Source organism: Equus asinus, chromosome 23 (genome assembly GCF_041296235.1).
Source record: "Equus asinus isolate D_3611 breed Donkey chromosome 23, EquAss-T2T_v2, whole genome shotgun sequence".
In the NCBI taxonomy this organism is placed as follows: domain Eukaryota; kingdom Metazoa; phylum Chordata; class Mammalia; order Perissodactyla; family Equidae; genus Equus; species Equus asinus.
In genome coordinates this window covers 52,916,933-52,988,692 of record NC_091812.1, presented here as the reverse complement: position 1 = coordinate 52,988,692, position 71,760 = coordinate 52,916,933, and the positions used below count along the sequence as shown (strand labels likewise).

The following is a 71,760-nucleotide window of genomic DNA, read 5'->3' as shown; positions in this document are numbered from 1 at the left end:
ATAATAGATGGGTCATCTTTCCAAAAAAAGCATGTTGCAAAATTTAATAAGCTTCAACAGTTTATGCAGTCAACACATTTTTATTGGATTTTGGGTCATTCTAATCATGACACTCTGAGAACACAAGGCAATTTTGCCCAAACAATTACTTTTAGTCTATCAAACACTGGAAAACGAACATTTTTTTCTTTGTTGACTTGAGATTATACTAGCAATTTTTGCATATTCCATTTTATGTGCCATTTTACCCCCGGATTTCTTTTAATTTCATCTTCAGGTTAATGCCAATAGCAGGATGTGAATAAGATAAAACGAATGGACTAAAAAATGTTTGTATATAGTGTTTACAAAACCAGATATCTTTCTTTCTCGTGTCACCTTTCCTAGAAAGTAAAAGTCTTCTGATTTTGCATCCCAATACATGGGAACAAGAAGAAAATAAACGTACGTCAAAATGTGGTTAAAATGTAAGAAGGAACACAAGGGAAATTAGAAAATAACTTCAGACAAATGAAAATGAAAACACAACATACCAAAACTTACATAGTGCAGGGAAAGTAGTGCTAAGGAGGCAATTTACAGCTGTAAGAGCTTACATTAAAAAGAAGAAGAAATATCTGAAATCAACAACCTAACTTTACACCTTAAGGAACTAGAAAAAGAAGAACAAACTAACCTCATAGTTAGCAGATGGAAGGAAATAATAAATACTAGAGCAGAAATAAATGAAATAAAGAATAGAAAAACAATAGAAAAAAATCAATGAAACTAAGAGTTGGTGTTTTGAAAAGATCAACAAAATTGACAAACCTTAGTGATAGTGACTAAAAAAAGAGAGAAAACTCAAATAACAAAAAATCAGAAATAAAAGAGGAGACATTACAACCGGTACTGCAGAAATACAAAGGAGTGGGGCTGGCCCCGTGGCCGAGTGGTTAAGTTCGCGTGCTCCACTGCAGGCGACCCAGTATTTTGTTGGTTGGAATCCTGGGGGTGGACATGGCACTGCTCATCAAACCACGCTGAGGCAGCGTCCCACATGCCACAACTAGAAGGACTCACAATGAAGAACATACAACTATGTACTGGGGGGCTTTGGGGAGAAAAAGGAAAAAAATAAAATCTAAAAAAAAAAAAAGAAAAGAAATACGAAGGAGCATAAGAGACTACTATGAACAATGATACACCAACAAATTGAAACATACAATCTACCAAAACTGAATCATGAAGAAATAGAAATTTAAACAGATTTATAACAAGTGAGGAAATTGAATACACCATCAAAAACCTCCCAACAAAGAAAAGCCTGCTAATGTCTTCACTCTTCTTTATACACTAACATGGCTATATTCTCTCTCCTAGCTGCCACAGATGTAGCTTTTAATGACCAGCCCTATTATCTCCTAAAATACCTCCCCACAAGTCTATAGATGCCTGTGAGTAGAGAAATCATCTTACCCAGTCTCGTTTCTTAGGAATTTGGTCCAGTCCCTTCTATTTCAGGAGCTCAACCAATAAACATGAGCAGAATAATTGTGGTAATAACAGGAGAAAGAATAACACCAATATGTATTAGATAGCTATGATTTGAGAGGACAATAGATCCTAAGATTCTTTACAGATTGTTCATGGTTCTATAAGAGAAGTTATAATGGAATATTGTCTGAGGTATTTTAAAAAGAAAAAAAACCACATTTGTTTGCAGGGATATTTTCTTCAGGTTTGCATTTTCAATATTTAGGATATCAGGCTGAGAATCCCAGGGCTGGTCATGAATGGAAGACTCACTCTCCATTTTTATTTCAGTGATCTGCAAGTACCTGCAAGGACCTACCTGATCACATATCTCTTGTCTCTCCGTCATGGAATAAGGAAACAACCTGTGATGTCTCCACATGCGTGGCTATTTTCCTTGTTAGCCTCTGCATTTGGGAGTCAACTTGAATGCTTCTTTCAAAGGGTCAATGATGCAGTGAACTCTAGCGAGTGACATCCCCGTCTTCTCCCTGGGTTTAAATTGTCGAATCAGACTTTGGATCAGTTTTTTTTTTTTTAATTAAGTGTGTGCAGCAAACACATTGGTTATTCTTTTCTCCTAAAAAAAAAAAAGCATCAGTACAGGAGCCAGCCCCATGACTGAATGGTTAAGTTCGTGCGCTCCGCTTCTGCGGCCCAGGGTTTCGCCAGTTCGGATCCTAGGCACGGACATGGCACTGCTCATCAGGTCATGCTGAGGTGGCATCCCACATAGCACAATCAGAGGCACTTACAATCAGAATATACAACTATGTACTTGGGGGGTTTGGGGGAGAAGGAGAAGAAGGAGAGAGAAAAGAAGAAGACTGGCAGATTGGCAAGAGATGCTAGCTCAGGTGCCAATCTTTAAAAAAAAACCGTCAGTACAAATGGTGAAAAAATGAAGAGTGGCTTATTCACTGAACCTGTCTCCTCTTCCATTAGTCACCCAGTGGGAGTCTGTTTCCCAGCTTCTTTATTCTTAGGCATCCCATGAGAATAAATTCAGGCCAACTAATGCGAGTAGAAGTGATACTGCCCTGTATGGTCCTGGCCCTTGAAAACATGCCACGTGATCCACCTTACTTTTTCTCTTTACCGCTGAGTGGAGCAGACTCAAGTACCACAGACAGACTTGGAGTCACATGTTCAATATGGCAAAGCTGCAGAAGAGAAGGTAGCCATGTCTCTGAATCACTGTTTGGAGAAAAGCCAACAAGATGTTTGATCTGATCAGGAATGCATGCATTGTGCTTATATGAAGGAAAAATAAATTTCTATTGTGATTGAATTATTGACAGTTCTGTTTATCTGTTACAGGAGCTACCATTAACTTAAAGCACAAATGTCTTTAACAACATACTCTCTTGAAGAATCTTTCCATAACAAAATGAACTTCACACTTTGAAAACAGCAAATACTCCCAAGAACTTAAGAAGATTTTTTAAAACGTCATAAAATTGTTTATTTAAGAAAGTAGATCATATTCTTCTCTCTAAACATATTTTATAAACACCTGATGTACAACATATTTTTTAAATATTCTGATGATTTTGGTTTCAAATATTTCTCAGCTGGTGCAGAAATATGATTCGAAATTGCTTTTAGGGCTTAGCACACAATAACGTGTTTAGGGAGAGTCAGAAGTACAACTTTCTCCTTTATTTGCTGCCTTTTCTTTGGGGATTGTTACATGAGGGAGAGGCACACTTCCATTTCTGCTCTGACAACCTCCCAGGCACAGGGGCTGAATTCCTTTTCCTTCAGATAGTGATTGATGCTTTTGGAAGTAATTCGGGGCAACAGTTCCCAAACAGGGAACAAGCCAGATTTTCTTCTTCCAGCTATTCCAGGCTGTGATCAAGGCTAGAGATCCAAGAGGGTGTTGCTCAAGGAGTATGGCTGTCCTCAGTGTTGAAGAGGTTGATGATCAGCTGGAGCATCACCTGGTGGAAACAGGTGCCTTGTATCCCCTGCGTTTGGGAATTATTCCCTCTATTCCAAGGAAATTTGAAATGGGTTCTGTTATTCAGGCATGACTGAGAGGGGATACTTTTCAGCTGTCTCAACAGAATGGAGATTTTCATGTTTTCCAGTCTATGGATCCAAGGCAAGTTCCAGCCCAGAGAGCAGGCAAGGATGGAGCAGAGCATCACTCCTGCCGCTACCAAAGGGATCCGGGCCTTTGAGAATTCCGGTGACTCACTAGGCGGCCGCCAGAGGGCGCGCAGGGGGCATTTCCTGACGTCCCGGGTTCAGATGCGCAGACTCGGGAGCTTTTGTTTCAGTGTTCGGGCTGCTTCAGGGAGATGCCCTCGGGTCCTCGAGGACCAACTTGTGCAACTTTACTAGTAAGTAAGAAACCTCCCTTTCCCCGGCCCTGACTGCTGAGTAGGGAGCTTGGCCCCGGCCTCGCCAGCAATGTGTTTCTCAGGGAGAGAGCACAGAACCTGGCGTTTTCTGCACTTGCCCCTGAGTTTTGTTCTTTCCTTTCACACACAAACTTCAGCAAGGCCGTTTTGACACTGAATCCCTTTACAGAGCTCTTTCCTTACTTGCTTTAAAAACAAAAAATCAACTAAAGCCATAGTTTACATTAGGGTTTACTCTTTGTGTTGTACATCTATGGATTTTGACAAATGCGTGCACCGCTATAATATCCTGCAGAATAGTGTTCTTGCCCGGAAAGTCCCCTGTGCTTCACCTGTTCATCCCCCTCCCCAAACCTTGGCAACCGCTGATCTTTTTCCTGACTTCAGAGTGATGTCCTTTTCTAGAATGTCATACAGTTGAAATCATACAGTATGTAGCCTTTTCAGATTGACGTCTTTCAACTAGTAATATTCATTCAAGTTTCCTTCATGTCTTTTTCATGGCTTAATAGCTCATTTCTTTTTAGCGCTGAATAATATGTCATTGTCTGGATGTACTACAGTTTATTTATCCATTCACCTATTGGAGGACATCTTGGTTGTTTCCAGGTTTTGGCAATTATGAATAAAGCTGCTACAAACATCCTGTGCAGGGTTTTGTGTGGACGTAAGTTTTCCACTCATTTGGGTAAATCACAAGGAGCACAATTACTAGATGGTATGGTAAGAGTATGTTTTGTTTTGTCAGAAACTGCCAAACTGTCTTCCAAAGTGGCTGGACCATTTTGCATTCCCACCAACAATGAATGAGAGTTCCTGTTGCTCGACATCCTCACCAGCATTTGCTGTTGTCTGTTCTGGATTTTAGCCATTCTAATAGATGTATAGTGGAATCTCATTGTTCTTTTAATTTGCGTTTCCCTAATGATGTGTGATGTTGAGTCAACATTTCATATGGTTATTTGCAGTCTGTGTGTCATCTTTGGTGAAGTGTCTATCTGGATTTTTTGCCCATTTTTAAGTGAGATTTTTGTTTTCTTATTGTTGAGTTTTAAGAGTTTCCTGCGTATTTTGGATACAGTCCCTTATGAGATCTCTCTTTGGCAAATATTGTCTCCTAGTCTGTGGCTTGTCTTCTCATTCTCTTGACAGTGTCATTCACAGACCAGAAGTTTTTTACTTTAGTGCAGTCCAACTCATCACTTTTTCTTTCATGGATCGTGTTTTGGTGTATCCTAAAAGCCGTTGCCAAATCCAAGGTCAATTAGATTTTTGCTATCTTTTTTTCAAACAAGATTAATGGTGAAGACAACTGGCTTTTGATTTCCACTCTGACAACCTCCTATGTACAGTCACTTATTCCTTCTGTTTAAAATACAGACTGGTTCCTTGAAGTGCCTCTTCACAGCCAATAGGAAGTACTTGCCTCAGGAATTTCTTTTACTTTTTTCTCCAGACTAACAGATCTCCCTGTCTCCAGCTGCTGACCAAGTCAGGTAAGCATTTTCTCCGGGAGGATACCCTCCACTTCACAAACAAGCTTCCCAGAATAATTTTCTATGCACAGTGCCCCTAATTCTCATTCTTGTGTTTCTTTTTCAACCTACTCCCATCTGATTTCTGTCCCATTATTTCCGCTAACCCAGATCCTGCTAAGGTCACCAGTGGCATCTGCTTTCAGGTGCACTGGACACCTGCCCTGCAAGCACCATTCTGTCCTTTAAACACGCTCTTCCCTTCAGTAGTCTCCCCCCTGTTTGTCCCCATGTGTCCTTCTAACTCCACTGGCCACTCAGCCTCAGTGCTCATTGCAGACCCTCCTCTGCCCAACCTTTAACTGTTGAGGGTCTGCAGGACTAAGTTTAGGTCCTCTCCTCATCGTCCACTCTATTATAGGTGACACATCCATCCCCATGCCCTCCTGCCCAGATACACAGTAAGGAATCCCCAATTAATACCTGCACCCAGGGCATTTGTTGTTCATTCTAGACCCATATACCCAACAGCTGACAAGAGTTCTGCAATTATGTGTCACCCAGGCACCCTAGAAAGGATATCTTCTCTCCCCCCAAAATTATTTGTATCTAAACCTTCTGATGTGAGAACATTATTTTCCTTTACTTCTTTTTGTATTTTTTAATATAATAGAAATTTTAAAAATGTTTATAGTGTTTTTTATGTCTCTTTCCCTGTAAGACTGAAAGTTTCAACTTTAGATTTAGATTTATTCACTTCTGTTTCATGAAGGCAATTCCACAAAAATTCACAACTACTTTGATACTCAATTCATACATACAACATGAACTGAATGAATGAATGAGTAGATAAATATTAAGATCCATTCTTTTATTTGGTTTAGAAAACCAGGGTTTGGATTTAGGTATAAAGGACAAAAAGACTTAAGAAGTTTTCTTTGATATGAATGTAATAAATAAAACGAAATGCAAATTTAATAAAATGGAAAGGTCAACATATTTTCTAAATTGTAATACAATATAAAGGCAAATATCTTTTATGAAAGTATAAATATAAATATGGTAAGATATAAACATAAATAAATAAACAAATAATAAATAAAAACATCAGGGCAGTCATCTCTTAGGCACTGATGCCCTAGGACCTGAATAATTTTAACATATTCTTGCTTAACATTACTGACAGACTATTTGCTGAATTAAATTTAAAACATTCTGTGACTAAAGCAGAAATAAGAGGCTTTCAAAATGACCAAAGATATGTGCAAGGGTGATGTGGCACATCAGTCAAGGAGAATCATTTCAAGGTGACCCCTGGTCGCCATCCTTCATTCCTAATCTTCCCTGCAGGTTTGCTGATGAAGAGAAGGATCTCATGATTTCCACTCTGACAATCTCCCAGGCACAGTCACTGTATTTCTTCTCATTCAGGTAGAGATGGATCCCCTGGAAGTACCTCTTCACGGCCAGTGTAGGGTCCACAGTTCCCAGGGCAGATTCTTCCTCTCCCATCTCCTGCTCCAAACAGGTGTCCAGGTCTTCCAGCTGCCGAAGGAGTCCAGTGCAGAGTTCGTCCAGGAGGGTCGTGTTCCAGGCAGCAGAGGAGTGCTCTGTGTGGAAGAGGTTGAAGGTCTGCTGGAGCATCTCGTGGAGGACAGGCATGGCCTGGGCCTTCTGGAACTGGCTGCCATCCACCATGTCCTGGGGGAACCTGAAGTCTTTTCTGTCCTTCAGACAGATTGCGGAGGAGATTCTCCTCATTTGGCCCAGAAGCACGAAGTTCTTCCTGCTAACCAGGATGTGGTTGTGAGGCAGGTCACAGCCCAGAGCTCCACCAGGACCATAGCTGATCACCACCAGGGCCATCAATAGAGAGAGCAGGAGGGCCATGGGGAAAATGAGGGTGCTGCTGGCCTGGCTGAGCTGGGTGTTTCTGAACCTTGGACCCGAGGTTCTCTGATGACATTCTTTCCAAGCACGGCCATTAAATAGGGAACACAATAATTTTCGTCTTCTAAACATTTCTCTCCAGTTTTACTTCCTTTTTTCTTTTCATTTATGTATTCTCTATATGGTCTAAGAAGACGTCATCAATCCAAACTATTAGTTTTGCAATAGAAGTTTACTGTTCCCAGTAAACTTCAGATGTGCCAATCTGAATGGATACTGATCAATCAAATGAGAAAGGTCTTTGTCCTAAAGTCAGAAGTGATGTGAGTATGTAAATACTCGACACACACACTCTTTTTTCAAATATTGTTCTTCTCTGTCTAGGGCACATTTTTAGCCTTGATGTTAGGCTCCATTTTGTCCTCCTCACTTTACATAGGAGGGCAGGCTCCCTCAGCCCTAAGGGTCTCTGTATTAGTTAAGGGATTTACCAGACCACTGTTGGCAATTAAGTTCCTTAGAACCAAGCACTGGGTTTCATTTAATGTTTGATTCACAGCAGAGGCCGATGATTATGAGTGAATGAGCTTCTCTGATGTTTCTCTTCCTTCTAGAACTCATTCATGCAGGTCCATGTGGTTATGTTTCATTGGGCCCACAAGGTTATGACTAGCAGAGACATTCTCCTTTCTTTCTACCATTTTATTCCTGGAGGCCTATAGTGCCCCTCAGGCTGTGCCAACACCCCCAGTAGGAATCCTGGTTCTTTTCAGGAACAGATGGGTATGGAGATTCAAATCCAAGGTAATTTATTTTCCCAGCACCACCTCACTCACAAGGTACATATCACGTCTAGTACACATCACAGCTCCTCCCCAGTGACAGAGGCCTCATCCTGAACTCTCCTGGACTCAAGAACTGAGGGCAGGCTCACCACAGCCTGAGGACTTCAATCCTGAGGATTTATTTTCTGTGGAGGGGTTTATTTCCGTGTTGGCAAAATAATTTATCCTTCAGGACCGTCACCCTTGCTCCTAAAGTGTTTGCGTGAAGGACCTCAGTCCTCAGTGGTGACCTCCTGCTCTCCTGACTCAGTCCCCAGGTATCAAAAATGTCAACAGCCCTCAGGTGCTGAGAGCAAACATTTCTTTCGTCTAAGGAGGTGGAGGAATTACCCAACGGCAATCATTTCACCTTCAGTAGGCACATAATTTTTATGTTGCCAAGAACAGATTTTACTATTCAACTCTTTTACTTAAACTATTGAACACTTGTTGTGCTTGAGGTTTCTGAGCTGGGCACAGGGGATTCAGTGATGATGATGTGTCTCATTAGAAGCTTATGTTACAGAAACTAATGACCTTTGGTTGTTTATCAGTGAGTGGATTCCATTGGGCTTCTTCATTCCTCTGTCTCTGTCTCCATCTCCCTCTGAGAATGCAGGGCAGTGAGGGCAGGCTGCTATGTCAGAGAGAAATAGTCTCTTGCTTTACTTATTCATGATTTTTCATTTAAAAATTTTGTAATTTCTTTTCCTTTAGTGGCTCAGTGGGCAAGATCTGTCATGCTGCTCCTGCATTACATTCTAATTCATGATGAGGTGAGAACAATAAAGGAAGTAAAAGAAAGGCAAAGAGGCTGCAATGTGTATCATTTTCAGGACTTCAGACTTTTTGTTCCTCATTTCGACTTTCCTAGAAAGTAAAATTTGACAGTTGTTTTGAGGGCAAAATAAAACAAACATAACTCTGAATGTGGTGAAAGTGAAAAAAGGGAAGTGATTTTCTGCTGACAAAATGACATATTCTAAGTTAACAAAATTCAGTGTAACCAAATTGGGGACCAGAGTGTGGCAGAGGGGAAGAATGAAGGCCAATGATGAATAACACAAACCAGGACAATGGCTGCTTCTGCCAGAAGCTCAGACCAACTCCTGGGTCAATGGCCTGCCTTCAGCTTTGCAAGACCAGCCATCTGATGTTTCTTTCATTTAATCCACATGTGATCAGCTCTGAGGAGAGAAGGGAGGAGTCACACCAACCAGCTCACAGATACTGGCAACCAGGCTCCGAGTAGCTAGGACACTGCCCTCTCTGTCAGAATAGTGGGTACAAGCCCTTGCCTGAGCTCTCTACCTAGTTAACAAATTCTCTCAGGCAATGAAAAGATTGCCTCGAGAAATCTTGAATTGAAATAAATAGATGATTTCAAAAGATTCTGATCTTAATCTGGATAATAGTAATCATGATATTAAAAAATCCTAACTGAATTTTATTGCATCCTTATTATGGGCTAGCCACTCTTCTTAGTTCTTTAAAACATTAACTAACTCCTCGCAGTAACCCTATTTGGATTCCACTCACTTATACAACTGGAGAGAAATACAACTCTGGAGGGATGAACTCTTCCAAACGTACCAAAGATCCAAGGGCAAACCTTAGGGAGAGTTGATATAATGGCTTGTCCAGAAGAGCCATGAAAGGAAGTGAAGGATAGAAACGTTGACAGGATTTATGAATCAATGAGAGATCACGGCATGAAATCATAGAGCGAGGAGAGCGAGATGACAAAGGATCCTGAGTTCCACTTCAGATGCCAAAGGGTTGTTTATTGTTTTGTACAGCAAGACAGAGTGTGGTATGAGTCCACTGAACTGACTTTAAGTTCTAAGGAAAAATAGACAAAATGCCTATTAAATAGAAGGGAGTAGATTTTTCTTCCAGTTGGAAAAAAAGTCTAAGATTTTATGAGTGACTTCTTCAATGAAATATAGTAAAATAACTTTATTAACCCATTAACCATAGCCTCCTGGAAGACTATTTCTTTTTAACTCTTGAGTTTTCTTGTGAGTTTAAGAATAAACAAAAAACCCCTGACAGTTTCCAGCCATATGGGCTCTGACTTTCCTTCTTCAGCACCTCACTGATTCCATGGGAGACCTCTTCAGGCCAGCCTGCTCTTCTCATTGCCAAGGACAACTCTGTTTCTCACCTCCAGCCCAGACTGCACTTCCTGTTGTCTACTGGGAAAGCTCAGTGAAGAATCTCTTCTCCTCTCTGTCTTTGCAACCAATGGTTGCAATGTGAGTGTTGAGGAGGTTTATGTGTGACCAAGATGGAGGAATACAATGCCTTCCCAGACAGAAGCAGTGAATGCTTTTAAGGGGCTACTTAGCAAGGAGCGTCTTTCTTGAGCTCCAGACTCAGCCACACTGCTTAGTATAGGTGTGTTTATTTTTCTAGCCTCATCCTATTTAAAAAATCATAAAATAAACCTTCAGGCTGAAATAAACATACCATTAAAATCACCATTTATTGATGAAATAATGAAAGTATTGTTTGTATTGGAAATAAAGGTTGGTTAAATAACTTTAGGTCTACAAAATTCAATCAGTCAGCGATGAGGTCCCCAAGTAAGGTCCCTGCAAATAGGAGAGGGCCAGATGGGAATCATGGAATTTAAAAGACCAAGGAAAGATTCATCAAGAAAAAACAGACTAGAAATTCTACTCTAATGCAAATAACACCTCTGATATATTCAAAAAGCAACAACACATGCAACATAATGGAGTGTGAGGAAAGGGCAATGGACTTTGTAAAGGACAGCATTTCTTAAACTTTTTGGTTTGGGACCTCTTTACACTCTGAACAATTGTTGAGAACCTGACAAGTTTTTGTAAGGTGAATAATATCTATCACTATTTCTCATATAATAAATGTAAACTGAGAAACTTTTAATACATGAGATTATATAGGCACACATTCTATGAACTCTTAGACGAAATCATCATACATCACTTGACAGCTGGAGAAGTTCACCAGACACATGAGAGATTGAGAGGGAAAAAGACAAATAACATCTTAGTACTTTAATAAATATAAATAAAAACAGTTTGACCTTGTGGACTCACAGAAAGTGTCCCAGGAGTCCCCAGACAACACTTTGAGAAACACATCTATTGGAAAATGAAAATAATTTTTACATTTAATTAAGTGCTGAACTTCTCTATGTAAATTACGACAGTATACCTATTATTGATTCTAAAAGAGTTAAAAGCTGGTAAAGGGTAGTGGTTTTTAAAAGAAACTAAAAACATTAACATTAATTTTCTCCCTAGCCCTGACCTGATTAATTTTTGTGCATAATAAAGAGCCATGGATGAGTTGTTTTACTACTATTAAATAATACATTAAAATAGATGATTTTCCCACGTTTCCCTCTGTGTCATTTATTTTTCTTAGGGGTAAGCTTTAGCAAGATGTCATTTTGTTTTTGCAAACATTTACCAAAGTCTAGGATAAAAACTCTGAGCTCAGGGAGGGCCTATATCTCCACACGCCCAACGTGTATGACCCATGCAAACAGAAACACGTGGAGCTTTTTCCTTCTGGTCCCAGACTCCACACTCACAGTATGAGTGTGGCTAGGGCTCTCGTGCAAGGGCTGTTGCCTCACTGTCCAAGGACCTGGATGGTTGTCTAGAACTGGTGCCCTTGCGCAGTATAAGGTTAGCTTACTTCCCGTGGAATCCACAGAAAGCCAAGCGCTTGATGACCATCTCAACGTACTTCACGGAGTTTCCTTTTATGCGACAAGAAATTAGATATTTTTTGTTGTTTGTCTGTTTCCCTGTTTGGTTTTTACAGACTGTAGCATCCACCAGCTTCATGAGTAATTGTCCCAGGCTGCAGTATAATAGCCGTTTAGGTGTTCACGTTAATGGTTAATGGTTCTAATTTATTTATATACGTTTCATGTTCTTTGCTTTTTGAACCCTAATCCTCAGGAAGGGTTCCAAGCTCTAACTTTAAATGTACTTACTCTGTGCAGTATGCACCATCTGCAAAGAAAATGAGAAATAATTCATCAACGTCCTCTTTTCAATTAGTTAAATAAATGAATTTCCACAAAGGTCTTTGCTGCCATGAGAAATTTTGGTCTTTCAATATTCACATTAATAACTGTTCTGCTATGGAGGCTCTGCCCTAGTTGCTGCTGAATATCCTCAAATCCCTGCCTGTGACCCTTTCATTCAAATATTGTTTGGTTTTAAAGAAGGCTGCCTCCTGACCTGAATTTAAGAGATTTCTTTAATTGCACTGGCCCCAGGAGTAATTTTCCCTCCGCTGTGATGACCTGCTGGGTTCTAGGGAGGGAACAGAAGTCTGCAGCTGGCAGTGGAGTAACCCTTGTCCCTTCCAATACTCTGCAGGCTGCTGTGCTATCAGTGTCATCCATGCTGGGGACACGGCTATTGGCCACGTCTCTGTGGGAGAACTCTGTGCTCTAAGCAACCACTTCAATCTTCTCATCTTCTGATGAGAAAGATCTGAAGAAACTTTTGACTCAGTGCTACCCATTGTATTGTTCCACCTCCTGAGAACTTACCTCTTTTCCAGTTGACGCTTTACACATCTCTGTTCTCCTTCCAAGTTCTCAAGCTACTGCTGACTTTTCAGATCCATGTGCACTGTGGTTTTTTGAGCAAATGAGAGTCCTGTGCCTGGTGGAGTCAGAACGTGGAACCGCCTAAACAGAGGCATAGATGAGCTTCTGGATTCTTTGGGTGTAGGCAAATGTGGGCAGGCTCCCTGTATTTACTGTGTTTCTGTGCTGGTCTGCACTTCACGGGGCCTTGACCACTTGAGAGCGGGAATCAGCTGACAGGGAGGCTGGAGGCGTGGCCACGTTCACACTGTTGCTCTCGACGCTGGAAACCCTTAGTTGCTTTCACCTGGTGCTGCATGGTGATTCCCACAACATCAGGTCCACTCTTTGTGCCATCTAATGTGCTCTCTCTACAGACATAGCATGGTTATATTCTCGCTGCTAGCAGCCATCGAAACCCTAGAAGATATGTCCCATTTTCTCTTTAGAATAGCTCCCCAGGAGTCTGTAAGATACCTGTGGGGCAAGAAAATACCTTATCAAACCATGATCCCTTGGCATCTAGCCCATCGGCTACCATTGGAGGAGCTCCAGCAATATTCATGAAGAGAATAATGAAAGGAATAAGAAAAATATAAAGAATAATACCAACACAGTATATGTAGTTGATTCAAGAGAATAATATAAACTGGATCAAAAGACATAATGTAAATAGTTTATTATTCAAGGGAAGTTATAAAAGAAGATTTTTTAAAAAAATTTTATTGAGGTCATAAAGGCTTATAACATTGTGAAATTTCAGTTGTACATTATTATTTGTTAGTCACCATATAAATGTGCTCCTTTACCCCTTACGCCCACCCTCCAAAACTCTTCCCCTCTGGTAAGCACTAATCGGTTCTCTTTGCCCATTTGTTAGTTTATCTTCCACATATGAGTGAAATCATATGGTGTTTGTCTTTCTCTGTCTGGCTTATTTCGCTTAACATAATACCCTCCAGGTCCATCCATTTTGTTGCGAATGGGACAATTTTGTCTTTTTTATGGTTGAGTAGTATTCCATTGTATATGTATACCACATTTTCTTTATCCAATCATCAATCGATGGGCACTTGGGTTGCTTCCACTTTAAAAGAAGATTTTTGAGGAGTTTTTTTTTAATTGATTACAAGAATATTTTCTTCAAGTTTGTATTTGCAAGATGTAAAATATCAGAATGAGAAATAAGTTCCTGGTTATTACTGGAATACACTCTCTCCACTCTTCTTTTTGCCTTTTTGGTAAGTACCTGGAAAGAACTGTTGATTGCTTTTTTTTTTCAGCTTGGCAAAAATAATATAAGTGATTAGAGAGAGTTGAACATAACATTCATCTTTATTTCCTGATCTTTTTCCTATGGGTATTACTAAATAAAGGAAGAGTGCACTTCAGTTTTCTTCCTGACAGCTTCCTTCAGATAGGGAATGATACCCTGGAAGAATCTTTGAACAGCAATACCCAAATATGACAAGCCTGAAGGATTTCTGCTTTCGTCTTTTGTTCCAGCTGTTCCTGATTTTACGGTCAAGCCTAGAGCGTAATTTATCCAGAAGAATCTTCCTCTAAGCAGCGCTGTAATCTTCTATGCTGGACACACTGAAGATTTGCTGGAGATTCTGATGGCAAAAACAGGGAGCTTACCTCTTCTGGGCTTTGATGATCTCTCTACTTTTCTCAAGAAACTTGAAGTGGATTCTGGCATTCTAGCGTAACTGAGAGGCGTTCCTTTTTAGAGGCATGCCTTACAAACATGAAAAGTTCCTTATTTTCCAGGCTGTGGCTCCAAGGCCTATGCCAACCGAAAGAACAGGCACAGCTACAGCAGAGCATCACCACTGCCATCAGCAGAGAAACCAGGGAGTCCAGAATCTCAGCGCTTCACCCGGACTACAGTGAAACTAAGCGCGTGGCCACCGCTCAACAGCGCGCGCAAACCCCCGTCGCTGCCCCCAGCGGCCGGCAGGGGGCGCCCGACTCGCCGTGACCGACCCTCCGGCGCCGCCCGCCCAGCGGGACCCGCCTGGGGCTCCGGCCGCGGACACGGGGACACCCGGCGCGTCGCCGTCCGCGGGAGCCCGGCCCGGGCGAGGCGCCGCGGGGCTCAGGGACCGCGCCGGGCGGGACAACGCGGAGCAAACGCTTGCTTTCGGCCCGACGCCGCGGGGAGCTCCGCCGGGGCCCCGCCAGAGCCTTCCGCTGCCTGCGCCTGCCCGCGTCCATCCTTCCCTTTCTCCTGGAAGGTCGGGGCCACACCGTTTCCAAGAGCGCGCGCTCATTCGGGGACCGGCGGCTCGAGGTCAGAGCGTGCTGTGGGCTGTTCCAGATTCAGGAGGCTTTCTGGGAGAAAGACACGAATTCAGGGAAACGGAGACGCAGCTACAATCTGGACACGAATCTATATATAAGATTTTATTAAGTTTTAATGGTTAATTTATCGTACAAAGTTAAAGTCGTTGAAAACTATTAAAGAGTAGGTGTACTAAAACACAGAGTAACTTTAAAGATTTGTTTATACCAAACCCAGTTATAATTTCCTGGGCCTTATTGAAAGCAAATTCGGCAATAATATTGTCAGGATTACTTCTTTACTTACCTTATTTTCAATTGAGAGAATTGCCATCTTTAATTTTAGCTTGCTGAAACAGTTTTGGAGAAACACCATATAAGTTTATGATTTACGTTAATTCCTTCTCCATCTCGTCCCTAATGTATGTCCAAATTACAGGAGATATTCTTCCTGTCCCACGGTTTGACAATAGGATTTTATGGCAGGCCAATATTTTGATATCTTTTCTTTGGCTGACAACAATAATAATCATTTTGTTGGCACATTTTTAGGGAGTTGTCTCTATTTTGACAAAATCAAAATTTCCAGCAACTACTTCTGTGTATAGGGTGACTGAAGAATGACCAAAAGTTTTCATTATGAAAGCTTTAATATACAGGTAAGCAAATCATATTTTTTAGCAGCGTTGTGTGAAAAGGGTCCAAGATATTTAGCAAGTAAGTATATTTCAGTTTCTTTGGTGAGAAATTTATAGACAGAATGGAATTTGTCAACATTTAACTTTGCATTTCACACCCCCCCCCCCCCACACACACACATTTGTAAATCTCTCAGGCTTTTGTAATTGCAGGGCCAGATCTTACCTTTATTTAAAATTTTGATATTTTGTTCACCAAGAATTTTTTTATCATTAGTTTTGATTTTTGAAAATATTACATTAATATATCACTTTGCCTCATTACGAAATCATTTGGCACCCTGTTTCAATTTGTATCTGAGGCAAGTTCCAAATTCACCTAAACCTAATCCCACACTGGAATAGCCTTTGTTATGAAGAGTTGTGATTTTCCTTGGCTGAAAATTATGTCTGAAAATCATAGAACATCCCCTTTCCTATCCCTCACTGAATTTTTTTTTACAAGTTATCTTTGTCTTTATGACATTGTTTTACCTTAAACATTATTACTAGAGGTGATCTGAAACTAAGTGAAGATGAGGGAAGAGGTTATCTATATCATTTATTTATACGTTTCACAGAGTAGTTATGATCTCCCAAACAATTTGCTAAGATGCAGGTTCTCCAGAAAGAGCTTCAAGTCTGCGTGCGATTTCTCTTCTGTGCTAGGCACAGCCTTAACAATGTAGGCTGGGCTTTGCTCCTTCATGTCCTGCAGACTGCCCCCTGGCCTAGAGTTCCCATTTGGGAGGTGCTAACTTCCCTGACCCTTAAGCTTAAAAAACAACCAAGAAATTGTCAAATCATCAGGTAAACTATGTCACACCCAAATCACAAAATTAGGTCAACATTCGTGAACTGCCATGGAAAGATTTCCAGGATATATATTATGTAGAAATATCAAATGGTATCAAAGAAATATCAAACGTTGATGCCTTTGGTATAATTATATAAAAGCATATCCAAAAAATGCACTGGTCCAATAGAGAGAGTTTGAGATGCTGACCCCTCAACTTTCGTGGATGGGGCTACCTTGAGGTCTCACTGTCTCTGACCAGTCTTGATATTTCTAGGGCGCTGAGACTCTTGGGGGCTTTGGACAGTGTTACTTGTCAAGTCCATGTGACAACTTTAGCAAAGTTGGGCCTTAAATTTGTCTAAAGTGCTTACCTGTGCATTCTGTTCTTCACGATCATGTTAACAGTATATTTGAATGTTCCCCAGTTAGTAGATGAGAGTTGGGTGGGCCCTCCTTCCCTCTCATTTCTCATTCCTTTCCCAAAATGGTGCTTGAGTACTGACTAAATGCTAACCACCTAAGCTGGTGATAGAGCAGTGCGTCCCTGTTCTGGAAGAAGATGGATAATTAAGCCAAAAGTCACAACATAGATGAGACAGTAAGCCTGGGGAAGTAAAGTCACCTTCCCTAGCTGGCAAGGTCAAAGGACTCACCCTGAGAAACCCTTCTCACTATGACAGGAAGGAAGGAGGAGAGGAGGGGTGGGATACAAATGTTTTTGAGTTTGGTGAAGAAAAGTTCTCTCCTGATGGCTTCTGTTTCCTCTGTGAAGTGGCAGCTAGCACATCTGCTGAGGTTGGGGGGACAGAAGTCTGTCTGTCAAAATGGGGAATGTGTGAAATAGATTAGTTAAGGATAAGAAAGTTGGCCATGGAACAGTGATATGAGCTCTAAGAAGCAGGGAGCTTTGTGAGTTTTGTTCATTTATGTGTCCTAAGTGCACATAAGAGGAACTGACCAAATATACGGCATGAAGGAAAGTATGACTTCCATGCAGTAGTTGAGAGGCCCCTTAGCTGCAGACCACAGAGCTGTGGTGGCCCAATATACGCAAGTGTGCAATTTTATCTAGTAGGCCTCAGCCACTTACTGGAGGTCAGGTGTGGAAGAGGCAGAGGGTTTGCAATTTTGCCAGATAAGAATGAGGAAACAAGAATGAGGTGAGGGTGTTTAGAATGTTTTTTATGCAGCGGACCATGAATGGCTACTCTGTTAGTCTGCTCAGGCTGCCATAACAAAATAACACAGACTGGCTGGCTTAAACAACAGAAATTTATTTTCTCACAGTTCTGGAGGCTAAAAGTTCAAGATCAAGATGTCAGCAGATTTGCTTTTTTCTGAGGCCTCTCTCTTTGGCTTGCAGATGGCCGCCTTATTGCTGTGTCCTCACATGGCCTCTTCTTGGGGCTGGCCCAATGGTGTAGCGGTTAAGTTCACATACTCCACTTCGGGAGCCCAGGTTTCACAGGTTTGGATCCTGGGTCTGGACCTATCACCACCTGTCAAGCCACGCTGTGGTGACAACCCACATAAAATAGAGAACGATTGGCACAGATGTTAACTCAGTGACAATCTTCCTCAAGCAAAAAAATAAAAATAAAAAAGAGGAAAATTGGCAACAGCTGTTAGCTCAGGGTCAATCTTCCTCACAAAAGCAAAAACCAAACAAATAAAAATGGCCTCTTCTCTCTGTGCACCCATCGCTGGTGTCTCTTCCTCGTCTTATAAGGACACCAGTCATATTGGATTAGGACCCCACCCTAAAGGCCTCATTTTAACTTAATCACCTGTTTAAAGACCTTATGTCCAAAGACAGTTGCCTTCTGAGGTACTGGGGGGTTGGAACTTCAATATGTGAATTTGGAGGGGGGACACAATTCAGCCCATTACGTTACCATAGAGAGAGAACAAAGACCAGAGGTTGTTGATGGACAAGGAGAGACTGCAAGAACCAGTAGATTGTTGGTCCTTACTAACCGGCATATAAGGGCAATTTGGAAAAGCTGAAGGTGGAGGCCAGAGGGTGGGATGCTCGGCTGTGTTACTGCATTACTTCAGAATGCAGAGCAGCACCTAAAAGCAAAGATCTGTGAGTTTGGTGTAACTTGTCATGTGATCCAGGGCCAGTCACTCAGCACTTTAAGCCACACCTCTCCTTGGATGAGTGGTCTTTGGTCATGGCAGCATAAGGAAGGTCACTGTCCTGAGGGTCACCTCCTCGGAGTTCTCTAGCCCTGGATTTTCTACCTATGTGGATACTCATCCTGTTGAACTTCAAGTTAGGAGATCAAATTTTAAAAGTGAATGTGCAGCATGGTTAATTATGTAATGAAAGGCAGACATCACTCTTCCCAGGCATTACTTGCTCTGTAAGTGTGAACCTCTCTGCAGGACATAAAGCTTGCTTCTCTAGGCCTGGATATGGGAGCCAAGGCAGGTGAAGAAACTAAAGTGGAGCCAGGATGAGCTACACTGAGCCTCACCTTCTCTCACCTGGGCACAAGAGATGGCTCCAGTGGTTCTTTTCTCTATTTCATGGGGACTCCTCCTTTTTGGTGACTCTCTTTCTTTCTGGCTCTTCTTTTTCAGCAGCTACTCCATCTGGCCTTTTAATGGCATTGACCCAGACTCCATGGATGTAGGAAAATACAGAGAATCCTTTAAACATTTGGCCATGTTGGCTTCAGTGGGCTGAACAGTGGTCCACGTTGACCCAGAAAAACTGCACCCCTGTCATAAATTGCAGAACCCACCTGTGGTGCGTGGGCTATGTGTGTCCTGAAGAAGATATCCCACGACTTTACCAAGGACATACTGATCACAGAGGACACCTCAGCCCTGATAGGTCAACTGTTTGCATTGAGTACAAGATCCTGCACAATGTTAGAAAAAAAATGGCTGTAAAGAAAGCACTTACCCAAAAAAGGAGTTTGGCAGGCCTGAGAACATCCCTGCAGGCATTGTCTTTGTGCTCAAAGACAACCTCTCCCTCTACCTCCCCTGCCTGCAACACACACATACACACACTCTTGCCAAGATGGCACCAGGTCCATCTCAGCTTATCAGTGTTCCAGTCAGTCCCCAGAGCCTGAGTCAGGTCGTGGGGGAGAGGGTTGAGGAGTGGGAGTGGCCTGATTAGTGATAATGGAGACACTCCATTCCTTCCCACCCACTGGGTCCTTCTTTCCCCTCTTCTTTTGTTTCCCTCCTTTCTACTTCCACAACTCTGACCTTTTCCTTACTCTCTCCTCATTTTCCTGCAGGCGCTGTGTGGCTGCATGTGAACATCCCTATCACTGATGACTGTGTGACCCACTTCCCCTGCATTGACGTCATCGAGCCAGGCAACAGTGTAGTCTCAGTGAGGAGCTGCTTCCTTGCCCACGGTGACCAGCCGGCAGGAAGAATTCATTTTTGAGTTCCAAGTTTATTTCAAAACAGCTGACTATCACAGATACAGCCAATCTTTAAGTAGTACCTACCAGAGCCTTGGGCCTCAGCACATCCGTCTCAGTACCAGCACAGCAACACCCCCAACTTCAACTCGGTTCTCACCTAGGTCTTGGTCCACTGTACAGTGGCTACTTTTCTAATATCTATAAAAGCGACTTTTTAAAGGAAAATTATCCTGTCTCTGGACCCCTTTGGAGCTGGGCTGCCTGGTGGGCAGGACATGGGGTGACCCAGGTCATGGGTCAGTTTTCATCTCCCTAGCTTTGAATCCAGTTCCCTTCCAGTGGCTGGAGAGTGATGTGTTACTTGAAGGTATGTGGAGATTTCTCCCCAAGCCTGTAAGCAGTATATTCTCCTCCCCATCCCAGCTTTGCTGAGCCCTTTCATCACTCTGCCTTCCCTTTGGCCACCTGGAGGAGAAAGAGCAGGAACTTATCTACTTTACCAACCCCACCACACCCTGGGTCCACAGTTCCCAACAAAGAGCTAAGGTCGCTAAACACTTTTATGCGCTTGTACCAGTGAAGGGAGGTAACCTGTAAACCCTTTTCACATGGAGCAGAGAGGTGAACGACACCCAGAGCAGCCTTGCTGATAGCTCCAGTCCCTGCCTCCACCACCACCACCACTTCCCAAACACAAAGCCAGGAGCTCTGTGTCTCCTACTGACCTGGAGCATGTCACATCGGGAGAGTAGCACTCTTCCCGTTGGTGTAATCTAAGATCCTTGTCTTTTCATTGGCCAGCATGGCAGCTCACTGGACTAGTCTTTCTATGATGAACTAGTATTAAAATTTTATGGCGATTTTCCTCATTTCTTTGGATTGTGTACTTGAAACATTCCAGGCTGGCAGAAGACAGCCAGAATGGAGAAAGTGTATTTTGGGTTAAATATAACCAGTATACAGGGAATCGGCCAAAAGACGAAAACAGGTCATGAGTTTCTCTTCAGTACGAGAAGAATTCAGCTTCTTAGAGATGTAGACGGTTTTTGGCAGTGAAGGTAGAGGTGTGTACTTCTTGGGAAGTACGTAGTGAAGTTTGGATAGAACAAAGGGCATGGATGCTCGGAACACACGGACCCTCACAGCCTGCTTGAAGGCTGCAGGATGTGACACTCAGCTCTTACCTCTCCTTGGGAAAAGAGGGAGCCCTGTCATCACAGGAATTTCTACCTTTGGACTCTGACTGGTCCTTGAGTTCTTGCATGGGCAGACTATCTTTCCTTGCCTCAACTCCATGCATAAGCCTCAGTTTCTTCTCTAGGATCTGGCTATTATCTGACTTGTTCTTCTGAGTTTCACTGTTCCCTTTGGCCACAAAGGCTGCTCTTATTTCTAGTAGGTTTGAGCTCTAAACAAAGGCTGACATCACCATGGATTTGTGCCGTGGATCTTCCTGTACCTTCCCTCTTTTCCATGGATGAAGCCTCTGACTCAAACACCTCATCCTGTTTTTTAAGTTACTCTTTTATGGAGCCTATAGGAGGAATTGGGTGACTTGCTCACAGGGATCTATGCTAATTCCCTGTCCTGGGCAAGGGAACTAATCTCTGTAATGTGGAAGGACCCAAATTCCTGCATCCCCTCTTTAATACTCTCCTTCTAAGAGTCTCCTCTGGTTCCCTCTCTCCTGAGTGGATGATAGATTCTTGTCCCATGTGCTATCCTTCCCAGTTTAATTCTGCAAGCCTATGGGAAGAATTAGAGGGGGTCCCTCTCATCTGGCCTTCTTTTGTCACAGGCAGGGGTCCAGGGAAAGAGCTCTGTAGGCTGGGGACTGAATTTCTTGTGATAGCCTCTTCTCCCTGACCTGCTTGAGGGTATCTCCCAAGGAGCTTTTCGACATTGGCCATGGAGTTAGTCCTTGAAACATGGGTAACTGAAGAGGGAAAGATGGACTTGGGAAGCTGTAGGTCAAGTGAGGAGCTAGTGTTGGAAGACAAAGTGAGGAGTAGCTTCAAGTATCTTGGCATGCTCTGTGGGTTGAAGGTAAAAGGCAAATTGTGGGGTAGAAATGATCCTTGAATATTGTGGGATCCAGTGATAAAAAGGAATTTGGAGGGAGAGAGGCACCCATTGGTGGTGGTGATAACAAGGAAAGTGAGGAGGTAGCATGGTCCCGTGGGCAGGTAAAGAGGCCAGAGTGAGTAAAGACTCAGTGGAGCCCAAAGATGACAAAGAGAGGAGAATCTTCCCCAGGTCCCCCCACAAAAGACTGTCTGCTTCCATGGTTGCTGTAACTGCTCCAGAACGGTACCTCAAAAGGGAGCTGGTGCAGGTTCCTGCAGGAGACAGGAAGTTCAAAGTGCATCAGGGAGCAGAATGGGGACAGGTCAGGGTGCCACATAGCCCTTTACTGAGATGACCATCCTTGTCTAGACTGTCTGCAGTTTCTACACTTTTGCAGATCTAGCATCTCTGGTGTGAGAATAGTGTAATAAATGAGCTCTCTGACCAGTCGTCCACACTCCCTCCAAGGAGTGTTCAGATATTATTTATTCACATTTACAAAGATAACCCATTCGCCTGATGCAGCCAGTGTGATCTGAAACCCATTTTCCTAACTGTTCCGTGGTCTTGGTGTATTCCTTAGCCACTGAAATGCATGTCTTCTAGATGTTTTCTCCTAATCACAAGGGTCTGTGTTTCATTCATAGTAATGTACTTTCTTTTAATTTGGGGAATCTACCAAAAAACAGATTTGATGCAAGGACAACCAGAGACCTCTGTGTTTTAATTAGGGGCTATCATGGTGAACACCAGGAAACAGCCATCAGAACAATTCATCGATATCTATGCTGAGATGAATCAGGTAAAGTCCTCTCCTTCATGGGACTCTCATCTTCCAGGGACCAGACAGAACAGGACCCTGCCACTAATTCTAATAGACAGTAATTAGTGCTCTAGAAGCAGCTGTGGAGCAGGTGCTAGGCAGTCAGCATTGTAAGTTAAGAACTCTGCCAAGGAACCATGGTTCAGTGAAGATATGATAATTAGCTGCACTTTCCACAAGGGGTGATTAGGAAATTATTTCCAGGCAGACATGAAGCAGGACGGCTCCCTTTTACTAGTGTCAGAGGTAGAAAGGGATGTTGCAATCCCTATACAAAGTTATGATAAGCATATTTTCCTAATTACAAAGTCAAGACATCTGTTACAAAAAAGGAACTTGTGAAACTGGGAATTTACTATTAACAGCAATTTAATGCACCATCAAATGTGAGATTGTATTCAAAATACCTTTGCAGGTTTTACCCTCAGATTTTCAGGCTCTACCCACCTCCCGGCGTCAGACAGTCTGTGGAGCAGGAGCCTGGGTCTGCACAGCAGGTTGCAGGAAGGAAACACATTTTGGCCCCTTTTTCTCTCACCATAGCTGCCCCTGGCCTATAGGTGCCATGTCCTGCCTGAAGATGAAGACTCATTCTCTTTGTAACGAAGACTATGGCAAGAGGCTTATTCCAATACTAGAGTCAATTCCTGCCAGGAAAGAGCCTCTTATCAGCTCTGGAGGAAAATTCCAGAGGAAATTTCTGGAGGAAGAAAGGAGCACATTTATGCAGACCAAAAGGCTGCCCTCCAGACTTGGTCTTTTGCCCTGTTACACTTGGCCAGCAGGGGGCTCTTTTCCTGCAACAGCTTTATGAGCCCACAGTCACTGGATCCTGCTGTCTGCCTCCTTTGAACTACATGGAGCTGCCCTCATGTTCCAAAAGTATTCAACATAAAAAAAGGGAGACTTCTCTTACATATGTTTCAACAAAATCTGGAAATATCATTCAACGTTTACCCTCTATGTGTGTCCATCTGGGAAACCTTTAGGCCAGAAACCACAACAGAACAGGAAGCAGCTGTATTAAAAGGGCAGTGAGAGTAAAGGCAGTGAAGGAGGAGGGTTCCCTGGCAATTTCTACACTGAAGAAGAAGGAAACATTTGTGACATGGAAGTGAAGGAATAGATCCAGGAAAGCCGGGAGAGGTGCCAGGAGAAGTGTGCCAGGTGCCAAAATCAGCAAAAGAATATGATATGTCTTTTCCATTCTGGTCTATTCCAATGCCAGATATTGATTTAAGCCACTGTGCTGACTGAACGGAAATCAAACATATCTTTGATATGATGCATTCCTATTTTTCAGTCTTCAAGGTTCTTGCCAGAACTCAACTGACTTTTGTCAGTCAGCTATCAAGAGCAAGATGGTATAGTTTCAAACCAGTTTATAGAAAAAGACATGTAATATTCTCATATAGGTTTCTATGGAGAAAATGAAGACAATAGCTACGACTCATTAAATGTTAACTCCGAGGAAGGGACAATCCTAAATGCTTTAAAATGTACTTACATCAGCTCTACAAATATTTGTTACTCCATATTCCATTTGAGAAAAGTGAAACTCAGGGAAGTTGAGTTGCCTCTGGGCAGAATGTGGGTTCCATGCAGAATCCCATATAGTGAGTTATGGGTGATTCTTTAAGTTGTATATTGGGTTTCTGTTTTGTTCTGATCTATTTTTTTACTTGCGGAATTATTCTTTCTCTTTTTCACTGTACATCTCTTTTTGATGGCTACATTTGTACTCTCTGATGATTTTAATCTATTTTTTGTTCTTTACCTTAGATTTTTGTGGGAGAGAAATTCTCTAATCCAGTTTCATTTTTCCGTCTGATGAAGGAAGTTTCTCAAAATTTTATAGTCATTGCAGTATGGTTATCTTCGAGTCCCCCAAATTTCAGGATTTTTATAAAGCCAATGCTGCCCTCTGTAGAACAATTCAAAAGTTAATCAGGAAAGATCATCAAGCAAAACTATCAAAGAATAGAACAGGAAAAATTCTTACATATCTAGCTTTACCAGAAAATCAACTGTATTTATAAAACAGCAATGGTATAAACACAATGACGGTAAGGAAAGTTAGGTGACCAGAGTAATAAAGAAAATAATCTCGGAAATTGTGGTATTATCAGTAATTAAGTTTGGAATTAAAGGTATCTTAGCTGTTAATAAGGAAGAAAAGAAGTTTCAGTAAATGGTAACAGGATAAATGCCTGGCAATCTAGACATAAACCAATTTAGATTCTCATCTCATATCACAGATGAAAATAAAATCCTAATGGAATATAAAAGTAAATGTGAAAGATATAAAAGGGAACTGATCATTCATGAGATCCATACAGGAATGAGAATGGGAGAGGACTGGTTGTCTGTGTTCAACATTCTGTGACAGGAGAAAATATTAAAAAATGAGCTGCTTTTTGTAAACATAAAATTGACAAAGAGTTGTACCATAGTATTCCAGCTGCCATCTGCATAGGAAGGGTTTTTATTACTTTTAAGAATTAAGGATATATAAAAACATCATTCATAAAGATAATATAAAACTAGTTATGTCAAAAAACAAAACCCAAATAAAGAGAACTAAAAATAGCAAACAAAGCAAAAGAAAAAACTTTCTAGCCCACTAGTATTTAAAAACGGTTGAACAATGATGCTTGACATTTTAACCTATTAAATAAGCAGTTATTTAAAAGACATAAAATGTTGATTTTATATGCTTTGTGCCAGTACATCCATTTCTTGAAATCTGTAGCCCAAAAAGTGTTTGTAAAGGTTAAAAAAATTATGTCCAATTATATTAACACATTTTTTCTTCAGGTCCTACCCTATTTCTCTTCTTCCCTTCACAGATAAACTTCTCAAAAGAAGTTTCTATCCACTCTGTCTCCAACACCTTTCCTCTTATTTAACCTTAGTCAATATACTCCAATCTGGATTCTAAGGAATTAATTCTGCCAAACCAGCCCTCACTTTTCCTGAATACAGGACATCATCTTCTAAACGCATTTTTTCCCTTAAATATCCTCTCATCACCATTCTTGTCCTCCTATTGTGCTGCCATTCCATTCCAGCATCCTTTTCAGGCTCCTCATTCTCTTCCCTGTGTTAAAATGTGAAGGTCACTAAGGTTCAGTTTCTTGTCATCTCCCTAATCACTACTCTCTTTCTAAGAGACTTCATTCGTTTCCAGGCCTTCAGGGACCAGGTAGACCCCAGCTCCCAACTAAACACTTCTAGCCTTGGCCCTCTGTAAATTCTAGAACTGTACATCCAATCGTCAAGCTTTAGAGTCTGGATCCTCCAGTTTCTGGTGATAGGAGCTACTTTTCCTTTGCCTATGTTATTAGCATATAATGTAGTTGAAATTAATTGATTGCTTAATACTTTTATGTTTTCTTCCAGCAAAAAGGAAGGTTCCAAGAGAGCTGGCACTTTCTTTTCTTTCTCCACCTTTTTACCTGGTCAAGGCAGTCACAGAATCTGTGATTTAGATACTCAAGTGTTACATATTGCTTGAATGAGATGAATGAATGAATGAACTGCACCTCCAAGCTTCACATGAGGTTGCAATATCAGTCTTGGCATCGATTTATTAAAAACATTGACATACAATAAATATAGTAAAATAGTTAAGTACACGAGTACATTAATATGGTCATCTATGATGGGCTGGTGTCCTCTGTGAACTGGATGCTTTAACTTAGAATTGCTTCATACTACCAATAAATGTTGTGACAAACTTTATTCAATTCATAATGAAGACAGAAAAAATAATCTTTTGAAATGACTAAACATGTGGCAGTATGATGAATTGTATCTGTCCATAAGAATTGTTTCATTAAGAGTATAGGTCTGGTTCCTTAGCTCTTAACCTTTCTTGCAAGCTTGACAATAAAAACAAGGATCTCATGATTTCTTGCTCTGACAACTTTCCAGGTACAGCAGCTCTTTCTTTTCCATATAGAAACTGATTCCTTGGAAATACGTCTTCACGGCCAGTATGGAGTCTTCATGGCTCAGGGGAGTCCTTCCATACTCAATTCCTGCACCAAGCAGGTCTCCAGGGCTTCCCAACGCTGATAAAGCCCAAGGAAGAACTTCTATAGGCCAGTCTCATTCCAGCCATCATCTTATGCAGAACAGATTGAAGATCTGCTGAAGCATCTGGTGGAGGACAGCAGTGGTCGGAGCCTTCTAGACCTTACCGCCATCCACCGGAAACAATTGGAACCAGCTAACTGTCCATCAGTAGGAGACTGGTTAAATAATTTATGACACACTCATTCAATGGGAAACAATACAACTGTCTAAAAAGATAAGTTCTCTATGTGTTGAAAATCAAGTGAAAAAAGAGATGCAGAACGGTGAGTATGGCATGCTATCTTTTATATAAAAATAGGGAGAGCGTAATAAAAGAATATAGCTATATTCTTAGTTTGCATATGCATAAAGAAATGGAAAGGATTTAAAAGACAGCAATAACTTTAAATTGTAGGCAATGTTGGAAAAAACTGTGTCAAAGTATACATTCATTCATATGCCAAAATTTAAATTCACTGGTAATTAAAGAAATGCAAGTTAGTAAAATATCCATAAAGGGAAAGATCAGTAGTGGGGAAATGCACACTCAAACATTGCTGGAGGTAATATGTTGGAAAGAAATTTCAATATGTCTTGAACCAGTATTCTATCTTTAGGATTTATACAAAAACAAGGGAAAGTTTTATGTCCAGATTTTATGTTTATTACAAATTCTATTAAAAAAATGGAGGACAAGAAGGGCATATATTCAAGAATAATGACCAAAGAAAACCATAGTGTGTTTAGTTATTGGACAATTGTGTAGCCATTTAAAAATGTGTGAGTGGATAACAAAAGCATGAAAAAATTATCGACGTTGGAATTCCATTTCGAGGCAAAAACTCAGGCTATATTGTCTACATAGCATGGTCACAGTTTGGTATTTAATGAGAGACAAAGGATACGTGTTTTAAATAATTAAAAATTTGAAAATAAGAACCAAAATTATAATTCAGGTGTCTATTAAATTGCGTGGGATAAGAATTATAAAGTTTTTACCAGGGGAAAAATTTTAAGCATCTTCCCCCACGCCCGCTTCTGCCAGATTTCCTTTAAATTTATACAAAAGCTGCATTTCATTGTTATTCAAAAGACAGAAGCCAGGAAGTGTAAATCTTAAAGAAAAAGTATGCATTTGTGGGGAGAGGTCAGACGCCGTGAAGAGTCTACACCAAATGTGCAGCATAATCTAAGTGCACCGGTTCCGGCCTAATGACTCCCACAGACAAAGCTACCCGCGGAGGCTCCGCTGGCGCCCAGCAGGCGCCGCTGCGCTTCCCCGACCCCCGCCCTCCCCGAGCCCCGAGCGCTTGCTCCCATCCCCCACACGCCCGCCCACTGACAGGTCGGGAGGCCGCGCAGGCGCAGTAGCTGCCGTGGCCGCTCCTAGCCCGGGGGATCCTGGGACGAGGCCTTTCCGGAAGGGCCGGCTTGGTGTCCGGCGCTAGCCCGTGTTCCAGGCCCAGGTCCAGGCCCAGGCTGGTGTTCCAGGCCCTTGCTCCAAGGCTGGCCCGTTGCCGCGGCGACGCTCTCGTGACAGCGGAGGGCGTAGCGGGCGCTCGCTGAGGTGCCGGCCTCGCCGCCGAGCGAGCCGCGGAGCGCAGTACGTGGCGGCACCTCCCCCTCGGCCCGGAGCGGAACTGCTGGAGGAGCGGCGCAGGCCGGCCGAGGTGAACCGGGTCGCTTAACTGGCTTCAGGTGATGAATCATCTGCGTAATCGTCAGATTTGAGGTCCACAGCCCTTTGTGGGCCTGCTGCAGAGCAGTCTGCAGTGGATGACTGATAGGTGTGCTCCGAGGGGCGCCGCAGTGACTGCTTGCCCACGATAAGGAAAGCGAGCTCTCCTGGTCTTTGACATCCTCGTTTCCTAAAGCGTTCACGTTATAACCCCTGCCTCCGGCGTACGTCTTTGTGCAAGAGGAAAGCTTTCACATGAAAGTGTCTCTTGGTAACGGCGATATGGGCGTCTCTGCCCATTTGCAGCCTTGCAAAGCAGGAACCACACGTTTCTTTACCAGCAATACTCACAGTTCGGTGGTGTTGCAAGGCTTTGATCAGCTTAGAATAGAAGGATTGCTTTGTGATGTGACTCTGGTCCCGGGTGATGGAGATGAAATCTTCCCTGTTCACAGAGCTATGATGGCATCTGCTAGTGATTATTTCAAGGCTATGTTCACAGGGGGAATGAAAGAACAAGATTTAATGTGCATTAAGCTTCATGGAGTGAACAAGGTTGGTCTGAAGAAAATAATTGATTTTATTTATACTGCAAAACTTTCTCTTAATATGGACAATCTTCAGGACACACTTGAAGCTGCCAGCTTTTTACAAATTTTACCTGTTTTGGATTTCTGTAAAGTGTTTCTTATTTCAGGAGTCTCTTTAGATAACTGTGTTGAAGTTGGGCGAATTGCTAACACCTATAATCTTATAGAAGTGGATAAATATGTCAATAATTTCATCCTGAAGAATTTTCCTGCGTTATTGAGTACTGGGGAGTTTCTAAAACTCCCTTTTGAACGGCTCGCCTTTGTGCTTTCCAGCAATAGTCTTAAGCACTGTACCGAACTCGAGCTGTTCAAGGCTGCCTGTCGCTGGCTAAGGTTGGAAGACCCTCGGATGGAATGTGCTGCAAAATTAATGAAGAATATTCGATTTCCACTGATGACACCACAGGACCTCATCAATTATGTGCAGACAGTAGATTTCATGAGAACAGACAATACCTGTGTGAATTTGCTTTTGGAAGCCAGCAATTACCAAATGATGCCGTATATGCAACCAGTGATGCAGTCAGATAGAACTGCCATTCGATCTGACTCAACGCACTTGGTTACGTTAGGAGGAGTTTTGAGGCAGCAGCTGGTTGTCAGTAAAGAATTACGGATGTATGATGAAAGGGCACAAGAGTGGAGATCTTTAGCCCCCATGGATGCTCCTCGTTACCAGCATGGCATTGCTGTCATTGGAAACTTTCTTTATGTAGTTGGTGGTCAAAGTAATTACGATACGAAAGGAAAAACTGCCGTCGATACAGTTTTCAGATTTGATCCTCGTTATAATAAATGGATGCAGGTTGCATCATTAAATGAAAAGCGCACATTCTTCCACTTGAGTGCCCTCAAAGGACATTTGTATGCTGTTGGTGGGCGAAGTGCAGCTGGTGAACTGGCTACAGTAGAATGTTACAACCCAAGAATGAATGAGTGGAGTTATGTCGCAAAAATGTGTGAACCCCACTATGGCCATGCTGGAACAGTGTATGGAGGCTTAATGTATATTTCAGGAGGAATTACTCACGACACTTTCCAAAACGAGCTCATGTGTTTTGACCCAGATACAGACAAATGGACACAAAAGGCTCCAATGACTACAGTCAGAGGTCTGCATTGCATGTGTACAGTTGGAGACAAGCTCTATGTCATTGGTGGCAATCACTTCAGAGGAACAAGTGATTATGATGATGTTCTAAGCTGTGAATACTATTCACCGACCCTTGACCAGTGGACACCAATTGCTGCTATGTTAAGAGGTCAAAGTGATGTTGGAGTTGCTGTCTTTGAAAATAAAATCTATGTTGTAGGTGGATATTCTTGGAATAATCGTTGTATGGTTGAAATTGTCCAGAAATATGACCCAGAAAAGGATGAGTGGCATAAAGTTTTTGACCTTCCAGAGTCACTTGGTGGCATTCGAGCTTGTACTCTCACAGTTTTTCCACCTGAAGAAAACCCTGGGTCACCTTCTAGAGAGTCACCTCTTTCAGCACCTTCAGATCATTCTTAGGAATAAGGTATAATACCTTTGCAATGCATCATGGATGATCTCCTACTTCCCTGTCCGCTGTGTCTTCTTACAGTGATTGGTAGTTATTAGATAGAGAGGTAACTGATGTTATTTGTATTGTTTGGCTTAGTGTGTATCCATGGTTAACAAATGCATTCTGAAAATGTAGTCAGCATAGCCAACTGTCTTAACAGATGTAAAAAGATATGTAGAAAAATGTTCAAGTTAGCTGTCTTTTTGTGGTGTTGTGTAAGTCAAATTGTAGGTATTGAGTAAATGTATAATTGTGTTCATTATGCTTCAAAGTTGAAAGTTTTCATCTTTGACTGCAAAACATCAAAGGGAGGCAGCCTGCTCTAACCTAAAAGAATAAACAAAAGATCACCAAGCTTTATTAGCTACCTCCCTTTTTTTATAGAGTTTTTGACATAGCTGCCAAGCCACTAGATTGTGTGAGTGCATTGAGAATATGTGAAGTGTCTTAGGCAGACAGGAGAAATAATAAATTCAAAAATATTAACTAGAAAAAACAGCATAGCCCTAAATCAGGGTTTAGCATCTCTTTGGAGGGGGTGGGGGTTGAGAAAATATAAACAAACAGGTCTGCATACACACATATGCATATACATACAGATATACATAGACACGTACATATGTGTATACATACATACACATATACGTATATAATTATTAAGTTGATTGGCTCTTTGGCTATAGTAAAATTGTTTTTAAATTTAAATTCTTTTTTTCCACCTAGCAGCTATTTCTGTTCAAATAGGAGTTCAGTTCCAGAGAATAAGTGTCTCTATAGTCATAACTGAATTGAGATAGATAAGGACTACAACCTATTAAATTGACAACCAAATTTGTCACTTGACTAAATTGTTACTTTCAATGAAGCATATTACCTTTTCTGCTTGTATATTGTTTTCTGTAGGGTTGCTTTTATACAGGTTATTTAACGAAGTTTAGGTTTCAGAGAATTGTTTTGCTCAGTAAATTTAGGCTTTGCTATTTTCCACCTTTTTGTTGAGTAAAGCATGATATGAAAAAAGCAAAGAAAGAAATGTGGTGAACAAAGCTGTAGGATTTTAAGTTCAGTCTCCCCACTTAGTCATTCTAACATGATTATTTGATTTGGGGAGGTTGCCCTCGTGCTGCTCCAGCCCGTGTGCATCCTGAGCTTTGTGTGACCTGCCTCAAGGTTATGATCTGAGCAAGCAGGAGATACACTGTCTGCATCAAATCAGAAAAATGTCCTTTTGGTGCTGTCTGAAGGACAGAACCAACTTCAGATTCCCCAGGAAGCCAGCTACGGAAAGCCTAGCACACAGCTGTCTTGCAGGCAACACTAAATTAGATTTTCAGCCTCTTCGGTACCTAGGGCATCCCTAATGGTTGAGAACCATCTGGGGAGATCTTAATGGAAGCTTAGCAAATGGAATCATAGGAATCCTCTGCAGGGATTCTGAAGAAATGCTTTCCTGGAATAAATTGTCTACCTGAAGAAAAAATTTATGTGCATATATATGTATATCCCTATACCTGGGAGATTGTCGTAGTGTAAATCAGGAACAACGTTGTTATTGACAATCTCATAATAAAACTCAGGAACCAAGACAGAAGGAATTGGCTTCCAGGGATCTGAACCTTATTGCCCATACAAATGTTGATTCGTTTAATGCTTTTTGTGATTTCTGCATTGGCAGAAATTTTCATACTTTCTCTGTGTTTTTTTAATGACTCAATTTTGTATTACTAAAAATAGCACATTTGAGTACATTTAGAAAATAGAAAAAGTAGAATTTGCTATTAACCTTGTGTATTGAATAAGCAAGAAATGTCATTCTAATCATTTCCTTGATTATTAATGAGATTAAATATTTGTGTGTTTTGAGTAGCTGTGTTTCCTCTTTGATCAAACGTTCATGTCCTTTGCCTTTGTAATACCTGTTGGAGTTGCTTTGTTTTTCATATCAAGTTATAGCATCTCTTTATATAATAAATATAATTTAACTGGCATTTGCTTACATTGAGTTTTTTTCTCCATCTATTACAGTTTTAAAAAGGCAGGGCCATTCAGTCCATTTTTGAGATCAAATTTGTCTATCTTTTTGCGTTTTGGCCTTTTGGAGGATAATTTTGCTGTGCTTCCTTTATTTCTTACATAGTATAGATGTATTATGTTTTTGGTGCTAATTCTGACATGCTGAGATGGTATTGCCCTGCTTGGCTTCTATTCTGCACAAGCTTTTCTCTTTCCCTTGTTGAAAAAAGGTTTCTGCCTTCTATTACGTTTGACCCTGTTGCTTTCTAGTTAACTAAATATTGCTTAACCAGGTGAGCTAACTCACCCTCCTACATCCCATACTTCCAGCCTCACACACTCAACCTCTCATCCTTTTACTTGCTAATTTCCTGCAGTTGACAGCTCTCTTGGCAATCATAAAACAGCTGACTGGTGCTCTGTTAAAACTGCTAATTAAATCTGGAATTCCTTCCTTACAGATATGGAAATTTTAGGTGGCTTTGAAATGATTGACTGGAAAGAGATTTTCATAAGCTGATAATTTTTTATAGAAAATTTAGGCTGTGTAAAAATATTTGGAAGAGGATGAAAAAACTGCAAGCACATAAAGCATTGTTAACATTTTATTTCTTGTTTCAATTTTTCTGATAAGTTCAAAAATTAACATTTGTTAGCTTTTCTAATTATAAAATAATTTCTATTGTAGAAAGTACAGAAAAATAAAAGTGAACAAAAAGTGTAAATTATCAGTGATTCCACATGCCATAGATAACTTCTGTTAACACTGGGTATATTATGCATATACATGTGTACAGGGATTCGTCAAATATTTTTCAACTATGCCAGACCCTAAGCTAGAATCTGGCTGATAAAAGGAAGGAAATCCAACTTCCAGAGACACACTGCTATCATGATTTTTTCTCTAGGTTTTCTAAAATGCATATATATTAGAAAATAATATGTAAAATGTGTTTTTCCTAATTATCAAGTGCCTTAAAAAAAACAGGTTCCATTTTTACCCCAATAAATCCATACTTAATTTTTTTCCAACTTGCCAACAGTCGTAGTTTTATAGTTTACCTGCAAAGCAAACACATTCAATCATGTACAAATTTTTCTGGTTTGTAATTAAGATTAGCTTGCTCAGATTATAAAGACAAAATATGTTCCTACAGAACCTTTCATTCAAAACTACAGAAAGAGAAGTAAAAGCAATGTCCTATCCCCAGGTCAACCAATTATTAGCAACTCCTGAAAGACCTTGGGGTAAGTTAATGACATCTCTAAGCTTCAGCATCCCTGCTTGTTTATGGGATTGGGGGTGGGTGTTAATATTATCTATATCAGGATTATAAGGAGAGAATGTTATAAAGTGATTAGCATAAGACATGCACAGAGAAGCATTTAGTAAATGATAGCTGTTAACTAATAAAGTTGGCATACTGCATCATTGTTTTTAACTACTTTCATCTGAATGATTTTCACGGGTTGTTTTCTTTGAAAGTATTAAATGTCTGCAATATTTCATCTGTGACTATGCCCTCATATTTTTTTCCATTTCCCTCTGAGTATATATTTCAATTCCCTAAATTTTCACAATTATGAATTAAGCAAGATTTAATATTCTTACATAAAATTTTGTCTATATCTATTACCGGTGATAAATTCTGAGAAGTAAAATCTGTCTTTAGTGACTATTTAAAGGATATCTTTGCAATTCTAGTTATCTTACCGTTTGGATTTATATTTCTTTAATTACTGGCCAAACTGAAGTTTTTATTTATTGAGCATGTGCATTTTTTGTGTGCAAATAGTTTGTTCTTGTCTTTTGCTTTAAATGTCCTATTTGCTACAGAGACTTTTTATCCTCAATTTATGGCATTTTTATGGGGGCATGGCTATTCAATTTTTTTTGAGATATAACTGACATAACTAGTTTTCAGGTGTACAACATAGTGATTTTATATATAGTGAAATGATCACTACAATATGTCTGGTTAACATCCATCAGTACTCGTAGTTACAAATTTTCTTTTCTTGTAATAGACCTTTTATAGCCATCCCTGGTGGTCAGGTGGTTAAGATTGAGCACTCTCAGCGCTGTGGACCATGTTCACTTGCTGGTCAGGGAACCACACTACCCATCTGTCAGTTGTCACAGTGTGGTGGCTGCTGTTGCTGGGCTGCTGAAAGCTATGCTACCAGTATTTCAAAGACCAGCAGGGTCACCCATGGTAGACAGGTTTCAGTGGAGCTTCCAGACTAAGACTAGGAAGAAGGATCTGGCCACCCACTTCTGAAAAGTTGGCCATGAAAACCCTATGGATAACAGCGGAGCATTGTCTGATACAGCGCTGGAAGATGAGAGGATGGTACAAAAAGACAGGGCAGCGTTCTGCTCTGCTGTGCACAGGGTCTCGAGGAGTTGGAACCGACTGGAGGGCACTAACAGCAATGAGAAGTTTTAAGATCTACTCTTAGCAATTTTCATATATACAATACAGTATTATTGTCAACATAGTCACCATGCTGAACATTGCATCCCCAGGACTTATTTATCTTACAGCTGGAAGTTTGTACCTTTTGACCACCTTCACCCATTCAATTTAATGTAGTCTAATATGTACGTCTGTCTTGCATTTTGACCTTTTGGTGATAATTTTGCTGTTTTTTTACATAGTACTGATGTCAAATTACTTGTCCTTTATCCTACTGCTTATGTGGTGCTAATTCTTAACATGCTAAGGTGGCATTTACTGCTTGTCTCCTGTTCAAATAGCTTTCCCTCTTTTTAGTTGAAATCAAGATGAATTTTTCCTATAAATTTGTAACCATTTTATATTAACAATATTAATATTTATTTATAGCAAGTGTGTTACAGCATTTTTGAGTATGTCTTAACATGCAAGTTTTTGTTTGTAAGGTAGTGAAATTTATTTTTCCTTTGTCTTTTTTTAATGCTTTCTTGCATAATTTTTTCCCATCACGAGATGGTCTAATTGTCCCAGTACTTTCTTATTGTTATGAATCTGACTTTTTTTTTTTTAAAGATTGGCACCTGAGCTAACAACTGTTGCCAATCTTCTTTTTTTTTCTTTTTTCCTGCTTTTTTCTCCCCAAATCCCCGCAGTACATACTTGTATATTTTAGTTGTGGGTCCTCCTAGTTGTGCCATGTGTGATGCGGCCTCAGCATGGCCTAATGAGCAGTGCCACGTCCGCACCCAGGATCCGAACACTGGGCTGCCGAGGCAGAGCACGAGAACTTAACCACTCAGCCACGGGGCCGACCCCTGGATCTGACTTTTTACTAAACTTCTAGTATAAAATTTAATGTGTTTTTAAATTATTATCCAATTGTTCCATCACTACTTTTTGAATAACCTTCACTTTCTCATTGAAGCTTTATGCTTTAAAATCATATAATAAAATCTTATTTATAATATGGGCAATTTAGCATCTTTTTCTTTAGTTCCAGTGATCTTTATTAACGTTATATTTGGTTTATAGGCTGCTGTTTTAAACGGAATTTTATATTCCAAACTCTACTGCAGTAGTAGGAAATACATGGTTTTAGCCTGTTGGTTTTCTGTCACTATTACTCTCAATGATTCTTAGTTTTTTGGGTGGAATGTTACTCAGTGATTCTTAGCAGTGTTTTGGGTGGATTCTCTTGTGTTTTCACCTTAAAGAATCATATTATCTGCATAGTATAAAAACCTTGTTTCACAACTTAAAGCATTGGTTAATACTTCCAGCAAAATTATAGTGCCACGAGGCATTGTGTCTTGATAGGTAATTTTAATAGGGCTAATGCTAGTTTTAGAATTCCTCTGTTAAAGAGAGAGTCTTGATCTTGTTCATGAAGTATTTGCTTACTCATTAATTGGTATTAATTCATATTAATTCATTCATAATCCATCACAAATACTTATCAAAATTTATTGAGGTGGCAATTTAACTTTTCTCATTTCATATACTGAAGAAGAGTTTGACTTTTTATAGTTCCCAATTATTGGGTTAGAAAGCAATTTGGCAAGAGTAGTAAAAGATTATCTTCCAAATTTCATACCTTTTGGACATTAAGTCTATTTCTGGAATAAATAACAAATTAATAAGCCAAAAAATGGGTCATCTCAGCATGATACTATTATTATTTGCTTCCTAATATGAACCCATCAGACTTTCCATAAGTTTACTTTCAAAAATGAATATTTTAGAATTCTTCCCACTCTGATTTTGTTACCTTATCTACGTCTCTAGTACCCATTTGTAAGCATATATCTGAATGGCTGAATGATGGTTAAAACAAAAAGACTTAGGTATTCATTAAAGATGATTGCATACAGTAAGGAACTGAAGTTGTGTTTCTTAACCAAATACACTAATAGGTAGTTCTGTTTTCGTAGTAACAGTCTGAGTGACCACTTTCTAGGGGCTGATATTATTCTGCCATCTACTGGTTAAAATTAAAAGTCCTTGTTTAGATTCCAGAAAATGTATCCCTTTTAAACAAAACCATAATGACAAAAACCAGCAGAAATTTTTATAGTGTATGTGAAAGTTGAAAGTCTTCAGATCATGCTAAATCACATAAATAAATATTAAAAAACCTATAGTAACTTGGTGTATATGATGGGTTAGATATTCCAAGAGAAGAATGTATTTTTTGGTACCACGTAAAAATACAGGTTTAAATTCCCTTGATTTTTCATTTATTTATTGATAAATTAATATAATTTGAACATTATAAAAAATATGCAAAATTTCATCTGGATTCTAATCATTCACATCCACTATGTGGCTCTTTTTCTGAGTGGATTCCCCATCTCTTTATTATTTTTATTTTTTAGCAGAGAGCCTCATCATGAAGACACATAATCTTTTCAGCGGCAGAAAGAATGTACTATGCAATATATCCGGGTATAAGTAAACCTTACAAACTTGTGCTATTCTAAGAGCTTTGTATATTGGTTTGCCCATGTGGATTCTAGGATCGTATCACTGCTCTAGCCACACAGCTTTCATCCAGCCCAGACAGCAACACACATACATAAGCACACACATGTGTTATACACAATGACTTCTGGACCAGCTGTTCCAAATTCTTTTTAGTACCATCCATGGGCTCAAAGAAAGCCTGTTTCTTGGCTATGGGAACAGTAAGAGCGGCATGATTACCCATTTCCTCATTCTCCAAAACATCGCCTCAGAGAAAAGCGTTCTCCTGTTGAGCATTCTTTCCCTCAGGATGGATGTGACTGAAAATAGGTGACTTCTTTATAGTGCCTCCTGGAGGATATCAAGAGCGCACATATCCCATATTTCTTTTCTAGATAGAACTGAAGGAACAAGGTTATATTTCATGCAATCTTAGACCAAGATGAGTATAAAGCTGATGACAGCAGCCAAGGTCTGTGACCTGAGCTCAGATGTTTCATTGTGCACGGCCGCTTCTCCAGTCCTAAGTCTATAGAATAATTCTGACTCTAGTGGCGCATCTTCCAGAAGGCTGTTACTATAGAGGTAGAAATTTGTCATTCTTTGCCTCATTTCACCCAAGAACCAGTCAGTAGAGTCTGGGGGGATGGGGGGGGCAGGTCTAATTTCTACGGACTCAAACAACTTTATCTTACTTGGGAAGTATAGTTTATCACTTGAAAGTCAAAACATTCTTCTAGCTGGGAATTAGTGATCCATAAAAACTTTCTAATTCAGGGCAAATCATGAACCAAAACACAGTCAATATAAAATCCTAACTTACAGTCAGTAATAACATTTCTTTCTTCATACTAGGCAGATTGTTTACTTCAGTTTTTTATTAATCTCTCCATCCTTCTCCAGATGAGAAAAATCACAGATTTCACAATATGTATACAGGCACACTTGAAGGCGTGACTTAAGCTCGAAGATCAGGGGAAAGAGGGTTTTCTAATCTTAATGGAAAACCATCTCCATTAATGAGCTCACTCATGGGTGTCTTCCTGGCCAAGGCCCCAGATATTGTGAAGAAAGATAAGCCATTCCTTCTGAGTCCTGTACAAATCCCTGACTCAGAATCTGTGAGAATAAGACAATTATTTAGGGTGGAACATTTTGGACTAATTTGTTTCAAAGCTATAGTAATGGGGACAGAAATTTTGTATTGGGAGTGGAGTGCTACAAAAAAAAAAGATAACAAGCCCTATTTATCAGATCAGTTTGAGTATGAGACTGTAAAATCCTTTAAAACTTCAGAAAGATGTAAGGTGTTGCCTCAGACTTTCAAACAAACAAAAGGCCTTCCCAGGATCCTAAGACAGTGCCTCACAGATTCTCTCCATTAAGTGACAGGACTCTTAAGAAACCCAGTTGTCTCACAGAGGCCTCATGGGTAGCCCAAAGTGAAATAGGGTGTATTTGAAGGGATTTGTGGGTGTGCCTATTGTCTGATGACATTCATTATAAATTGATATACAGCAAACCCACTAAATATTTAAAGTAATTATATCAGTTTAGACTGAAAGTAAAAGAGCATACCAAAAAAAAGAGGGCTTTGGACCCCAAAACTTTTCCAGAAAGGAAGTAGGCTGAGAAGCCTATACAATAAAAACATGACACATGCCACAACTAGAAGGACCTGCAACTAAGATATACAACTACGTACCAGGGGGGATTTGGGGGATAAAGCAGAAAAGAAAAAGATTGGCAACTGTTGTTAGCTCAGGTGCCAATCTTTAAGAAAAACAAAAACCAAAACTAAACAAAAAAAACACATGAGCCTCTTCTTGTGGAAAAGGAAGAATAACTTAAAAGGCAGAACCAGGAAGCTAGAGGAAAAAAGTCAGCCATGGAGAGTAATTCCTAGAGAGATGGGCTGAGCCACAATCTGAAAACTGACACCGGCTGCCCTAATGCATATAAGAATTACAATAGGCCAGTGATTGCTGAGGGCTCTTGCTTTCCCCCATTTTGAATGGGAGTGTCTGTAATGTTATTTTAGGCCTGTCTCAGACATTGCATATTGAGAGTTAAGGGACAAATAACCTCTCTGTTTAGATTACAGGTCTTCACATTGAGATAACGGCCCTCAAGGACCAGCGCTGGAGGAATTCACCTGAGGAGCTCCATCCACACCTGGATCTGACTGAGATGGTGAAGCTCTGGGCTGGGATCCATGCCTCAATGAGAGGAGACTTTGGAAGGTCTTGAGAGGTGGTGAATGTATTTTACATGTGAAAGGGGTGTGATATTTTTGTGAACTGTAGTAGACTGCATTTTTCCAAAGATAGTAGCAACAATCTCTCCCATTATACATATTTTTCTAGAATGCTCAAAGTCCTCTATCAAGAAATATATCCTCTTTCCTGAAATCTGAAAGGGCTTGTGACAACTAGAATGTAGAGAGATGACACTGTGATTTCTGATGCTAGGTCATAAGGCAATGCTGCTTTCCGTCTTGCTCACTGAACCGTTTAAGAGAAGCGAGATCACCGGGAGGACGTTATGCAGTGAAGCAGCCCAGACAACATGGAGAGGCCTTGGGAAGGTGCTGCTGTCCACAGCCCCAGCTGAGGTCCCAGCTGACAGACATCAACGGCCACCATACATCTGAGGAAAGAAAAATCCAAATTATTATCCACATATTCCAGCCCCCAAACATCAAAATCACCCCAAGCCTCTTCCCAGATGAAATCTGAGACAGTGTGGAACAGACAGGCCATTCCCGCTGCACTCTGCCCACATTCCTAATCCACAGAGTCTGTGAGCATAAGAAAATGTTTGTTTTAAGATATGACATTTTACGACAAATTTGTAACACAGCAAATATTTACTGTAACATACTCTACCTGAGTCAACTAACACAAGGAGCAGAAACAAGTGGTAATAATAATTCACTCAGGAATTTCAGTCAGAATAGCAGGGCCAGGCAGGTCCTTTCTCCTGCCTGCAGACAGTAAGGGAATGGCAGAGGCTATGGTCCCGGTATAACATCCCAGGACCACTTTGTAAACAAAGTGACTATTCAACCTGGATTGAGCTCCTGGCACCAGTGCTGGGATTGGGGAGAAAATCAGAAAATATTAAAGGAGAAAAAATAAGAAAACTTTAGTGATTGTTTTTGAATTTTTTACTTAAGGAAGAAACAAAAATAGGAATGACAAATTAGTTACAAATTAATAACAAAATAACAAAGCACAACATATGAAAAGAACATGTGGGGTATGGTCAAATGTATATTTACTAGAAAATTTCTAATTGTGTATTTATTTAATAAAAAAGAGATTATGAATAAGTGAATTAAGCATTCAATTCAAGAAGCTGAGAAAAGAACACTAACAAAAATAAAGTAGAAATAAGGAATTAATAATTACAAAATCAGAAATGAACCTGAAAACAAAACAAAAAGCAATAGCCTTGATTTTAAAAAAAATCAAAAGGAGTTTCTTTAAAAGATCAGTAGAATAGAAAAAACAAGCGAAACTAATTCACAGAAAAGGGTAAAAATACTTTTGGAATAAAAAAGAAAACATTTATAGATGCAGAGAAGTTATTTTTAATTTTTTTTTTTTGAGGAAGATTAGCCCCGAGCTAACATCTGCTGCCAATCCTCCTCTTTTTGCTGAGTAAGACTGGCCTTGAGCTAACATTGTGCCAATTTTCCTCTACTTTATATGCGGCATGCCTACCACAGCATGGCTTGACAAGTGGTACCATGTCCGCACCCTGGATCCGAACTCGGGAACCCCAGGCTGCCAAAGCAGAACCTGCGAACGTAACCACTGCCCCACCCAGCGGCCCTAAAGTTATTTTTAACTTTTAAGGAGAAACAAAGATACCCAACTTTACACCAATAAATTTTAAAGTTAGATAAAATAATTTTCTTTGAATATGCGAATAATCGTTTGATGTCATAGAAAGTAGTAAAATCCCAACCCCTCCCTCCCCTCGACACACAGGCACACAAAAGACGGCAGGGCTAGAGCTTTCAGTCAGAGAGGATTTCCGCTGCATAAACTGTTCTGGAGCATGGGCAAAGCTGTGACGCCTCCCAAGTCACTATGTGAAGTTACCACAACCCCGACAGCAAAATGGAACAAATGAAAAGTTAGCACCATCTCGTTTACGAACTAAAAGCAATATTATTAGTGAGCGCAATCCGGCGGTTTGTTAAAAATGTACTACAATCTGGACTAAGCAGAATGTATGTCAGCAAAATAAGGATGGCGAAAAACTAGGCAATTGTCTTAGTCATGTTTATTTCAGTCCTAAGTGATAGAAGCACACTAAAAGAGAAGGAACAGAAAATAGAAATTGCTGACCTAACTGGTTAGGGGTGGTGGAGCCTCCCTTAGAACCAAAGTGACCTCACCAGCTCCGTCTCCCCCGCCCCCCTCCCCCCTCCCCCCTCCCCCCTCCCACTCTTTCTCTTTCTTCCCCCAGGTCACTTCACGCCACCCCCAACCCGCCCCCGACTTTGTTTTTGCCTGGGGAGGGCGGGTGGGGGCCCTGTGGCCAAGGCTGGGAGGAGTCAGGCGGTGTTAGCTACTGTGGACCTGGGGGCCGCAGGCTCAGTCTTCGCCGCGAGAAGGGTGGGCCTGTGGGGAGAAAATCGCTGTGGATCCCAAAGCCCCAGGCCACGCCCCATCGGGAGATGACTCCGGACACGACCCGACGTCCACAGCGGGGACCAGACGGCGGGAGAACGGACTCGGGCGCTGGAGGAAGGCGGGCAGACAGCGGAAGGCCCCGGGGCTGCGGGGACCTCCTGGGAGCCCAGGGTCGGTCGGCCGCCCGCGGGAGGGGACCTGGTCCTCGGGGGTCTCCCGGCCCCAGCCCCGACCCTAGAGCCCGGCCTCTGCGTCTGTGCGCGCCCGGGTGGAGCCATAGTTAATGCGTTCAGACAAAATCCACAGAGAATAGTGGCATAAAATCGGAACACCAAGGGTTAATTCATGCAGTTCCCGTCATGCTGTCACCAGAAATGTGCTCACTGCACACAGTGACAGATATGTGCTTGGCGGCGTGGATTCAGGGCAAGGAAGACAGGGCTGGTGACTGTCCTCCAGGGAGCAGGGCAGACGGACACTGGAGGCAGGATTAGGACTCGGGAAGCAGCAGCACGCTCAGCGCGGCTCCGAGCGAGTCCTCAGAGCCGAGGAACAGGAGGGACTCAGACGCAGCAGAAGGCTCCACGTTCTGACAAAACCTGCGGCCCCTGAGTGTAAACGACATCAGATTTCCATGTCCTCTTCTAAAAAAGTGAGACGACTTCAGTAGTGGTCACACAGGAAATTGTAAAGATGAAGCAAAATAAAGTTGGCAAATGACAGGCTGCGAATCTGAACCTGGTGAACGCGCGGTGCCTTTAGTGTTCACGGGACTCACACGCGTCTGCAGAGCCCGGCGCGGCCGGCAGGGGGCTCTGACGGCGGCTCCCCTAACTCTCGGGGGGCTGCGTGTCGAGGCTCCAAATACCACCCCCCCCCGGCGAGGGGACCGTCTGCAGGGCTGTGAAGGAGCAGAGCCCAAGTCTCCACCCTCGGGTCGGCGCCTGGAGCTTGAAGGAGAGAAGCAGCCGCCGCGCCTGAGGCTCTCCGCAGAGAACCAGCCCGAGGAGGGTCGTCTGAGCCCACATGGCTGCTCGGCGACCAGTAGAAATGAGCCAAATAGTCCCCTCCCTCGGCCTCAGCTCCTTTCAGACCACCTCTAGCGATATTTCTTAAGGGACCGGTTAAAAAAAAAGTTGCAAAGTCCAGGAAACTGGTTAAAAGAAATATGGGGGAGAGAGTGACAAGAATGGGACATTGCTAGATTTCCAGCCAGGGAAGCTCACAACACTAATTCACAAGCTGTTTCCTGGGTTAGCACTCAGCTAAAGTGAGGGAGTACTTGCCGCAAGCGCGGAAGTTAAGAAGGCACCAAATCTAAGTAATCAAGATAAATAATATTTTAACACAAGATTAAAAAGGAAAACTAATGCCAAAACACCCATGATGAACAAAATATCAAAATTTTAAATACAGACAAGAAAGGACCCTGCACTGGCAAGGCTGGGAGAGTCTTACAAAGGAAGGGGGGGCTCCATGCAAAGGAAATTCGATTCAGTCTATAAAATTCATACCAAAGAAAATTGAAGATCTGACCTGTTCAATGTCCTCCACGGCCTGTACACAGCACTAACTTCCTTTGAACAACACAGTGAAGGCGGAGTCCTGTGAAAGTCGTTTGAGCAACGTGAAGTTAAATAAAAATTATTTAAGATTCTCACGGAATCAGGAGAAAGTGTCAAACATGGCAATTCTCAATTTAAAAAAAGTAAAGAAGCAATCTTGAAAATATTATTCAGTTTACTTCCATTAAAGCGAGGAAAGCAAAATTATATTAAATTGTTTTGGTAAAATAAAATATAGTTTAAATAAATAGGTGAAGTTGAATAAAATGCTATTTTAACAGTTTTAATGTTAACAATATTTAAAAATTTTTTATATTTATAATTATAAAATATTTTTAATTATATTATAATATAATTATACATTATATTTTAATTAATAATAATTAATATATAATATATAACAATAATATATAATATAATATATTATTAATATTAATAATAAAAATAATTAATAATTATAAAATATAAAAATTTAATTAAATGCTGTCAATTTCAATGTTGAAAATATTTCTAAATTTCACGTTTGATATTTATGGTTAATATTAAAATATTTTAATATCAAAAGCTGCTTAATAAAAAGCAGTTTCAATATTCCAGGTTTTCAGTTTCTCAGTACTGTCCTCCTCCACCTTCCCGCTGTCACGCTGGAAAGTCACCAGGAAAGTCCCCGAGCACGTGGGGGGCACCTTCCCCGCCTCGGACCCCGGGGCGCCGCGCCCGACTCACCCCCGCGGGTCCCCAACACCGTCCGCTCGCGGCCCACGTCCCCGCCGTCCCCTTTCTCCGCATCTGTCGCCGCATCTCGCCCACAAACGCTCCCGAATCTGTAAAAACCACTCAACACACTCGGATTCCGGCCTCAGACCCTCAAGAAACGGCTTCTTTGTAAAAATGGCCTCGCCGAAGTTTCTGTGCGAAAGGAAAGCGCAAAACTCAGGGGCAAGCGCAGAAAATGCCGGGTTCTGTGCTCTCTCCCTGAGAAACGCGTCCCCGGCGAGGCCGCGGCCAAGCTCTCCGCGCAGCAGTAGGGCCGCGGAGAGGAAGGTGTCTCGTGCACTATTAAAGAGGCACGAAGTTGGCTCCCAAGGCTGCGACGCACACCCCCTCCAGCGGCCCGAACGACTGAACCCGACCAAGTCCGCGCCTCTGAGCGCCCGGCGTCAGGACAGGCCCCCTGCGCCCCCTCTAGCGGCCGCCCAGGGAATCCCGCTTTCCGGGGAGCCCGCGAAGGAAACTGCGCTAGTTGTTCAGCGGTGCCCTGCGCGCCCCCTGGCGGCCGTGCAGTGAATCACCGGAATTCTCAATGGCCCAGATCCATTTGCTAGTGGCAGGAGTGATGCTCTGCTCCATCCTTGCCTGCTCTCTTGGCAGGGACTCGCTTTGGATCCATAGCCTAAAAAACAGGGAGATCTTCATGCTGTTGAGACAGCTGGAAAAAATCCACTCTAAGTCATGCCTGAACGACGGAACCTACTTCAAATTTCCTTGGGAAAGCGAGACTATCACCCAAATCCGGAAGACGCAGGGCACCTGTTTCCACTATGTGATGCTCCAGCAGATCATCAACCTCTTCAACACAGACGACAGCCGTGCTGCTTGGAACAACGCCCTCCTGGATCAACTACTCTCTAGGCTTGATCACAGCCTGGAGCAGCTGGAAGAAGAAAACCTGGCTTGTCCCTATTTGGGAACTGTTGCCCGGAATTACTTCCAAAAAATCAATCACTATCTGAAGGAAAAGGAATTCAGCCCCTGTGCCTGGGAGGTTGTCAGAGGGGAAATGGAAGTGTGCCTCTCCCTCATGTAACAATACTCAGAGAAAAGTCGGCAAATAAAGAAGAAAGTTATACTTATCCGCTCTCTAATCATTTACATTGTTTGCTAAGCCCACCCCCCAAATAATCTTAACTCATGTTTCTGCACCCTCTGAGAAATATCTGAAACCGAACTCACGGAATTATTTAAAAAATATATTGTACATCATGATTTACAAAAATAAGTTTGGAGAGGAGTGCATGATCTACTTTTTTAAATAAATAATTTTATGACAATTTTTTAAAATCTGTTTAAGCTTTTTGGGGGTATTTGCTGTTTCTAAAATGTAAAGTCCAATTTTTTATGGAAATTTCCTACAGGATAGTATGTTGTTAATGACATCTGTCAGGTAAATGCTGGCAGGTGTAACAGACAAACAAAAACTATCTGTAATTTGATCATAATAGAAATTTATCTTTCCTTCTTATAAGAGCACAATGCAGGCATTCCTGATCAGAGGAATCTTCTGGTTGGCTCTTCTCCAAAAGTGATTCAGGAACATGGATACCCTCTATTTCATGACTTTGCCATATTCAACATGTGACTCCAAGTCTGTGGTACTTGAGTCTATTCCACTCAGTTGTAAAGAGAAAAAGTAAGGTGGATCACATGGGATGTTTTCAAGGGCTAGGACCAAACAGGGCAATATCACTTCTGCTCACGCTAGTTGGCCTGAAGTTATTCTCATGGGTTAAGTGCAAAGAAGTTAGGAAATAGACTCCAATCGGGTGACTAATGGAAGAGGAGACAAGTTCAGTGAAGAAGACCACTCTTCACTATTTTTACACGATTTCTATTAATGCTTTTTGTAGGAGTAAAAAATAACCAATGTGTTTGCTGCACACACTTCATAAAAAAAAAGAAAAAAAGGAAAAGCTGCCCCAAAGTCTGAGACCACAATTTAAACCCAGGAAGATGACATGGATGTCACTCATTAGAGTTCATGGCAACAGTGACTCTTTCTTTGAAGGAAGCATTCAAGTTGACTCCCAAAGGCATAGGCTAAAGTTGGGAAATGGCCGTGAGTGTGGAGATAAGGTCTGGGAACACTTAGTAAATTTCAGATTGTTTCCTTATTCCCTGAAGGAGACAAGGAAGGTATGATCATGTAGCTCCTAGCAGGTACTTGAGGATCGTTGAAATAAAAGTAGAGAATGAGTCTTCCATTCATTATCAGTCTCTGGTTCTCATCCTGATATTCTAAATACTGAAAATACAAACTTGAAGTAAGTATCCCTGTCACCAAACTTTTTAAAAAAAAATACTTCACACAATGCTCAATTATAACTTCTCTTGTAGAACCATGAGGAATTTAAGGAATATCTGAAGAAGAGGGCTGGCCTCATGACCTGGTGGTTAAGTTTGGCATGCTCCGCTTCAGCAGCCCAGGTTCGCTTCCTAGGAGTGGACCTACACCATTGGGCAGCATGCATGGTGTGTTGGCGACCCACAAACACAATGGAGGAAGATTGGCACAGTTTTTAGCGCAAGGCAAATCTTCCTCAGCAAAAAAAGAAAGAAAGAAAAAAAAGAAAACTTAAGATGTATTGTCCTGGCGCAGCCTGGTGGTGCAGTGGTTAAGTTTGCATGTTCCACTTTGGTGGCCTGGGGTTCGCCAGTTTGGATCCCAGGCACAGACCTATGTACCACTTCTCAAGTCATGCTGTGGCAGGTGTCCCACATATAAAGTAGAAGAAGAGGGGTACAGATGTAGGCTCAGGGCCAGTCTTCTTCAGCAAAAAGAGGAGGATTGGCAGTGGATGTTAGCTCAGGACTAATCTTCCTCAAAAAAAAAACAAAAAAAAGATGTCCTCTCAAATCATAGCTATTTTGTATGTCGTGGTGTTATTCTTTTTCCTATTATTACCATGATTATTCTGTTCGTGTACATTGATTGAGCTCCTGAGGTGGTAAGGACTGGGCAAAATGGATAGGAAACAAGGTTGGGTAAGATGATTTCTCTGCCCACAGGTATCTCATAGACTTGTGGGGAAGTATTTAAGGAGATAATAGGGCCAGCCATTAAAAGCTACAGCCCTGGAAGCTAGAAGAGGGAATATATCCATGTTAGTGTATAAAGAAGAGTGAGGAGATTAGCAGGCAAACACAGCAGACCAAAATTCATAATCCAAACTCTGGGTTTTTGACCTGAAGTAGTACTCCAATTATTACATACCACAGTTTGGTACTCAAACTTAAATGGAGGCCGCTATCCCATGGAAATGGATGAAGATAACAGGAAACAAATGATCACTTGTCACTTTTTGTGAGGAGTTCCCAAAGAATCACAGGATAAGGGCAGGTAATTGCCATTACACTCAAGATCCACCTACAAAAATGAATTTAAGCTACTTTGAATCAGTATATCACTTTTGGCAGTATAAACATCTTGACAATATCAACTCTAATCCAGGAACATGGGATGTCATTCCATTTTTTTCTCTCTTTAATTTCTTTCAGCAGTGTTTGATAGTTTTCAGTATGCAAGTCTTTTGCCTCCTTGCTTAAGTGTATTCCTAAGTATTGTTTCCTTTTGATGATATCGTAAATGGGATTATTGTCTTAATTTCCTTTTTGGATTGTTCATTGTAAGTGTACAGAAATACAACTGATTTTTGTGCGTTTATTTTGTCTCCTGAAAGGTTGCTGAATTATTTATTAGTTCTAAAACTCTCTGTGCTTGTGTGTGTGTAGAATCTTTAGTGTTTTCTACATATAAGATTATGTCATCTGAGAACAGAGAGAAATTTACTTCTTTTCCAATTTGGATGCCTTTTTTTTCTTGCCTAATTGCTCTGGCTAAGAGTTCAAGTACCATGTTGAATAGAAGTATGAGGGTGGCATCCTTGCTTTGTTCCCTTTCTTAGTGGAAAAGATTTCAGTTTGTCACCATTGAGTACAATGTTAGCTGTGGGTTTTTCATACATGGTCTTTATTATGTTGAGGCAATTTCCTTCTATTCCTAGTTTGCTGACTGTTTTTATTATAAAAAAGTGTTGGAACTTGCCAAATGCTGTTTCTGCATCTATTGAGATGAAGGCATGTTTTTTTCCTTTCATTTTTGTCAATGGGGTGTATTACATTGATTGATTTTTGTATGTTGAAACATCTTTGCCTTCCAGGAATAAATCTAACTAGGTCATGGTGTAAAGTTCTATTAATCTGCTGCTGAATTTGGTTTGCTAGTAGTTTTTCATGGATTTTTGCATCGATTTTTTTTCTTGTAGTATTTTTTTCCGGTTTTAATATCAGGGTAATGCTCACCTCATAAAATGAATTTGGAAGTGTTCTCTCTCCTTCAATTTTTTGGAACAGTTTGAGATGGATTGGTGTTAATTTGTTAAATGTTTGGTAGAATTCTCCAGTGAAGCCATCTACTACTGGGCTTTCTTTGTTGGGAGGTTTTGATTACTGATTCAATCTCCTTGCTCATTATGGATCTGTTCAGATATTTTATTTCTTCATGATTCAGTCTTGGTAGGTTGTATGTTTCAATTTGTCGGTGTATGACAGTTCATAGTACTCTTTTATGCCCCTTCGTGTTTCTGTGATATTAGTCGTAATGTCTCCTCTTTCATTTTTGATGTTTCTTATTTGGGTCTTCTTTTTTTTAGTTAGCATCATTAAGGGTTTGTTAGTTTTATTGATCTTTTCAAAACACCGACTCTTAGTTTCATTGATTTTTTTCTATTATTTTTCCATTCTCTATTTCCTTTATTTCTGCTCTAGTATTTATTATTTCCTTCCATCTACTAACTATGAGTTTAGTTTGCTTTTCTTTTTCTAGTTGCTTAAGGTATAAAGTTAGGTTGTTCATTTCAAATGTTTCTTTTTTGTTGTTGTTGAGGAAGATTCACTCTGAGCTAACATCTCTTGCCAATTTTCTTTCTTTGCTTGAAGAAGATTCATCCTGATGTAACATTTATGCCAGTCTTCCTCTATTTTGTGTGCAGGTTGCCACCACAGTATGGCCTCCAACCAGTGGTATTGATCCGTGTCTGGGAACCAAAACTAGGATGCTGAAGCAGAGCACAACAAACTTAACCACTAGGCCACAGGGCTGGCCCCCTATTTCTTCTTTTTTTAATGTAAGCCTTTACAGCTGTAAATTTCCCTCTTAACACTACTTTCACTCTATCTTATACGTTGTAGTATTTTCTGTTTTCATTTTCACTTGTCATGATATTTTCTAATTTCCCTTGTGTTCCTTCTTGTACTTTTTATCACATTTTGACATAAATTTATTTTCTTTTTGCTCCCATGCATTGGGATGCAAAATCAGACCACTGTTACTTTCTAGGTAAAGTGAAATGAGAAATAAAGATATCCAGTGTTGTAAACACTATATAGAAACATTTTATAGTCCATTTGTTTTATCGTATTCACATCCCTCTATTGACATTAACATGAAGATGAAAATAAAAGGAATCCAGGGGCAGCAAATCAAATTTGCACAGTAAAATGCTACATAAAAATGGAATATGCAGGGACCTGCCCAGTGGCACAGCAGTTAAGTTCACATGCTCTGCTTTGGCAGCCTGGGGTTTGCCACTTTGGATCTTGGACGCAGCCCTACCCACCACTTATCAAGCCATGCTGTGGCAGGTGTCTCACATATAAAGTAGAGGAAGATGGGCATGGATATTAGCTCAGGGCTAATCTTCCTCAAAAAAAAGGGAATATGCAAAAATTCATAAAATCTCAAATGAACAAAGAAAACATGCTCATTTTCCAGTGTTTGATAGACTAACAATAATAGTTTAAGTGAAGTTGCCTTTTAAGTGAAGTATTCTCAGCTTGTGATTAGAATGAATCCAAAACTGATAAAAATGTGTTGACTGGATAAATTACCAAAACTTATTAAATTTTACAAAATACATTCTTTGGAAAGAAACCTCATCTATTATGGAAATTTCTATGTTCATTTCAGAAGTTAGAGCATTTAATGGTTCAATGATATAAAGAGTTTAATTGAATCACGAAAAATAATGAATAATTTATTTGGCTATTTTAAAAAAATTGATCCATTCTATAATCTCTACCCTCACATAGACAGGCTGACTTTCTACTACTGTCATCTAAAGATTATCAAATGATTTGAAGCCTAGGTTTCTGAATGATGGAAAAATTGTGTGACAAGTATTTACAGTTCACACATATTCTGGGGAATTTGTCCATTCTTGACAAGGGCAGGAAGGCAGGAGGATTAATCACTTGGGGGACACAGGCTATTACCCCCCTCAAAAGTAATGTGGTAAATTGTTTGGTTGCTGTGAGCTGTGTGTATCAGGGAGAGTTTGAGGTTAAATATGTGGCTTTATGTATGACACCAGGCTGGTTATTTTCTATTATGACAAAGTAGAGGGCATATTTGAGGTGAGGCCCAACTCGTGAGTTTAATGTAGTGCTAGGCAAAGGCTGAAAATTGTGCTGCCCTGGCAGTTTGAATCCTGAGAACCATATGCACCTTGGAGAAACTAGAATCTAGTGGTTTTAGCAATAAACTCAGTAAGCGTTATTGACATTCAATAAGAGTAGAGTTGAATTATCAGCCATGTCCATTACAATCCTAGCCAATGTGGCCATGACGAAGCAAAGCAGCTTGGTCATCCATGAACACCTTCCAGTAGGAAGAGAAAATCTAAGAAACTGCTTTAGTAAAAATTATTTATTGAGTGATTACACTTGGCCAGGTGCCTGGGTTAACACAGTGAATTACATAGAGTCTAGTTATTAATGAGCTGATTTGCCTAAGATGGTCTCATATCTACTTTCTTAGTCCGTTCAGGCTGCTATAACAAAATACTTAAGACTGGGTGGCTTAAAAATAACAGACATTGATCACTCACAGTTCTGAAGGCTGGAAGTCCAAGATCATGCCTCCAGCATGGTCAGGTGAGGGTCCACTTCTGGGTCACAGACTTCTTATTGTGTCCTCACAAGTGGGAAGGAGCCAGAGACCTCTCTGAAGGCTTTTTTTTTTGGTGAGAAAGATTGACCCTGAGCTAACATCCATGCCAAGCCAATCTTCCTCTACTTTGTGTGTGGGTTGCCACCACAGCATGGCTGAAGAATGGTGTAGGTCCATGCCTGGGATCTGAACTCATGAACTTGGGCTGCCAAAGAGAAGTGTGGTGAACTTAACCTCTGGGCCATGGGGTCAGACCCTAGAGCCGTTCTTTTAAGGGCAGTTGTTCCAATCATGTGACCTGGGACCTCATGACCTAAACACCTCCCAAAAGCTCTACCTCCTAATACCATCACATCAGGCATTAGGATTTCAAGATATGAACCTTGGCGGGGACACAAACATTTAGACTATAGCATCTACCATTTAAAGACAAGAAATCTCGAGGGCTTAAGCAACCTAACTTCCTATACAAAATAAAAGGAGCAAAGCAGAGTTCAGGATCAGAGCTGAAAGTTAATTCTTCACATGATGATAATCAATATTTATGCAGTTTAGATTTAAGGACAAAGATGTTTCCGTTTTGTTTGAAAAGAATAGACTTGGATTAGAACCTCTGAAAGTCCTTTGGAAAATTTGAAATTTAATGCAAAAATACAAAGAAAGATTCAAATTGATGATGTTTCTAAATTGCCCCTTCTCACTGGGGATGATATTGCTACCAAGGGTGAAAAAATTAGTTCTTAGGGGTGTGAACAAATGTTAGATATTACAATGGTTTGTGGCATGCCAAAGCTTAACTCTGTCCAACAAAATCTTATTCCTTAGTTCATTTTTATCATTGAGTTTTCTTGTGTATTATATAAGAGGCATAGACATTGAGTTCATGGAAGATACATAAAATGTATACAAGATCAGCCCTATAAAACCTATGGTGAATAGATGGCTCACTGGAGGACTCTCCCTTCATCATTTGCTTGATCTTAAATCATGCTGTGAGAGGCAGGCTTCACTCACTTATGAGCTGCCATTGGCTGTCCTGTGGATGTTGCTTATGTTTGAACCTAAGTGCTTCCAAGTGTGAGGTGGGCTTTGAGAATTAAATGCAAATAGTTTATATTTAATGATTTAACTCTACTAAAGTTATTCAGGGGGACCAGCCCCGTGGCTGAGCGGTTAAGTTCATGCACTCTGCTTCAGCGGCCCAGGGTTTCACTGGTTCGTATCCTGGGCGTGGACATGGCACCGCTCATCAGGCCATGCTGAAGTGGCATCCCACATGCCGCAACTAAAAGGACTCACAACTAAAAATACACAACTATGTACCAGGGGGCTTTGGGAGAAAAAGGAAAAATAAAAATCTTAAAAAAAAAAAGTTATTCAACACATCAATAATTATGTCAACAGATGAACAGAAAAAATGTTGACAATACATGGATGAATCTCCAGTAGCCACTGAGCTTAAAAATTATTTTCTGATATGAAGCAAAATTAAAACTTGAGTACCTACAAATAGATGCTAAGAAAGTAACTTATTTTTTCAATGATTTTCAGCAGTTTTGATGGAGTTTTAAGCATATCTATACATTGGTATTATTAGAAAGTATTTATGTAAATTTTTATTTGAATATGTAATTGGATAGATGACTATTTATATCAGAAATATATTACATTAAAAGTTACTCTAAAAACTTAATTACAAGGCTAAATTAAATGTCAACAGCTTTTAAATTTAACTTTTAGCTTAAACGTTTTAGTCATTCTTAATCATGCATTGAATAAAAAGAGTGAAGTTTACACTTTCTTTTTATATGGATAAAGTAGAGATACATAGAGAGTACATAAACAGACATGCAGTATATCTGTGTTATCAAAATTTCATGGGGGTTCAATTAGGAAAAAATATCTAAAAAAGCGCTAGGGACGGGGAAGGGGAAGCAATAATGAAAAATAAATGGTTGAGAAATGATGCTTTAACCCATTTGGAGAGGGCAAAACGAAAAGCAGAAACAGAAATAGAAAGTAAGAGAGAACAGTCAGAAAACGGAAACTCATATGTGCCCTATTTAAGACACATGCACAGAGGAAGGTCTTCAGAAAACCCAGAGACCAAGGCTCACAGGTTACCCACCCCAGCCAGGCCAGCAGCATCTGCAAGATCCCCAATGGCTCTACCCTTTTCCTTACTGATGGCCCTGGTGGTGCTCAGCTGCCACTCCATCTGCTCTCTGGGATGTGACCTGCCTCATACCCATAGCCTGGGCAACACAAGGGTCTTGATGCTCCTGGGACAAATGAGGAGAATCTCCCCCTTCTCCTGCCTGAAGGACAGAAATGACTTTGGATTCCCCCAGGAGGTGTTTGACGGCAACCAGTTCCGGAAGCCTCAAGCCATCTCTGTGGTCCATGAGATGATCCAGCAGATCTTCCACCTCTTCAGCACAGAGGGCTCGTCTGCTGCCTGGGATGAGAGCCTCCTAGACAAACTCTACACTGGACTTTATCAGCAGCTGACTGAGCTGGAAGCCTGTCTGAGCCAGGAGGTGGGGGTGGAAGAGACGCCCCTGATGAACGAGGACTCCCTGCTGGCTGTGAGGAGATACTTCCAAAGAATCGCTCTCTATCTGCAAGAGAAGAAATACAGCCCTTGTGCCTGGGAGATCGTCAGAGCAGAAATCATGAGATCCTTCTCTTCATCCACAAACTTGCAGCAGAGTTAAGGAGGAAGAAATGACACCTGGTTCAACATGGAAATGCTTTTCATTGACTGATAATATCACACTTCCACTTGCTCTGCCATGTCATGGACTCTCACTTCTGCTGTAATCGTGATCTGAACTCAATCAAATTTGTCAAATGTTTTCAATAGTATTAATGAATATTGTGCTTAACCCTCCAGACACTAGTCTGATACAGATGACCAAGCTGATCTATTTATTTATCTATTTAAATATTTATTTATTTATTTATAAGATTTAAATTATTTTTGTACATATAATATGATGTGAAACTTTACATGTGATTTAATATAGCACAGTGTATTCTTTATACTTAGTCAATTTATTATTTTCTTTGTTCATTAAATTTTTACCATGGAAAATATCTTGTATTTGTTAATTCTTTAGAAAAGAAACACCACATCTGAGTGTGCAATCTGACAGAGAATGGATGGCACAATTCATTTACCCATCAATGTTATATTCAAGTCAGAAGTAAAAATGGACTTCCTCTAAGCCAGGTTGAATGTTGTCCTCATGATGTAGAAGTGAACCTAACAAATATGGTTCCTGTGTTCTTGCATGTTTGGTTTTTGTAGGGAAAGTAACCTAAAAGCACTAATCAGTTCATTTGTAATTAAACATTAATTATTTTAAAATTAATAATAATTAAGATTAGAAATTATTATCAGTTAGGTTTAATGCTATAATGAGAAGGGAAAAAATGGAATTCTCTTGATGGGAGTTGGATCGAGTCATGTCAGAATGTAAGAACAAAAGTAGTAGATATTCTCCATATTTGCATGGTTGCCATCTAAGTGCAAATGTCCACTGGATAGTTGAGTTTGCAATTTATTTACAAGCAATTCCATGAACTGCAAAGCTTAGGAAGGGAAATGATCAGATGGGGAGACAGTATAGAATGAGAAAATGACTTAAAATTGATTCCTAGGACCTTCAACCATAAAAGAGAGGGAAAAGCCATAAATGAAACAGGTAGAATGGCCCTATGCTAACAAGAGGAGAGAGAACAGTGAGAAGACCATGTTTAAGGACTTAAATGCTTAGAAGTCACAATGTGTTCATGAAAATCGTCGATGGAAACTGCCCACGACACTGGGAAAAGAGATGGCATTGCTGACCTCAGGGAGAACTGGTTTGGCGTAGTCAATCACCAGAAACCACATTGGAGTAGGAGGAAGGGTGAATAAGAGAAGTTAATGACAACACACTCCTCCCATGAACACACAAGGTTACAACTATTCTTGGATAAAATACCCTGGAGAAAGACCTGAAAAGTGGATAAAAAGAACCCCCACAACAAAAGACAGTCCTGACTGAGGCAGAAGAGGCAGAAATCCTTCTGGAGAGAAAAAAAAGTGACCTTAGTGAGCCTTGGTGCTTCACAGCCAGCCGGGTGGGAGCCACCCTAAGCTATTCAGCCTTCTCTGGAGGAGCGGGGACCTGAGTCATGGCCTGTTACTTCTATAAGCATCCTTCAGACTCAGCACAACTGAGATGAGTCTCATAATATCTGCCTTCACTGGCTATTAACTGAAATGCGGAACACCCCCAGAAAAGCAATTGGACACAAGCTGAAAAAAGCTGACTCTTAAAGGGCCTACACACAAATTCACCCACCTCAGAGAGCAACCTAAAATCACCAGAAAGAAAGGTACACAGTCCTTTGGTGGTACACAGTCACCTGGTAGGTACTGGGTGCATCTTGGTGAAATGTGAGACCTCTCCAGAGATTAAGACATTGGTGGCAAGCATTGTTGTGACCTAGTACAGGTGCGCTGACATGAACCTGGCAGACCATTGGAGTTCTTCCCCTGGCTTGTTAGCCCAGGGGTCTGCCACACCCACTAGAGCACATATTTAATCCAGTTCAGCCAGGACAGGCAGCCCACCCTAGGGACTGGCCCCATCCAACAGCAAGCTCTCTGGATACTTGTTGGCCTGAATAACTGGGTTCCTTGGTCCTCTACAAGCAGGTGACTGCATCTGCCTCTGTGCAGCAGGGCCTGTGTGAGAAGCAAGTGAACTGTGGGGGGCACTGGTGGAGACTGTGGGTGCCTCTGCAGTGGGGTGACTGGGTACGCTCCAGGGGGTTGAGAAGTGTGCACAGACAAGGACTGTGTTGACAGTGTGTATAGACCTGTGGGGGGTGGGGCTTATCAGTGGCAGAAACCCTGTGCTCCACAAATAGCCTCAAAGGGGTTCAGCCCCGCCTCCCAAAGCCTGAAACAATAGGATAATCTTGTGCCTGAGGCCATCCCCGCTCAGCTGCAATCCTAAGAGAGCTGACAACAGGTTCAGCCCTGATGCCTACAGCAATTGTAAGCCCCTGATTCTAGCAACCAGACACACTGGGTACCTACTCACTTAATAGAAAAAGTGCAACAAGAATGTGCTATTAGACCTTGCAGCCAATGGTGCTGGGGCTCCTCAAACCCAATTTACAAACAGCCAGCCAGGGAGGGAAAACCTAGACTCCCTGGGTACCTGAAGCAAGAGCAACCCTGCCCCAGCAGAAGGACACAAGTAGCCAACACAGGGGTCTCTCCTGGAACATTTGGACTGGTGACAAGAGGGAAGCACACTGCTGGGTCTCAAAAGGAGTCTCTTACATAAGGCCACTTCTCCAAGATCAGGAGACATAGCTGACTCACCTAATACATAGATGTAAGCACAGAGAAAGAGGCATAATGACGAGGCAAAGGAATACATTCCAAACAAGGGAACAGGACAAAACCCCCCAAAAAGAACTAAATGAAGCAGAAATAAGCAATCTACCTGACAAAGAGTTCAAACAAAAACTCATAAGGATGCTCACAGATATTGGGAGAAGACTGGATGAACACAGTGAGCTCATCAACAAAGAACTGGAAAATATAAAAAAGAACCAATCAGAAGTGAAGAATACTAGAAGTTAAAAATTCCCTAGAGGGACTCAATAGCAGAGTAGATGATATAGAAGAACAGATCAGCGAGCTGGATGAAAGACTAGAGGAAATCACCCAAGCTGAACTGATAAAAGAAAAAGGAATTAGACAGAATGAGAACAGTCTAAGGGAACTCTGGGACAATATCAAGCGCACTAACATGCATATTATAGGTTTCCCAGAAGGAGAAGAGAGAGACAAAGGGGCAGAGAACCTATCTGAAGAAATAATAGCTGAAAACTTTCCTAACCTAAGCAAGGAAACAGACATCCAAGTGCAGGAAGCACAGAGAACACCAAACAAGATAAACCCAAAGAGGATCACACCAAGACATATTATAATTAAAACATCCAAGATTAAAGAGAAAGAGAAAATCCTAAAAGCTGTAAGAGAAAGGCAACAAGTGACATACAAAGGAAAGCCCATAAGGCTATCAGCGGACTTCTCAGCCAAAACCCTACAGGCTAGAAGAGAGTGGCATGACGTATTTAAAGTGCTGAAAGGAAAAAACCTACAGCCAAGAATACTCTATCTGGAAAGGTTAACCTTCAGAGTGGACGGAGAGATAAAGAGTTTCCCAGAGAAGCAAAAACTAAAGGAGTTTATCACCAAGAAACCAGTTCTATAAGAAATGCTGAAGGGACTTATTTAAGTGGGAAAGAGAAGACCAGCAACAGGAATAAGACAGTTATTTTAAAAAGTCAATAAAATCACTGGTAAAGGCAAAAATACAGTAAAGGTAGCAGATCAAACCACCTATGAAGATAATATTAAGGTTAAAAGAGATTAGATATGATTTCAAAAACATAAAATGTTGGAGGAGGGGAGTAAAAGAGTAGAGCTTTTAGATTTTGCTAGTTTATACAATTGCAGTACCGTGACAATCAGTCAATTGTATCATTGCAGATTTATTTTTCACTCATGTATTAGTGAAGTTAAATTTTTTCTGCATTTTCTTACCAATTACAATTTGAACCTATTACATCCTAATTATGTAATTTATGTAAATAGTTTGACACATTCTACTTCCATTGAGCTAATAAGGATTTAATGATTTTCTTATAAGTTTGATAGAGCTCTCTCTATAAAAAAAACATTAACCATTACATCTATATAGATTGGAAACATTTTTTCATGTCTATTTTATCCCTTTCTCTTAATTTTGTGCATTTACTTTCTTGAAATTATCTTTTTTGTGCAAACCAGTGATTAGATAAAGAAAATGTGGTATATATATGCAAAGGAATAGTACTCACATAAAAAAAGATAAAATTGTTCCATTTGCAACATGGATGGACCTTGAGGATATTATGTTAAGCGAAATAAGCCAGACAGAGAAAGACAAACATCATATGATTTCACCCATTTGTGGAAGATAAACTAACACAGGAACAAAGAGAACAGTTTAGTTGTTACCAGAGGGGAAGGGGGTTGGGGAGTGATCACAAGAGGCAAAGGGGCACATTTATATGGTGACTGGTGAACAATAATGTGCAACTGAAGTTTCACGATGTTATAAACTATTATGCTATCAATAAGAAAATGTATATATTTAAACAAACAAAAAAAGAAGTTAATGACAATATATGACAATGGTTTTTAGAGGTTTCCTTTCTGAAGTGGGGGGAGAAATAGGGTGGGAGCTAGAATAGAGTGTAGATTATTTTTCTCTGCATTGTTTTCCCTTTTTGAGATATATTTTCTTTTGGATAGGTTTCATGGATTTGATGTATTGACAAATCATATTAATATGTTTAATGTTTTATTTACTTTAAATCATGAAATATTTAATTACTTACAACGGTAATTTATCACCATTTTGATTAGTATCATGTCGAAGGTCAGTAAGCTGCTCTGTGGATTGCGGATTGAAACAATCCTCTACATGGGGAAACAGATGGAACTGACCCTAGTGAGAGCTGGTTTGGTGGAATTAATGAGCAGAAACTACAATGGAGTAGTGGAAGGGTGACAAGAGAAGAGAAGAACTCCCACTGTCACTTTTCTCACCTGGGGATTCACTTTATTTCCTTCATCATGTTCAGACCTACATTTATTTTCCTTTTGCCTCAGTGCATCCAAATGCAAGGACAGCTTTCTAAGAAAGCTGAAAGGAGAAGGGAAAAAATGATGTATTGAAAATGATGGATAATAATGGTAAAGGACCATTATGTTTCCATTTTTACTTCCCTATTTTGGTACTAACCTCAAGATGAAATAGAAGGTAATTCAGTAGCAGCAGGACAAACTTCACCCAGAAAAGGACTAAATTTTAAAAAATAATAATAACATTATAGAGACTCTAAACTAGTAAAGCAAAGATGGCTAGTTTTGTGTAGCATCATATGCTGCCCTCACTGTCCTACATCCTCACTGTGAGATGGGAAATGATGAATCAAGAAGCTCTATAGAAATGAACAGACTGAATAATCTAGGGATGGTAATTAATTATTTCAATATAAGCTTCTGATGGGAAATCAATATAAGCTTCTTTTGCGAAGTCTGATGGAAAATCTGAGAATATGACTTGTTAATAATCATATCTTAAGTAATTGTTATGAACTCTGTGCTAATGATATAATAATGAACAATATATAGACCTTTCTCCTAAGGAGGTTACTTGTCAAACAGGTCTAAAAAGTCCATTTGCAAGAAGGTAAATACAGAGGGATAAGGAAGCTTGGCTGACATGCAAAATAAAGGGAGAAACATAGAGCCCAGGAACAGATGTGAAATTTTGTTCCTAGCAAGAACGCTATTTACGTAAGTATAACTATTTCTTGCTTTTTTCGTATGTGAGGAAGATTAGCCCTGATTTAACATTCACCATCAATCCTCCTCTGTTTGCTGAGAAAGACTGACTCTGAGCTAACATCTGTGCCCATCTTCCTCAATTTTATATGTGGGACACGTGCCACAGCATCGCTTGATAAGCGGTGCGTAGGCCTGCACCTGGATGGGAACTGGTGAACCCCAGGCCGCCAAAATGAAGCACACAAACTTAACCACTGCACCACCAGGCCAGCCTCAATAAGTTTAAATTTGACAAAAAGACTTTCCTCATTTGAAATATTTGAATCCACTTATTTTGAAACATCTGAAGTTTCTTGGGGCAAATTAAACGTAAATCAAGAAAAAGAAAGAATGATTTAAATGGTTGCCTTCTAATTTACTTAGAGCATACACAAAGGAAAGGAAGAAAGATAAAATGTGCACAGGAACATTCAGAAAATGAAAACTACTGTGTTCTCTACTTAAGAGACATGCATAGAAGGGTCTTCAAAGAAACTTGGGGTCAACAGTCAGACAGACATGCACCTCATCCAGGCTACCAGCATCCACAGGCTCCCAAATGCCCACCTGTCCTGACTGCCCTCTTGGTGGGTAGTCACATTACCATCTGAGCTCTGGGCTGGGACCTGCCTCAGAGACAGGGACTGGTTCACAGGAAGACCTGATGCAAGACAAATGAGGAGGATCTCCTGATTATCCTAACTGAAAGACATCTCCTCTGTGAGATGGTGGATGCAGCCAGTTCCAGAAGGCACAGGCCATCTCTGTCCTCCATGAGATGGTCCAGCAGATATTCACCCTCTTCCACACAGAGCGCTCCTCTGCTCCCTGGAAAGCAACTCTCCTCAATAAACTTTGTACTGACTCCATCGGCAGCTGGGAGACCTGGACACCTGTTTGGAGCAAGAGATGGGAGAGGAAGAATCTGTCCAGGGAATGGAGGGCCCTACACTGGTTGTGAAGAGGTACTTTGGGGAATCCATCTCAACCTGAAAGAGAAGACATACAGTGACTATGCCTGGGAGCTTGTCAGAATGGAAATCATAGATCCTCCTCTTGACCGATAAACTTGCAAGAAAGATGAATAAGTAAGGAAAGGGATCTGGAAATAATTTTCTTTAACAAATACAGTTATTGAAATGATTCTGCTTACCTACTGCATAGTCACATGTCCATGTATTCAGTCATTTTAAAGACTCTTACTTCTGCTGTAGTCATATAACACATTAAGTTGAATTGTTCAACATTGTTAAAATGTTTTTGTTAAAATGAGTATCTCTAGGGGCATGACTCCTTGAGAGAGAGCCATTCTGATGTTGCATATATATTCATATATTGGAGGAACTTCTGGTTTCTCATTCAACATGTAAACAGCTTGGAAGTCATCATTCCTCACCTCACAACAACAACAACAAAATGCAGCATGACTTGAAAAACAATTCTTTTTAGATCCATTGAGAATTAAGGTCCCAGGGCAAGATACTGGCCCAACAACTGGAGAGAAAGGAGGATGCAGAGAATCACAGCTTACCTGGAGCAGAAGCCCACAGCTGGAGCTAGTATTGGTGGGAACAGTTAAACTGTAATTGAAGAAGTGCTGGAGGCTCTGTGTGGATGAGCTTCAGTGTTAAAAACTCCAGGGGTCCAGAGTTAGCAGAGCCCCACACTTTTGTGAGTCTTACCTTCAGGATCCCTACCAGAGTCTCTTGCGAAGATCAGAGAAAAATCTGTTTTTTCCCGCAGAGGGAGGGAAAGAGTAGTCATTTTGAAATACTCTGAGTGTTCTGTCCTCTTTAACACAGGCCTACCCTCAAGGGAAACCATTTTACCAGAGCCTAACCCACCTAGGGGAGGGGAAACACCTAACTCCAAACCCCTCTAACTTTCCTGTCTCACCTACTAGGGTGGTAAAGAGCTGAGAAGCACTTGTGAAGGTCACAGCCCAGGGGCACAGGCTCACTGAAATACTGAGACTAACCATAGGGTTCTACAACACTTCCCCTCCCCTGCACCTCCATAACATCAGTAGGGTTCAAGTATAATAACTAGAGATTACAATGGGAAGAATGGCAAGTGTCAGACTTTATTTAAGAAGAAGTCTCCAGGGAAACCCAAAGACAACAGGGGAGAAGAAAGCAAGGCTACAAGAGGAAATTTTGGCCTCTGACACCTACAGCTACAGCAAACACAGACAAACTCCCAGCAAGTGAAATGTAAGACCTCACCCTAAGGGTCAATTTACCTCAGTTCCTTTTACCCGGTCCATCATGTCCAGCTTTCAACAGAAACTTATAAATCATACTAAAAGGTGAAAAACTCAGTTTTAAGAGACAGAGCATGCATCAGAACTAGACTCACATATGGCAGAGATTTGGGAATTACCAGACCTGGAATTTAAAATAACTATGATTAATATGCTGAGGGCTCCAATGTATTAATTTATTCATTTATTTACTTTATGTATGTCATAATATGTATGGTATTTAAACTAGTTTTATTCATATAATCTGATGTTCACCTAATATATTCAATTACAGCAAAAAATGTTCACCTTTATCTTTTATCAAGTTATTTTCTTGTTTAATTTATAAAATTCTTCCCCAGGAGACATTGTGGATTTGTTTATCCTTAAAAAAAGAAATAGTCTAAATTTCCAATCAATATTAAAACATAAATGATAATTTCAACTCACTCATTTGTTTTTTCCACTCAGTTATAGTTTGAAACTGCATATTTCCATATCAGATTATGTGATAGTTCTGAGAATGCAGAGGAAGGAGAAGATGAAAAACCTATTCTCTTGGAGCTTTGAATTTTGAAGAGAAACAGATATAAAAATAGTAATCAGGCTTAATGAATTTCAGTTATGTTTCATGTTGCAATGAGAGGTGGAGGACAAAGGATTCTGTCGCCAGAAGCTTGAACGAGGGATATCAAGAAGGGGGAAAAAGCAGATGCACTCTATAAAGGGCCCAAGAAACATCTAAAGACAGACGCCCCATGTGTAGATAAATATGTGAACATGGAATCTCCAACAGTGTATGTCTTGGAGATGTCAATTTGAAGTTGTTTGTGGCATATTTTGAAATCAGGGCAAGGTAATGGATGTTGTTACATGGATGAGTAGAGTGTAGAATGAGAAGATGACCTAAAGCTTGTGAGGACCTTCTACTTTTAAGGCTGAGAGAGAGGAGAGCCCGCAGAGGGGACAGAGGTGGAGTAGCCAGTGCAGACAGGAGAAAACCAGGAGGAAGGATCCACAGAAAGTGTAACCGAAAGTTCGGTCTCTGAACCCGATGCCAATCCAAATAACGAGAACAGAGTCTTGAGTGGAAGAGGAAAGGTTTTTACTATGCCAGGCACAGGGAGCAAAGCAAGGGCTCATGCCTCAAAAATTGCTAGCTCCCCGATGAGGAAGGGGTAGGGATTTTTATTGGGGGTTTTGGGTAGGGGAGGGGGCGCATGTAGCTGTGCAGGCTGGTGTTTTCCCACCAGCCTGGTTTGGCCTTGAGAGGCTGCTTGCAGCAAGGCCAGGGGGAGGGTGAGACAGGAGGATGGCAGGCGGGTGTTCTTCGCCGTTGTCTCTTGTCTCGTCTTCCTGTTTGAGGCGGGTTCAAGCTCCGGGAGTCGAGGAGTTGAGGTCTGGGAAGCCTCTGCTCCTTGATACTCTTGAGACAGTGGCTTTCCTGGCAAACTCAAGGACACATGATTAGCTAAACTTTAGTGTGCCTCCAACTCCAGGCCACCTGGGTTTTTAACAATTTGTAACTCCCATTTAGTTGTAAAGCTCAAAGAGTCCAAGTTTAGAGAAACAGGTATTTACATATGAGTGGAGCTAGAGAAGCAGGAAAGGGGGTGGTGGGTTTTAGTTTTAACCCCATATACGCTGGGTTCAATGTGGGGGAACTGATATCAGGGCTGATGTTAAGAGCCTGTAACAAAAGCATTGAAGGAGAAAACAAAGAGTTTGAGAATTTCGCAAGATGAAACTTTGGTAATTATTTGTGACATGTGACATGGGATTCTGCATTAAATCCAGATTCTACCAGGACATATGTGTGATCCTGGGGAATTCACTTTACTTCACTGAGCCTCAGTTTTCTCAAATATAAAGTACGGTGGAAATATTCGTAGAGCTGTCGTGAGTATTAAACGAACTAGAAGAGATAAAAGCACTTAGCGAAGTATCTTTCACTGAGTGAGGGCTGAACAGACGGTGACTATTTTCTTCTTTTTTCTTAAAGATCTATATAAGAATAGTGAACTCTCCTGCCTCTCTCTCCATGTATAACTGACCACAAAATGCTGAAAGTCTGAAAAACAGAATAAGGAAAAAGTGGCTCAACAAGTATATGTAATTTTATAAAAAATAATATATATATACATATAAATATGTACATATATACTATAAAATACATATATCATAAAATATACTATATATATTATATATCTACAAAGATATACAGTAACATATATGTTTACATAGTATTCATTTGCTCATTCTGATGCCTGGCACACTTCCCCCTTCCTCTCCACTTTCCTGGATCCCATTCTTTCACTCCCATATCACAGTTGTTTCCTTTCTCCCAGTGTAGAAACACAAAGCATGCTCCCCTCATTAACTCTTCATTAAGCTGTTCTGCACATTCTTAGAATGCTCTCTTTTCCTTTGTGGTTTCTGACTGTCAATTTCCTCTTAGGTGTACAAAGCCACAAATTGAAAAGCTGAGTGAAAGTTCTAGGTTCTTCTGAAACTCTCATATGAGAAGCCTTTTTTTTCCCCTCCCCATGAGTATTTTCGGAAATGAGGGGAAGTACCTGTTGCAATGATGTAACAGTTGCTGTACTAAAAAGGAAACAGAAAGCAGGATCCAATTGGCTGTGTGGACTATTAAAATATTTATAAAGGAAGAGTGCCCCCTACTGGCCAAAATGGACAAAGACAGAGACCAAGTCTGGAGGCCTGACTTCTGTTCTATGCAGAATTCTGTCCCATTGGAGTATTTTGTCCAGAGTTAAAAAAGACTCTTTCTTGGAAAGAACTGACCCTAACACTGGAAGAAGCCCGTTTCCTGAGGTTTTGTATATTTTTAAAAAACATACTTTGTTTTATAGAGCAGTTTTAGGTTCACAGCAAAAGTCAAAGCAGAAGGTATAGAGATTCCCCACATACTTCCTGCCCCTCCATTTGCATAGTCTTCCCATTATCAGCATCTCCCATCAGATGAAACACGTGGTACAAGTGATGAACCAAAACTCACCTATCATTATCACCCAGGTCCCACAGTTTATATGTAGGTTCACTCCTGGTGTTGCTTATTCTACGGATTTGGAGGAATGTAAGCGATATATCCACCACTATAGCATCACTACCCTAAAATCCTCTGAGCTCCACTTGTTCATCCCCATAACCCCTGGCAACCACTGATCTTTTCACTGCCCCCAAAGCTTTGCAATTTCCAGAATGTCATATGTTGGAATCATACAACAAGAAGCCTTTTCACCTTGGCTTCTTTCACTCAGTAATATGCATTTAAATGTCCTCATGCCTTCCATGTTCGGTGGGCAAACATTGTATGATTTGGCTCCATATTCTCACTTTACCATGAAACATCTCTGTAACTATATCCTGATCACATCCAGAAGTTATTAGTTTGTTACATATTCGAAAGTACTGGAGAACCACAGGAAGGAGGGCAGAAGGGGTGAGGGTCGCTGAGCTGGCAGCTGAGGCGCAGGGTTTGGGGGAAGGGAGCTAATCACCCACCTGCCCAGCACAGGTAGGTCCCAGGGCAATGTGACTGGAGAAGAGGCACAGGCATCCACGGTCCCCACCCTGGTTCCTTTGGAGCAGGGAGTGGAGGTCACAGTGCAGCACCAGCTGGAGACCACTGGGTCCTGTGAGCCCAGGGAGTGTGAACGTGGCCCCGCCTCCACACTCCCGCCTGCCCAGAGCTGCACGCTGCAGGTCAAGACAGTCCAGCCCCGGATGAAAACACAGTACATACTAGAGGGAACCCTGCCCACATGTCTGCACCTGACGAACTGGCAAAGAATCCAGGAGCTCATCTGGGCCTCTCTTGAGGCGCGTCGCGTTCTGATTCCACTAGGAGGAGGCAGCACCAGACTCAGGTCTCTCTCACTTGCTCAAAAAATTCAAAGCACAGGAAACATGGAGTTGAAAGTCAGCAGTAGCCTGAGAACTTGGAAGGAGAAGAAAGGTTAAAGTTTTCACTGGAACAGCGGCAGGTCCTCTGGAGATGGAACAATATAATGAGCAGCATTGAGTCAAGTGTTTGTCTAGAACATTCTGATTCACATGGAGGGAAGATTGAAGTGGATGCTGAGAACACAGAGTCATTCCGTGGAGACATGGCCAATAGCAGTGTCCCCAGCGAGGGTGACACTGATAGCACAATAGCCTGCAGAGTATTGGAAGGGGCAAAGGTTCCTTCAGTGTCAGCTGCAAACTTCAGTTCCCTCCCTAGGACTCAGCAAGTCATCACATCACAGGGAAAATTACTCCTGGGGTCAAGGCAATCCAAGGAATCTCCTAATTTAGGGTCATGGTGCAGCCTCCTTTATAAACAGACAAAATGAAACAATGCTTGAGTAGAAGGGACACAGCAGGGATTTGAACACATTTAGCAACAAGCCTGGTAGAGCATTCCCAGCAGGACACATATTAGCAATGTGTATACTGGGAGATCACAATCTCTAAAAGCAACAAAGACCTTTGAGAAAATTCATTTATTTAGTTTAGGCAGTTGGAAAGAGGACATTGATGGATCAATCCTCTTTCTTGTCTTTCCAGTTGGTGCACACTGCACTGAGTAGGTACACTTAGAGTTTGGAAACCTTCCTGAGGATTAGGGCCCCCCAAATTAGCAAAGTACATTCCTATATTACCGTTAAAAATATCATTTTATCATTTTATCAATTAATGCTGATTTTAATAATATGTTTACCTCATTCCTACATTTTTATTTTATGAATTTTTAATAGGATGAGCCTTGAAAAATAAATAAAGACAACTATACTAAGCAGTGTGGCTGAGTCTGGAGCTCAAGCCGGACTCTCCTTGCTAAGTAGCCCCTTAAAAGCATCCACTGCTTCTGTCTGGGAAGGGCATATTACTTCTCCATCTTGGTCACACATAAGCCTCCTCAGCACTCATATCACAACCATTAGTTGCAAAGCCAGAGAGGAGAAGAGATTCTTTCCTGGGCTCTCTCAATAGACAAGAGGAAGCACTGTCTGGGCTGGAGGTGAGAAACAGAGTTGTCCTTGGGAATGAGAAGAGCATGCTGGTCTGAAGAGGTCTCCCATGGAATCAGTGAGGTCCTGAAGGAGGAAAGTCAGAGCCCATATAGCTGGAAACTGTCAGGGGTTTTTTGTTTATTCTTAAACTCACAAGAAAACTCAAGAGTTGAAACTAAACATGCTTCCAAAGTCTGCACTTAATGGGTTAATAAAGTTATTTTACTGTATTTCGTTGAAGAAATCACTCATAAAAATCTTAGACTTTTTTTTCAATTGGCAGAAAAATCTACTCCCTTCTAATTATTAATAGAGATTTTGTCTGTTTTTTCTTAAAGTCAGTTCAGCAGACTCATACCACACATGTGTTGCCCTACGATAGACAAGAATCTTTTGGCATTTGAAGTGGAACTCAGGATCCTTTGTCTTCTCACTGTCCTGTCTCTATGATTTCATGCCATGTCCTCTCATTGTTTCATAATCCCCGTGTCCATTTCTATCCCTCACTTCCTTTAATGGCTCGTCCAGACAAGCCATTATATTGACTCTTCCTAAAGTTTGCCCTTGGATCTTTGGTATGTTTGGAAGAGTTCAAATCTTCGGATTTATATTTTTATCCAGCTGTACCAGTGAGTGTAATCCAAAGGGGTAATTCAGACGATTGAGTTAATATTCTAAAGAACTTACAATACTGGGTAGTCCATAGTAAGCAGGCAAAAAGTTCCGTTATTTCTTAATATCCTGTTTACTATTATCCAAATTAAGATCATAATCTTTTGGAATCATCTAAGTCCTTCCTTTTAATCCTATTTAAATTAATTGAATTCTAATTTCCTTTCTTTTAATTTTTTGAGGCAATCGTTTCATTGTCTGAGTGGATTTATCAACTAGGTAGAGAGCTCAGGCAAGAGCTGGTACCCACTATCCTGACGGAGAGGGTTAGTGTTCTAGCAACTGGGGCTCTGGTTGCCAGTCTCTGTGAGCTGGTTGGTGAGACTTCTTCCTTCTCTCCTCAGAGCTGATCACAAGTGGATTAAACGAAAGAAAAATCAGATGGCTGGTCTTGTAAAGCTGAAGGCAGGCCATTGACCCAGGAGGTGGTCTTTGAGCTTCTGACAGAAGCAGCCATTGTCCTGCCTTTGAGTTATTCAACATGGGCCTTCATCCTGGCCCTCTGCCACACCTTGGTCCCCAACTTTGCTGAACTGAATTGTGCTAACTTAGAATATGTCATTTCATCAGCGGAAAATCTCTTCCCTTTTTTCACTTTCACAACATTCAGACTTAAATTTGTTTTCTTTTTGCCACAAAACTACTGTTGAATTTTACTTTCTAGGAAAGTCGAAATCAGGAACAAAAAATCTGAAATCCTGAAAATTATACACGTTGCAGCCTCTTTGCCTTTCTTTTACTTCCTTTGTTGTTCTCACTTCATCATGAATTAGAATGTAATGCAGGAGCAGCAAGAAAAATCTTGCCCATTACCACTGAGTGAAAAGAAGGTGCAAAAATTTTAAATGAAAAATCATGAACAAGTAAAAGAAAGAGGTTATTTCTCCCTGATATAGCAGCCTGGCCTCACTGTCCTGCATTCTCAGAGAGAGACAAAGACAGGAACAAAGAAGCCCAGTGGAATCTACTGACTGGTAAACAATCAAAGATCTTTAGTTTCTGTAATAGAAGCTCCTAATGAGAGACATCATCATCACTGAATCCCCTGTGCCCAGCTCAGAAACTTTGAGCATAACAAGTGTTCAATAGTTTAAGTAAGAGAGTTGAATGGTAAAATCTGTACTTGGCAACATAAAAATTATGTGCCTACTAAAGGTGAAATGATTACAGTTGGGTAATTCCTCCACCCCCTTAGATAGTAAAAAGTTTGCTCTCAGCTTCTGGGGGCTGTTGACTCTTTTGAGACCTGGGGACTCGGGTCAGGAGAGCAGGAGGTCAACACTGAGAACTGGGGTCCTTCACACAAACAGTCTAGAAGCAAGGGAAAGGGGTGAGGGTCTTGAAGGAGTAATCATTTTGCCAATGCAGAAACAGGCCCCTCCACAGAAAAGAAATGCTGACGTCCTCAGGCTGTGGTGAGCCCACCCTCAGGGCATGAGTCCAGGAGAGTTCAGGATGAGGCCTCTGTCACTGTGGAGGAGCTGTGATATGTACTAGACGTGATATGTACCTTGTGAGTGAGGTGGTGCTGGGAAAATAAATTACCTTGGATTTGAATCTCCATACCCATCTGCTCCTGAAAAGAACCAGGATTCCTGCTGGGGATGTTGGCACAGCTTGAGAAGAAAAATAGGCCTCCAGTAAGAAAATGGCAGAAAGAAAGGACAATGTCTATGTTAGTCCTGATCTTGTGGCCCCAAGGAAGCATAACCACATGGACCTGCATGAATGAATTCTAGAAGAAAGAGACACATTGGAGAAGCTCATTCACTCATAATCATCAGCCTCTGCTGTGAATCAAACAGTCAATTAAATGCAGTCCTTGGTTCTAAAGAGCTTAACTGCCAAAGGTGGTCTCATAAATCCCTCAACAAATACACGACTGTTAGGCCTGAGGGAGCCTGCCCTCCTATGTAAAGTGAGGAGGGCAAAATGAAGCCTAAGACCTGGGCTAAAAATGTGTCCTCAACATAGAAGAATAACATTTACATATGAAAAAGAGAGATAGATTGTAGATTGCGTGTGTGTGTGTGTGCGTGTGTGAGTATTGATATACCTATATCACTCTGACTGTAGAAGAAAGACTTTTCTCATTTGATTGATGAGTATCCATTCAGATTGGCACATCTGAAGTTTACTGGGAACATTAAACTTTTATTGCAAAACTAATAGCTTGGTTTGATGATGTCTTCTTAGACCACATGGAGAATATGTAAATGAAAACAAAAAAGGAAGTAAAAGTACAGAGAAATGTTTAGAAAATGAAAATTACAGTGTTGCCTATTTAACGGCCATGCTTGGAAAGAATGTCATCAGAGAACCTCGGGTCCAAGGTTCAGAGACACACAGCTCAGCCAGGCCAGCAGCACCCTCGTTTTCCCCATGGCCCTCCTGCCCTCTCTCTTGACGGCCCTGGTGGTGATCAGCTATGGTCCTGGTGGAGCTCTGGGCTGTGACCTGCCTCACAACCACATCCTGGTTAGCAGGAAGAACTTCGTGCTTCTGGGCCAAATGAGGAGAATCTCCTCCACCACAATCTGTCTGAAGGACAGAAAAGACTTCAGGTTCCCCCAGGACATGGTGGATGGCAGCCAGTTCCAGAAGGTCCAGGCCATGTCTGTCCTCCACGAGATGCTCCAGCAGACCTTCAACCTCTTCCACACAGAGCGCTCCTCTGCTGCCTGGAACACGACCCTCCTGGACGAACTCTGCACTGGACTCCTTCGGCAGCTGGAAGACCTGGACACCTGTTTGGAGCAGGAGATGGGAGAGGAAGAATCTGCCCTGGGAACTGTGGACCCTACACTGGCCGTGAAGAGGTACTTCCGGGGGATCCATCTCTACCTGAAAGAGAAGAAATACAGTGACTGTGCCTGGGAGATTGTCAGAGTGGAAATCATGAGATCCTTCCCTTCATCATCAAACCTGCAAGGAAGGTTAAGAATGAAGGATGGAGACCTGGGGTCACCTTGAAATGATTCTCCTTGACTACTGGGTCATGTCACCCTTGCATATGTCCTTGGTCATTTCAAAAGGCTCTTATTTCTGCTTTAGTCTCAGTCTTTATTGAATTTACTTGAGAAAATATTTTGTCAGCAGTATTAAGCAAGAATATGTAAAAAATATTCGGGTCCTAGGGCATCAGTGCCTAAGAAACGACTGACCTGATGCTTTTATTTATTTATTTATTTATTCATATTTATTTATTTATATTTATGTCTTACCATATTTATATTTATACTTTCCTATAAAAGATATTTGCCTTTTTATTGTACTAAAATTTAGAAAACTTGTTGATCTTTCCATTTTATTAAATTTGCCTTTTGTTTTGTTCATTAAATTTTTATGAAAGAAAACTTCCTGAGTCTGTTTATCCTCCAAAACCTAAATCCAAACCCTGGTTTTCTAAACAAAATCAAAGAATGGATGGTCATATTCATCCACTCATTCATTCAGTTCATGTCATATGTATAAATTGAGCATCAAAGTGGGAGATTGTGGAATTGCCTTCAAGAAACACAGGTGAATAAATGTAACAAACTTTCTCTGTTGAAACTCTCAGTCATACAGGGAAACTGACATAAAAAGATTATAACTTTTTAAATTTCAGTTATATTAAAAAATACAAAAAGAAGAAAAGGGGAATGAGGTTTTCACATCAGAAACTTTAGATAAAAATAATTTTGGGGGGCAAAATGATGTCCTTTCTAGGGTGCCTGGGAGATATGTAACTGCAGGAGTCTTGTCGGCTGTTGGGCATATGGGTCTAGAATGAACAACAAATGCCCTGGGTGCAGGTATTAATTGGGGATTCCTTACTGTGTATCTGGGCAGGAGGGCATGGGATGGATGTGTCACCTATAATAGA

At 41.0% G+C, this 71,760-nt stretch overlaps 5 protein-coding genes and 1 pseudogene across 5 annotated transcripts; 4 read left to right on the top strand and 2 right to left on the bottom strand.

The window, feature by feature from the left end:
• Positions 1-3,204: 3,204 nt before the first annotated feature.
• LOC106824689 (interferon alpha-1/13-like) lies at positions 3,205-4,759 on the bottom strand (annotated as a pseudogene).
• Positions 4,760-6,664: 1,905 nt separating this feature from the next.
• Positions 6,665-7,774, bottom strand: LOC106824702 (interferon omega-2-like). The gene has a single exon (XM_070495650.1). The coding sequence runs from the start codon at positions 7,382-7,384 to the stop codon at positions 6,665-6,667; it is 720 nt and encodes a 239-aa protein (XP_070351751.1). The 5' UTR covers positions 7,385-7,774.
• Positions 7,775-26,307: 18,533 nt separating this feature from the next.
• On the top strand, positions 26,308-40,215 carry KLHL9 (kelch like family member 9). The gene has a single exon (XM_070495513.1). The coding sequence runs from the start codon at positions 28,743-28,745 to the stop codon at positions 30,594-30,596; it is 1,854 nt and encodes a 617-aa protein (XP_070351614.1). The 5' UTR covers positions 26,308-28,742; the 3' UTR covers positions 30,597-40,215.
• A 4,290-nt stretch (positions 40,216-44,505) lies between these two features.
• On the top strand, positions 44,506-49,314 carry LOC123280119 (interferon alpha-2-like). Its single transcript, XM_044756696.2, has one exon. It carries the CDS (start codon positions 45,083-45,085, stop codon positions 45,584-45,586), a length of 504 nt encoding a protein of 167 aa, XP_044612631.2. The 5' UTR covers positions 44,506-45,082; the 3' UTR covers positions 45,587-49,314.
• A 226-nt stretch (positions 49,315-49,540) lies between these two features.
• Positions 49,541-54,406, top strand: LOC106824701 (interferon alpha-1-like). The gene has a single exon (XM_070495632.1). It carries the CDS (start codon positions 53,446-53,448, stop codon positions 54,220-54,222), a length of 777 nt encoding a protein of 258 aa, XP_070351733.1. The 5' UTR covers positions 49,541-53,445; the 3' UTR covers positions 54,223-54,406.
• A 15,868-nt stretch (positions 54,407-70,274) lies between these two features.
• Positions 70,275-70,865, top strand: LOC106824704 (interferon omega-2-like). Its single transcript, XM_070495790.1, has one exon. It carries the CDS (start codon positions 70,275-70,277, stop codon positions 70,863-70,865), a length of 591 nt encoding a protein of 196 aa, XP_070351891.1.
• The last annotated feature ends 895 nt before the right edge of the window (positions 70,866-71,760 follow it).

What these genes read in the sequence shown, in the direction of transcription:
- LOC106824702 (XM_070495650.1), bottom strand. Translation starts at nt 7,384, where the DNA reads ATGTTTAGAAGACGAAAATTATTGTGTTCCCTATTTAATGGCCGTGCT.
- KLHL9 (XM_070495513.1), top strand. Translation starts at nt 28,743, where the DNA reads ATGAAAGTGTCTCTTGGTAACGGCGATATGGGCGTCTCTGCCCATTTG.
- LOC123280119 (XM_044756696.2), top strand. Translation starts at nt 45,083, where the DNA reads ATGGCCCAGATCCATTTGCTAGTGGCAGGAGTGATGCTCTGCTCCATC.
- LOC106824701 (XM_070495632.1), top strand. Translation starts at nt 53,446, where the DNA reads ATGAAAAATAAATGGTTGAGAAATGATGCTTTAACCCATTTGGAGAGG.
- LOC106824704 (XM_070495790.1), top strand. Translation starts at nt 70,275, where the DNA reads ATGGCCCTCCTGCCCTCTCTCTTGACGGCCCTGGTGGTGATCAGCTAT.